The following is a 72,089-nucleotide window of genomic DNA, read 5'->3' as shown; positions in this document are numbered from 1 at the left end:
CTGAAGCTGCTCGCGTGCTCGCTTCGCCGCTGCGTCTCTCTCTCTCGCTGACACATGCGGCTGAAGCAAGTAGCTGACCTGTGTCAGCTCCTCGCTTCGCCGCTGCCCGCCTCTCTCCCTGACACACGCGGCTGAAGCTGCTCGCGTGCTCGCTTCGCCGCTGCGTCTCTATCTCTCGCTGACACATGCGGCTGAAGCAAGTAGCTGACCTGTGTCAGCTCCTCGCTTCGCTGCTGCCGCCGGCTCCTGGCGTGTACATCGCGTCTACAAGCCAGGAGCCGGCGGCAGCAGCGAAGCGAGGAGCTGACACAGGTCAGCTCCTCGCTTCAGCCGCATGTGTCAGCGAGAGAGAGACGCAGCGGCGAAGCGAGCACGCGAGCAGCTTCAGCCGCGTGTGTCAGGGAGAGAGGCGGGCAGCGGCGAAGCGAGGAGCTGACCTGTGTCAGCTCCTTCCTTCAGCCACATGTGTGTTCAACTCAGATCTGCGTCCTCTGGATGCAGATCTGAGTTGAAATCGGGACATACCTCCCTCCAACCGGGACCGCGGGACATGTCACCCAAATCGGGACTGTCCCGCGGAAATCGGGACGGTTGGGAGGTATGGGTTCATCGTCAGCAATTGCAGGGACCAGGTAAGCATATTAATACTTCCTGGACAACCACTTAATAGACTTCTGTACTGATTACCTATGCTCTCTAATGAGCCTAATGAACACAGCTCCATCCACTATGCAGTGGCCCGCAATGGTACTGCAGCTTTATCCCATCGGACTGTCCTGGCACTGTGTCTGATAATGGTGACCAATCCTAAGCATAAAAGCCCCACAAAACCCGCACTAAAGGCTGAAGCCCCACATTGCAGAAACACAGCTCCTTTTGTGGCAGATTTTATTGCAGTTGTTTAAACCAGGGTTCCTCAAACTTTTCAAACAGTGGGCCGGAGGCAGAGCAGGTTGCACAGACATCGAGAGCGGTGCCCTCCAATAGGTAAAGTAAAGTGCGCTCCATGGCCTGGCCCGATCTCCCCAGGAGCTTCATAATAAATGCACGCCTGCTGGCGTTGTCGGTGGGGCCAGACAGAAGTGCTTGGTGGGCCGCAGTTTGAGGACCCCTGGTTTAAACCATAGCCAGGAGTGGATTAAGCAAAAGGTAGACGCATACGTATTTACTAGATATTTCCCATTCCTTTAGTAGCTATTCTTGGCTTTGGCTCCAAAAAACGCAACAAAATATGCAACAAAAAAAGCTGTTTTTCCGCAACATGGGGCTTCAGCCTTAAGGGGTCTTTTGGTTATTTCACGCTCCATTCATTCTCTATGGGACTGCCGATTATGACCAAGTATAGGGCTTGCTATGTCCAGCAGTCCCATGGACGAGTGTCAGGGGGGCATGCTTGACCTGTTGTTCTATTCGGATGTGTGGATAGGACCCCAGTGTCATAACTGGTGGGAGTCCTGGTTGTCCATGTGTGGATATGGGGACGATGGAATATCTGGAATAGCCCTTTAACACAGGGGGCCCTGACCAGTGGCGTAACTACCACCATAGCAGCGGTAGCAGCTGCCACAGGGCCCGGGGCATTAGGGGCCCGGTGACAGCTGCTACTGCTGCTATCATTATGCTCGGAGGTCTTTTCGGACCCCCGAATATAATGATCGGGGCCCCCTGTTGGTGGAATACTTTCCACCAACAGGGGGCCCCGAAGCTGCAGCAACGGCTGAGACACAGGAGCTGCAGCTCTGGCTCCTGTCAGCGCTGCAGGACGTTCCCCCCTCTCCCCCCTCCCTTTCTCTGTCTGTCCTCTGCCCACCAATGAGAGGAGGAGGCGGGGCTTATCCCTGCCGTCCTGCACAGAAGAGAAGAGGAAGAAGCTGCTGCAGGAAAATGAAACTGAACTACACAGGTACGTACTGGGGTTACTATACTTATTACTATCAGGCATTTGGGGGGATTACTTGTGTTTTAGTAACTCCATGTGCCTCATAGTAATAGCAGTTAACCCCATCATCTCCCTCACATTAACCCCTGTGTGCCTCACCATAAGAGTTACTGATATGTGAGACATTTGGGGGTAATAGTAATGAAGATACTTTATTATTACCTCCATGTCTCTCACATATCAGTAACTCTTATGTGAGGTACACAAGGCTTAATGTGAGGGAGATGATAGGGTTAACTGTTATTAATATGAGGCACATGGAGTTACTAAATTGTAATGCACAGGGCCAGATTTTTTTTTATCCACAATTTGTCCTGATATAGCGGTCAGCGGTGACAGTATTTAGTTCTGTAGGGGCCACTAAGGGACATAATACTGTGTGCAGGGGCCACTAAGGGACATAATACTGTGTGCAGGGGCCACTAAGGGACATAATACTGTGTGCAGGGGCCACTATGGGACATAATACTGTGTGCAGGGGGCCACTATGGGGTATAATACTGTGTGCAGGGGCCACTATGGGACATAATACTGTGTGCAGGGGCCACTATGGGACATAATACTGTGTGCAGGGGCCACTATGGGGGATAATACTGTGTGCAGGGGCCACTAAGGGACATAATACTGTGTGCAGGGGCCAGTATGGGGCATAATACTGTGTGCAGGGGTCACTATGGGACATAATACTGTGTGCAGGGGCCACTAAGGGACATAATACTGTGTGCAGGGGCCACTATGGGACATAATACTGTGTGCAGGGGCCACTATGGGACATAATACTGTGTGCAGGGGCCACTATGGGGGATAATACTGTGTGCAGGGGCCACTAAGGGACATAATACTGTGTGCAGGGGCCAGTATGGGGCATAATACTGTGTGCAGGGGTCACTATGGGACATAATACTGTGTGCAGGGGCCACTAAGGGACATAATACTGTGTGCAGGAGCCACTATTGGGTATAATACTGTGTGCAGGGGCCACTATGGGGCATAATAGAGCGCGCAGGAATGCGTAGGAGGGACTCGGTCGAGATCTTCGGTGTCGGAGGGGCCCCATGTCAAAAGTTCGCCACGGGGCCCCGCCATTCCTAGTTACGCCACTGGCCCTGACTATATTTAGCCATGTGCTTTTATATACACCAGTCCAATTTTTGAGGCAACCCCCTGCTCAAGTATCGCCCTGTGTAGGGCTCGCTGGTTCGGGGACAAATGGGGACAAAACATGATAGATTTTTTTAAAAAAATAAAAAATTTGATACCCCGCCCCCACCAAATTATACGCTAAGACTTGATGTAAGTGAAATTTAAAAAAAAAAAATTTTGCTTTCACAATAGAGGGATAAAAAGTGAAAAATTATCGCGAGGCCCCAAATGGTCCTAAGGGGTTAATAAGAGCTTATTATTATCCTTTGTTTACAAACAAGGATTTGTTCATTGTCACGTTTATACTGTAGCCATAAAGTTATTTGAAACAGAAAAAAAACCCCCATCATTCGTCACGTCTGGATGCCATGTGATTATGTAATACACATAAACAGGGCGGGGCCTGTCTGACTGCCAGATGCCCCGCCCACTTCTCGGTGTAGTTTATTCCCTCCAGCCAATCAGCGCTTTCTGTCAGGGATTACACCTGATTGCATCAAACCTCCAGGGCGTGACAACATCTGCCCAATGAGCGTGTGGGATCGTGATGGATAGAAGCTTGGACCAATCAGATGTTGGATTGGGTCGCGGTCTCCTCCAATCAGCTGATTGGCCTCTCCCGTTATGCTCCGCCTGTGTCCGGCTAGGTTCCGGTCTCACGGTTGCCATGGCGGCGGCTGCTGGCAGCCCCGGTGCGGCCTATGAATGTAACATCTGCCTGGAGACAGCGCGGGAGCCGGTGGTCAGTGTGTGCGGACACTTGTACTGGTGAGTGGCTGGCACTTTACGTTACTGACGTGGTGACTGTCATGTTGTTCTGTACAGGGCGCTCCAGTGTGTACATGCTGCGCTTAGTGCAGGCGGTATATGGGGGTGACATATTGTGGGGTCACTCAGGCTGGAAGCTTAAAGGGGTCACCTCATATTTATTATTATGGCCTCCGCATAGGAAGTCAATGTCTGGTGGTGCTGAGCCTTAACAGCAGGGGGCGCGGCCTTGTACCCTTAAAGGGATGGGCCTGTCCTGACATGGCGCTGGGAAGAGTCAGAACACTGGGCTCCTAAGTGGTCAAGAGGGCGGGGCCCAAATATTCCCATGTTACTGGTACATTAGTGTACACGTATGGTGAGCGCCCCCGGCACGTGCGCCATTCACATTATGGGACCCCCAGTGACCTGACACCGCCTATCAATGGCTAGGGGATAATCGAGACGCCATTAAAGGGATTTTCTAATGTATTGTTGACCTTTCCTTAGGCTATGTGATCGGCGTGGGTCCAGCACCCAGGGTCCTCACAGATCAGCCGGTGGCCACAGGGTTCAGGTCAGCACTGCGGCCTTGTCAATGAATACCAAGCATAGCGCTGTACATATCATAGTGGCTGTGCTTGGTATTGCAGCTCAGCCCCATTCTCAGGGTGTCAGACCCCTCACAGGTTACGACTTATTCTAAAGATGGCGGCAGCCGCGAGACCCTCACAGATCAGACATTTACTATTACTTTTTTTCACCCTTTGGTGACCCCCAACATTCCCCTACATAGCCCCTGTGAGCCCCCACCCTTCATGTAATCTGGTATATGTGAGGGCCACTCGCTCACTGTAATAGACCTGGTTTTATTGTCCCCTCCACTTCTGTGATCTTCATGTTGATGATGCCGCTGCCTCCGAGCAATGGAAACTACTGCACGGGATGAGGCCGGAAGCCTATACAAGTAATAGGAGCAGTGGCGCAGTTCCCTGGAGACACCGCCATACAATGGTCTAGAGTGCTGCGCCATCCATCAACGGCTGATCTGCGCAGGGTCCAGCAGTCGGACCCCACTGATCCCTTACTGATGACCTAGCCTGCCCTGACTTTCCAGTTCTGCAGGTTTCACATATACATTGAGATTAGGGAGAGAAACAGACATCATGTTTTTGGGAAAATCTAACTAAAGTTAAGGCTGTTCCTATAGATTTTCACAATAGGTGACTTGTAGACATGGTTTCGCAACATCTGGAGAGGCGCAGGTTGGGCCATGCTGTTGCATATTGATGACCTATCCCATTTACGATAGGTCATCAATATTAACTCTTGGACAACCCCTTGAACAGATGACGCATTAACTAAAATCTTGTTTGTCAGGTTACCGACGTCATGTGCCTGTACTGACGGTGTTCTCTCTCTCTCTCCCCCCTTAGCTGGCCTTGTCTACATCAGGTAAGTCAGTGTCTGTATATTGCCTGTATACTATTACATTGTACTCATGTTTATATGTACAGGGCAGAGGCGGGAAGTCTAAAGTCTTAAAGGGGTTATCCATGTATTGGACAAGCCACACACAGATTTCTTTGCGTTTTTTTTAGCCCAAGCCAGGAGTGGATTGAGCAGAATGGAGAAGTATAAGAACTTTATATAGATCTCCCATCTCTCTTGTAGCCATTCTTGGTTTTTGGCTCAAAAAACCGCAACAAAATCTGCATTTCCGCAACGTGGGGCCTTGGCCTCAAACACATTCAATTACTAACATCTATCCCCAGCGTTTCAGGAATCTTGGCCGGCAAACTATTCATTAGATATCCCCTTTAATCATGACATTCATGTTATTGAGCTCTGCTGCAGTTTTCCTGCCTGCTGATGGTTTCCCATGGAAAATGAAACAACATAAATGGTGATGAAGAGATACTTCTAGAATCAGGTGTTTACAGGCTCGCACAGTATTAGAGGTGACGCTTTACTTAATAAGACGGTGGAGACTTTAATAGGCCATCGAGGGCGGCAGCGGCGTAAGATAAAGGCTCAGGACAAAGTACAGAAAGTAATCGGAGCCAGCAGGAAGGACGGACGACCGCACTCAGCGTCTATAGAAATGACCAGACCACAATCTATGTGTGTACTGCAGCGCTGGTGAAAACTTTTTGCAAGTCCTGCAGCTTGTGACCGGCTATTGCTGTATTGGTCGAGGTTGGAGTACCCCTCTATCACTGATCATGGCTCCTTACATCTCCCCAATCCTCTTTTATAGTGAGCCACGGCTCGGCTGTATGACTTGTCTCCATCAGCCCCAGATTGACCATTCACTGTATTCATATTTATTTTTTTCAGTGGTTCGAAACACGTCCCGAGCGTCAGGAGTGTCCTGTGTGTAAGGCGTGGATCAGCCGAGAGAATGTCATCCCTATATACGGCAGAGGAGACAGTAACCAGCAGGACCCCAGGTGAGGATTTCATCTGAAACCCAACTCTTTGTTTCCTAACTTGCTGCACCTTAGTTGGGTTCCAGTGGTCACATGACCAGACAACCGCACCAGATTGGGGATAAGTGTATGGCTGATATGGCTGTCTCTCTCTCTCTCTCAGCTTTGGAAGCCACAACAGTGGACAAGGTTGCGCATGCTGTCTGCTCCTATACAAATAAGCTGAAGCTGCAGCGCCGCCCACTGTATAGTGGTGGCAGTGTGGAACTGCAAATTTGCTCCTATTATTTGAATAGGATGAGACTGCAGGAGTTCCCTGTCCACCGCTGTAGCTTCGGGTCATCAGCATGAAAAATGCCTATGGGGCAAGGAACCCTGTTAGAGGTGACGGCTGGGGCACTACTTTAATAACCACGGCACCCCTGGACTGTACGTTATTTGTATAGCGCCTCCGTCCTTACTCACTTTTAATGATCAATGTCTTCACTATCCACAATGCTGCAATGTGTGGCACTCCAAATGTACCTAATGGCATGCTGGGAGTGGTGGTTATGCCGCGACTAGTGAGCCACAGGTCGGAGATCAATGCATGATACATAGACAATTGGTAAAGGCCAACTTGTAACCCAGGTCCCTCAATGCAGAGAGAAGCATAATCCTGCTGAATTTCTGTTGTTTTGGGCCTTCTTCAGACAGCTGTATTATACGGCCACATATCCTGTCCTGTCTGTGGGTCTAGTGATCTGAACCAGCGGCACCAGGGGTCCCTGTGCTGCTAGTAGGGGTCAGTACATGCACAGTCAGGTGGAATACTGCTGTCTGAGTAAGGCCTAATACATTGCTTTGTTTTTTTCCCAGGTTGAAGACTCCTCCAAGACCTCAGGGACAGAGGCCGGAGCCAGAGAACAGAGGTGGAGGGGTAAGTGCCTCCTATGACCGCTCCTCATCCTCACTAGACGGAGCGCGTGACTGCGATAGCAGGAGTCGTGTGCTGCGCCTACTTTATTTCCCTCCACAGAAATTGCACAATTGTCGTGTTTTGTGAGACATTCCCTCAATGTCTGTGGGATCGGTGCCAGATCACATTCTAGGGCCAAAGGTCACAGTGTAGAACTGCCTTAAAGGAGCACTCTAACCACCATTATTATTCTGTAAGTTGTAGTGAAGGCTACATCTTACACGCCGCTCTGTGAGTTCTCCACTTCCTTCTGGTCCTCACGTGACTACCAAGAAGACATCTCATGTGCGGAGCCTCCATGTGCGTCTGATAGGAATGACGAGAGACGCGGAGTCTGTCCACACATGACATGCTGTGTCAGCTGGAGAGTCAGAGTATGTCACATGACTTAGGCGAGGATGAAGACTGCGCCCTGTGATGTACGTCACTGTGCAGCCTTAGCCTTATTGCAGCCTACAGATGAGGAGTCTGAAGCCATACGACGTCACGTGTAGGCCACAGAAACATGGCCGCTTTCTTTTAGTTACAGCACCGGGCTTGGCATTGTTTGGGGGGCTTAGACTTATTTTCGTCAGTTGAATTGAGCTGTAATACCAGAAGAAACCTGTCCAACCCCAATAGAGAAGGTTTACAAGACTTATATACTACGGATCTAATAGTACGTCATCAATACATATTGTAACCTCTATCCTTAGGTGAAATGGGAATCCGCACCACTTCACCCCCAATGATATTTGGGGACATATACAGTCCTATGAAAAAGTTTGTGCCCCCCTATTAATCTTAATCATTTTTAGTTCTAGATATTTTGGTGTTTGCCATGTCAGTCTGATCTATCTAATAACTGATGGACACAGTAATATCTCAGGATTGGAATGAGGTTTATTGTACTAACAGAAAATGTGCAATATGCATTACACCAAAATGTGACCGGTGCAAAAGTCTGGGCACCTCCGCAGAAAAGTGACAGTAATATTTAGTAGCTCCTCCTTTTGCCTCTAGTCGCTTCCTGTAGCTGTTAATCAGTTCCTGGATCCTGGATGAAGGGATTTTGGATTTTGTTGACCGATGCACAGTGACACCATCTGCAGCAAGATGATGCTGCAGCTCTTTGGAGGTGGTCTGTGGATTGTCCTTGACTGTTCTCACCATTCTTCTTCTCTGCCTTTCTGATATTTTTCTTGGCCTGCCACTTCTGGGCTTAACAAGAACTGTCCCTGTGGTCTTCCATTTCCTTACTATGTTCCTCACAGTGGAAACTGACAGGTTAAATCTCTGAGACAACGTTTTGTATCCTTCCCCTGAACAACTATGTGGAACAATCTTTGTTTTCAGATCATTTGAGAGCGGGCTGTCCATGTTCGGCGATCATCAAACTGAACTGAATGCGAATTGTTTTGTAAAGAGGAATGGTCCAAAATCCCTTCATCCAGGATCCAGGGACGGATTAACAGCTACAGGAAGCGACTAGAGGCAAAAGGAGGAGCTATTAAATATTAACCCCTTCCCGACATGTGCCGTAATAGTACGGCGCATAGCCGCCGGGTGTCTACTGCTTTAAGCAGTAGACAACCGGCTCTAATGCCTCCGATCGGTCCCCGAACCGATTGGAGGCATTAACCCCTCCGGCGCCGCCATTTTGCCGGTGATCGCTGGCTACTGGAGCATGACGCCACGTTGGCATGACAGCCGGCAGCCTTTACAAAGCTCCCAGGCTTGTCTGCAAATTCTCTCTTTTGCAGGCTGGTGTATACAGCCTGCAAAAGAAATTATGATTTTTTACAATGCATTGCAATGCATTAGCATTGTAATGCATTGCATTAGTGATCAGACCCCCTGGGGTTCAACACCCCTAGGGGGTCTAATAAATGCAAAAAAAAATTTTTTTAAAAGTAAAAAAAATAATAAAATAAAATATAAAAAAAGTATTAAAAATTCAAATCACCCCCCTTTCCCTAGAACACATATAAAAGTAGGTAAATACTGTGACACATACATGTTAGGTCTCCCTGTGTCCGAAATCACCCGCTCTACAAAGCTATAAAAATATCTTTCCTGTTCAGTAAACGCCGTAGCGGGAAACGTAGTCAAAAGTGCCAAACCGCCGTTTTTTCACTGTTTTGATTCTGATAAAAATTTGAATAAAAAGTGATCAAAGCAATAACATTTCCCGAAAATGGTAGAACTAAAAAGTACACCCGGCCCCGCAAAAAAAGACGCCCTATGCATCCCCGTACACTTACGTATAAAAAAAAGTTACGGCTGTTGTAATATGGCGACTTTTAGAAAAAAAAAAATTTTGAACACAGTTTTGCATTTTTTTTAAGGGGTCAAAATGTAAATAAAACCATATAAATTTGGTATCCCTGGAACCGTACCGAAACACAGAATACAGGGGACAGGTCATTTTGGCTGGCAGTGAACGCCGTAAAACCGAAGCCCGTAAGAAAGTCACAGAAATGCATTTTTTCTTCAAATCCACCCCATTCTGATTTTTTTTTTCCAGCTTCCCAGTACATTATATAGAATAAATAATGGTGGCATCATGAAGAAAAATTTGTCCCGCAAAAATTAAGACCTCATATGGCTCTGGGAGCGGAGAAATAAAAAAAGTGATGGGGTTTAGAAGGAGGGGAGTCAAAAACGAAAATCAAAAAGTGCCATCGGCAGGAAAGGGTTAATGTCACTTTTCTGTTGGGGTGCCCTGACTTTTGCTTCGGTCACATTTTGGTGTAATGCATATTGCACATTTTCTGTTAGTACAATAAACCTCATTTCAATCCTGAAATATTACTGTGTCCCTCAGTTATTAGATATATCAAACTGACATGGCAAACACCAAAATATTTACAACTAACAATGATTAAGATTAATAGGGGGGCACAAACTTTTTCATAGGACTGTAAAGTGATCTAGTGAAAGGTTTACTGTTCTTTACAGCGCTGCCTTGAGTTCTCAGGTAGGGGGCGCTGTTGTACACTACATATTATTACTGGCTGTATTCTGCTCACAGCTCCTAGAGGGCAGCACTGAGAGATTTTGGCAAAACTGATTTTCTTCAGTGACCTCTATTGTGCCGTATGTTCTAGCTGGAGCGTCATGTCCTTATGGTGGTGCAATAGGGATTACAAGTAGTCTTCTATGTTTAGGTCTTGACCACATTGTTTGGTAGGTATCTGAAGCCCCCGTCATTTGTTTAGGATTCTGCACAAGGCCCTTCAGTCCTTTAGGGAAATAAGGGTGTCCTAAGAGGGGCTGAACATTTCCTTTTCTTCTCTATGGGCTTTGTCATTGCCCCTTGGATGTAAAGTTTATTAAATTTTTAATTTTTTTTTTCTTCTGCAGGGGGTCCCGGGGTTCACAGATACCGGCTTTCACATGTCGTTTGGCATTGGTGCATTCCCTTTTGGCTTTTTTACTACAGTCTTTAACACTAATGATTTCCAGACGGCACCTCGTGCAGGTAAGCTCTCACTAACCCCGGCTGCTCCGTAAGGCGACCATACTCTTTAGGTTTCAGACAGCTGTCACATGGACATCCAGTTCATGATGGGATCCTTCATATGAATGATCCCACCATCAGCATTAAAAGGAATCTGTTAGGGCGAACTTGGGCTCAATAAAGGGATCCTATCGTTGCCTTAAGAAACTGTATTCTTCTCTTACCTTTAGATGTTTTCTCCGCGCTGCCGTTCGGTAGAAATACGGGATTTCTTCAGTATACAAATGAGTTCTCTGGCAGCGCTGGGGGCGGTCCTCAGCGCTCAAACAGCACTGGGGGCGTCCCCAATGCTGCGAGAGAATTCTCCAGCGCCGCCTCCATCTCCTTCACAAACGGCCTCTCCCTGTGTCTTCTTCCATCCTTGGTTTCAATCTTCTAGGCCTCGGGCAGAGCCGACTGCGCATGCGGGGGCCAGCTTACACTGTAAGCTGGTGTAAGCCGCCATTTTCTTGTGGCCCCCGCATGCGCAGTCGGCTGTGCCCGAGGCCTAGAAGATTGAAACCCAGGAATGAAGAAGACACAGGGAGAGGCCGTTCCTGAAGAAGATGGAGGCGGCGCTGGAGAGTTCTTGCGCAGTATTGGGGACGCCCCAGTGCTGTTTGAGCGCTGGGGCCCGCCCCCAGTGCTGCGAAAGAACTCATTTGTATACCGAAGAAAACCCGGATTTCTACCGAACGGTAAATTACCCTTAGGCCCTTATTGACTGGGGGTTTACTGTCCCATATCACCTTGTTAGAACTCAATGTACACTCATTAGATTCTGGTCTGTTTGTGGCAGCTGGTCAGCCAACCAAACTGCATGTCATATTGCTGGACACTTCAGCCTACAAAACTCTGTGTATGGCCGACATAACTGTACTGAAGGATACTTACCCACTAGCCCTGACTTTATCTACTGGTCCTTCAGCCCTCACCCCTATCCTGGCTTCACTATGATGTGGACACTTTGTATTGCAATCTTACACATACAACCCATCTCCCTTCTTCTTGCAGACACAGGATCCCCCCATGGAAGGATGCTCGGGCTGCCTGACTCCCTCTTCCTCATCATCGCTGCCTTCTTTTTCCTCTGGCTGATCAGCGTGTGAGGCCTGCGGTTCATGTTGCTCGCCAGCAGGGGGCCTTAGTCATTGACCACACTCCAGGCTCTGCTCTGAGCCGCTCTCCTTCCTCTCCCTATACGCACTCCTCGGCGCCTGAGACGATTTTATTCTACGTCCCCCGCACTTTTCATCCAATCCCATCTTTTTCTACGGGCACTTCATGTATCTCCTCCCCAGGTCACCTTTCTTAAATCTTGATACCTCTGTAAGTATTTGTCTGCCGGGTTGTTAATGGTTAACCTTGGAATTGCTGGATATTTGGATGTGTCGGCGCTGGGTGTATGACTACTATGTCAGCTTCATGGACACGTCGGCTCCTTGTACTAAGCGTCTTCTCTCGTCTTCTACCAGATGTCTTAAGTCTTCAGAGGACGTTACAGAATTTTCTTTCAGTTTTTTGATTTTTGCCTAAAGTTTACCAGATGACAGTACACAGGACTAAACAACATGGCTGCTTCCTTCCAGAAATGGCGACATGCCTGTCCACAGGTTCTCGTATTGTTAAAGATGTATGCATAGGTTGCCTGTATGCGATTGCTCTGGGGACTGAGACCTGGGACTCCCATTGATCTGCTGGTTGAAGAAGCTGCAACGTTCAAGTGAGTGCTGCGTCCTCTTCACTGCACGCCAAGCGCAGCGCAGTACCTATAGCGGTTGTGCTTGTTATTGCACCTCAGTCCCATTCAATTAAATGAGACAGAGTTGCTTGTGTACCATGTGACCGACGAATATGATCATGGAGGAGGCTGCCGTTCTCATGACCTCTTCAAGAAGCTGATCTATGGGGGTCTGAGTGTTTAACCCCACTGATTAAGTATTCATGACCTGGAAAAACCCCATTTAAATCTGAATTGTAGTACCAGACCCAACCTGAGCACAGAGGTGGTGCTGTTTGTAGAAGGAAGCAGCCATGTTTGACTAATCCTGTGACACCCCATCCATGACAGCGGTGGGAGTTATAGGATGGTCCTGGTGCATTGCTGGAAGCCCCACGCATCTCCATTACTAGTTACTACCATATTGTCTCCTTGCTGTGGCACTATAGGGGTATGTTCACACGGAATAAAATGTTTGGGAAGGCCTAATGTGTATGGCAGCTTTATCCTCGCCTCACAGGACAGACACGTTCACATCCTTCAGGCCGTGTTACAATACGTACTATCCATTTTCCATAGCAGGGATACAATCTGGTGCAAAACCAATATGGCTCCTGCAGGGGTAAGATGAAAGTGAGCTTAGACATGGGGATAACACTCCACAGTAGTAGGGGGCGCTCTCACATGACATGGGGATAACACTTCACAGTGATGGGGGGCGCTGTCACATGACATGGGGATAACACTCCACAGTGATAGGGGGCGCTGTCACATGACATGGGGATAACACTCCACAGTGATGGGGGGCACTGTCACATGACATGGGGATAACACTCCACAGTGATAGGGGGCGCTGTCACATGACATGGGGATAACACTCCACAGTGATGGGGGGCGCTCTCACATGACATGGGGATAACACTTCACAGTGATGGGGGGGCGCTGTCACATGACATGGGGATAACACTCCACAGTGATGGGGGGCGCTGTCACATGACATGGGGATAACACTCCACAGTGATAGGGGGCGCTGTCACATGACATGGGGATAACACTCCACAGTAGTAGGGGGCGCTCTCACATGACATGGGGATAACACTTCACAGTGATGGGGGGGCGCTGTCACATGACATGGGGATAACACTCCACAGTGATAGGGGGCGCTGTCACATGACATGGGGATAACACTCCACACTAGTAGGGGGCGCTGTCACATGACATGGGGTTAACACTCCACAGTGATAGGGGGCGCTTTCACATGACATTTGAGGTAGATTGTCAGGACATGCTGGGAGTAGTAGTTGGCTAGCTGATGGGAATCCCATACAGAATGAACCCCTTTCCCTTCCCCCATTTTCACTCCATCGTCATCTTGTCGCACACGGTTTCTTCGAGGGGGCAGCTATTTTCTACAAAGCCTTCACTACCGATCCTCGATGTAGAAGCGGAGACCTACCATTGATTCTTCACTTGTAAATATTGCAGGAGACACAACGTATTGTACAGTCGTCCTGTTACTAGTCATTAAATGGAATCAAATTTACCAGTGTGTGCGGAGGTCTCTGTATAGACACAAGTGTTGTGAGCGTGAGAACACGTACCAGCTGGTGGTCGCCATGTTGTTCACTAGTCCCCTCCGGAGCTGCGGCCACTGTACTTATTTTCTTCTACGTTGTTGTTTCTTCCAGAGATGGCGCCACACACAAGCTCTCGGTGTAGTGGCTGAGTCACTACAGGTAAGCTCGTATTCACTTGAATGGTATCTGATCTGCAATACCTGGTCTAGCCACTACACAGAGAACGGAGCTTTCTGCTTCCTATTCCATTCTCTGTTTATTAGCTGATCGATGGTGGTGCCATATCCACGCCATGAAGTTACTTGGTTCAAAATCTACAGAGATGGGAGGAGGCAGAGAATCGCCTGAACATAGCCGATCCCTTTACTATTAGGTCACATTCACACCTTCGAGTTTCAGCCGTGAAACTTGGTCTGTGTGTTGGTCGGATTTACCAGCCTATACATTAGGCCTGGAGCAGGACTCCTAGCAGTACGGTTATCTATAGGAGTCCCTGCCATACTGTGACATAATACTACAGTAGTGGGGGCAGGGATCCTATAGACCACTATACCGCTAGGAGTCCCGCTCCTGACAGTCTCCAGGTTGTGAAATCCGAAACGTACAGGCCAAGAGTCACAGCTGAAGCTCATGTGATGTGACCGTGGCCGGAATGACACTTCTTATTGTATCCTGGCTCTTTTGCCTTTATTATAAGGATGAAAAAAACTGCAGCGTATTATACTCCAGAGCTGCGCTCACTATTCTGCTGGTGCAGTCACTGTGTACATACATTACATTACTTATCCTGTATTATACTCCAGAGCTGCGCTCACTATTCTGCTGGTGCAGTCACTGTGTACATACATTACATTACTTATCCTGTATTATACTCCAGAGCTGCGCTCACTATTCTGCTGGTCACTGTGTACATACATTACATTACTTATCCTGTATTATACTCCAGAGCTGCGCTCACTATTCTGCTGGTGCGGTCACTGTGTACATACATTACATTACTTACCCTGTATAATACTCCAGAGCTGCGCTCACTATTCTGCTGGTGCGGTCACTGTGTACATACATTACATGACTTATCCTGTATTATACCCCAGAGCTGCGCTCACTATTCTGCTGGTGCGGTCACTGTGTACATACATTACATGACTTATCCTGTATTACACTCCAGAGCTGCGCTCACTATTCTGCTGGTGCGGTCACTGTGTACATACATTACATGACTTATCCTGTATTACACTCCAGAGCTGCGCTCACTATTCTGCTGGTGCGGTCACTGTGTACATACATTACATTACTTATCCTGCATTACACTCCAGAGCTGCGCTCACTATTCTGCTGGTACGGTCACTGTGTACATACATTACATTACTTATCCTGTATTACACTCCAGAGCTGCGCTCACTATTCTGCTGGTACGGTCACTGTGTACATACATTACATTACTTATCCTGTATTACACTCCAGAGCTGCGCTCACTATTCTGCTGGTGCGGTCACTGTGTACATACATTACATTACTTATCCTGTATTACACTCCAGAGCTGCGCTCACTATTCTGCTGGTGCGGTCACTGTGTACATACATTACATTACTTATCCTGTATTACACTCCAGAGCTGCGCTCACTATTCTGCTGGTGCGGTCACTGTGTACATACATTACATTACTTATCCTGTATTACACTCCAGAGCTGCGCTCACTATTCTGCTGGTGCGGTCACTGTGTACATACATTACATTACTTATCCTGTATTACACTCCAGAGCTGCGCTCACTATTCTGCTGGTACGGTCACTGTGTACATACATTACATTACTTATCCTGTATTACACTCCAGAGCTGCGCTCACTATTCTGCTGGTACGGTCACTGTGTACATACATTACATTACTTATCCTGTATTACACTCCAGAGCTGCGCTCACTATTCTGCTGGTGCGGTCACTGTGTACATACATTACATTACTTATCCTGTATTACACTCCAGAGCTGCGCTCACTATTCTGCTGGTGCGGTCACTGTGTACATACATTACATTACTTATCCTGTATTACACTCCAGAGCTGCGCTCACTATTCTGCTGGTGCGGTCACTGTGTACATACATTACATTACTTATCCTGTATTACACTCCAGAGCTGCGCTCACTATTCTGCTGGTGCGGTCACTGTGTACATACATTACATTACTTATCCTGTATTACACTCCAGAGCTGCGCTCACTATTCTGCTGGTGCGGTCACTGTGTACATACATTACATTACTTATCCTGTATTACACTCCAGAGCTGCGCTCACTATTCTGCTGGTGCGGTCACTGTGTACATACATTACATTACTTATCCTGTATTACACTCCAGAGCTGCGCTCACTATTCTGCTGGTACGGTCACTGTGTACATACATTACATTACTTATCCTGTATTACACTCCAGAGCTGCGCTCACTATTCTGCTGGTGCGGTCACTGTGTACATACATTACATTACTTATCCTGTATTACACTCCAGAGCTGCGCTCACTATTCTGCTGGTACGGTCACTGTGTACATACATTACATTACTTATCCTGTATTACACTCCAGAGCTGCGCTCACTATTCTGCTGGTACACTCACTGTGTACATACATTACATTACTTATCCTGTATTACACTCCAGAGCTGCGCTCACTATTCTGCTGGTGCAGTCACTGTGTACATACATTACATTACTTATCCTGTATTACACTCCAGAGCTGCGCTCACTATTCTGCTGGTACGGTCACTGTGTACATACATTACATTACTTATCCTGTATTACACTCCAGAGCTGCGCTCACTATTCTGCTGGTACAGTCACTGTGTACATACATTACATTACTTATCCTGTATTATACTCCAGAGCTGCGCTCACTATTTTGCTGTTATAATACAGGATGGACTTGGGACTATTTCAATTGAAAATATTACTTATTATTTTATTTAAAAAAAAAAAAAAATCCCACCTTGAGCTCTCAGTATTTGAGTCGTGCCGTCTCCTCTCCCTACACATGAGGGGTCAGTATGAGTCTTCCTCTCTCCCCAGGGCGCGGTGTTATCTCTAGTACGTTGCGGTGCTGACTCCTCCGCCATATTTACTACACATACCTGCTTGTGTGATACATAATACTGCCCAGTCTGACCCAGTTGTGACTGGAGACGTTTTCCCGTTTGGTGATTCCTCTGATGTTGGATGGAGTAACCAGGACACGATTCCGGTACCCATGCCTGTGGTGTGAGACCTGCGCCATGATGGAGGACAGAACAAGTCATTCTGATGGTCACAATTAAAGGGGTTGCAAGCAGAATTGATATAATGGAATCCGGAAACGTACACAAATACATAAAGACGTCTTGATGAAAAATGTTCTAAGGCCTTTCATATCCCTATGAGTGAAGAATACTGTATGTCACAGAAGCAACATATGGCGGCACACGGAATAGAAAAGGACCTGCACTGTAAGACCATGGGTCCTCCATGTACTGGGTCATGTACATGGAAAATACATACAATGTTTCTGACAGTTTTCATGATCATCACCACGGGTGTAAATAGTGTAAATATCCCAATCCAGGTGAGCTCAAGGCCCTGCTGAGCCGTCTATGGCCGCCTTTACTATCACTGTAGTCGTGTAGTGTCAGACATGTCCTTTAGGACTGATGTGTGTCACCAGGTGGCAGCACTGGGCCTGTGTTTTCTGTGATGATCTCATAACGTAGTGTTGGGGGGAGGGAGGCGGCAGTGCGTGTGACGTGTGTATGTGTGTATATACGCTTCCTGTGTGTGTTATACACACTCACTCTCACACACTATACTCAGCCTGTGGTTACACATCTGTCAGATACTGTACAAATACACAATGACATGGCTGACGGGGCCGATACAACTGTCCGTGTGTATATAGGTGTAGATGTGCACCATGAGGCTGTAATAGTAATTTCTGTCTGACACTAGGATAGAAGGTTTAGTAAGGGGGCACATACTTTTTCACTGCCCTGTGTTCTTACATTTCTTTTATATCCGGTGCGTGCCGTGTGTCTGCAGAGCGGCTCATTCAGGTTTATGGGTCAACACTAAGGCCGGGTTCACAGGGGTCGAGGGCTTTCTCTGCACATCAGTCGGATTGATCGGCCCAATCACAGCTCAGCCAAGTCCGGTTCGGGTTGGTAATTCGGGCTAATGCACAGACCCAAACTTGGCCATACAAAACCAGCTGAAGGCTAAGGCCGAGTTCACACAGAGCTACTTGGTCAAGAATCTGCCTCAAAAAAATCCCTCCCAATAGAACCCTAAGGCCTAGTTCACACGGGCACAGAGGGGGCGGATTATGGCGCTTAATCCACGTCATAATCCACCCCCTCACAATGGTGGTCTATGTAGACCACCACATGCCGCTCACGGAAATAAGAAGCGGGCTGCTCTTTCTTCAGGCGGATTCCGCGGTTCGTTAAGTTGCGGCGTCCGCCTCGCGGCAGCGACCTCCTGAGGCGGGCCATTCATTTGAGCCTGCTCTGGAGGGGGACGCTGTGACAGTCGTGGCAGGCGGGCTTTGACCCAAGAGTGATGCAGCTTCCCACATCACTCTCGGTGCCAAAATCCGATTTTTGGTCAGGATTTTGAGGCTGTATTCACCTCAAAATCCTGACCAAAAAGACGGCTCCCATTGAAATCAATGGGAGCTGCTCAGGTGCTTTTTCCGGAAGCGAGATGCTCTTTCTTCAGGCTGTTTTGCCTCGCGATTCGGCCTGAAGACACTCCCGACTAGGCCCATTTCTTTGGATCGGAGCCTGAGGCGGAGGCCACCTCAGGTTCCTGTCCAAAAAACCCCATCTGAACTTACCCTAAGGTAATCTAGTTGCGCACGCCACTCCGGATTAGGCCCGATGAATGAGGAGGAAGCGTCTTCAGGATGAATCGTGAGGCGAAATGGCCTGAAGATTGAGCACCTCGCTTCTGTTTCCGGGAGCCGTAAAAAACACCTGACCGGCTGCAATTGATTTCAATGGGAGCCGTCTTTTTGGCGATTATGGCCTCAAAATCCTAACCAAAAAAAACCCCGTGTGAACTTACCCTAAGTGGGTGCAGTTCTGTCATGTTATCACTTCAAGGGGTCTTCCATTCCTAAATATTGATGATTTACCCTTAGCATCAGATTAGTGGGGGCTGACACCTAAGACCCCCACCGATTACCTGCAGTCTCTTTAGTGAATACCTAGCATAGCACTGTAGGTGTGGAAGCCTATAAACTAGATGTGTCACCTGCACACAATGGCGGCGGCCATTTTCTGGGCTGAGCCACTCCTTCATGGAATCCATATAGTCATGCGTCATAATCCCTAGCGACCAACAAATACAGATTGTTTGCTGATGTCTGGTTGCCACGGTCGACAGATTATAGCCATCATACAGATGGATGGACATGAAGTTCACTTAAAGGGGAAATCCAGGGAACTCATGTGAGAGATGTGAGGAGATGACCTTGGTGGGGTCTGAAGGACGACCAGGGATTTCCGGAGTATAGGCCGTACACGGAGATCAGACCCCTTTACGTAGACGCTTGTGTCTATGGGGTCTGATCTCTCTCCTCACCCTTCATTCTGGATATCAGTGGTGGGCCGAGATCTCAGACCGCACAGCGCCATCTTCTCACGTGTATCTACTGGGATCACATTGACTGGACTCACCCTCTAAATTTCAGAATTTCTATGTAAAATGAAGACATTTCCCTTCTTGTCGTCTCCTTCTGTTGTGATGTTTCTTGTTCTATCCTTATTATGGTGAAGTTTGGTGACCACCAATATGGCCGCCTCTGTTACTCAAACACAACTTGTCATCTAGCTCTTCTAGACTGATCTGTCCTATATCCCCGCATAACTGGGCAGATTTGACATTCAGGGTTCCAGGAAAGCTGAGTGATGACCCCTGTGGAGGTTGTATGATATAGACATCCTTTATTACCGCATAAGTGGGCAGATTTCACATTCAGGATTCCAGGAAAGCTGAGTGGCAACCCCTATTGAGGATGTATGATATAGAAATCCCTTATTGCCGCATAACTGGGCAGATTTGACATTCAGGGTTCCAGGAAAGCTGAGTGACAACCCCTATTGAGGATGTATAATATAGAAATCCCTTATTGCCGCACAACTGGGTAAATTTCACATTCAGGGTTCCAGGAAAGCTGAGTGACGACCCCTGTGGAGGATATATGATATAGAAATCCCTTATTGCTGCATAACTGGGCAGATTTGACATTCAGGGTTCCAGGAAAGCTGAGTGACAACCCCTGTGGAGGATGTATGATATAGAAATCCCTTATTGCCGCACAACTGGGCAGATTTGACATTCAGGGTTCCAGGAAAGCTGAGTGACAACCCCTAATGGTGGGCATTCTGTACTGCTGCATAACAAATCAGTAGTGGCCCTCCAGAAAAGCTGTGTGACGACACATAAGGCCAGGTTGAAAGCTCACTCAGCTTTTCTTCACTCCTGAATAGCAAACACACTGATACATCCTGAATGACAACCCCTGAGGGAACTACGTAATGACGGATTTATTGGTTGTCACCCAGCTCACCTAGAGTCCTGAATGGCAAATGTATATTTTGTGGGGCTTCATTCCTATGTCACTGGGGGTCTACAGCTCGGTGACAACCCGTCTTGGAGCTGTAATGGCGGACATTGTAAATATATAGGTACAGAATGACAACCTTAGTGGATATAAGAGCTCAGCTTTCCTAGACTCCTGAATGGTAACTGTAATTCTATACTGCAGCGTAGCTAGTCAGACTTGTTATTCCAGGTTATAGAAAAGCTGAGTGACAACTCCTGTGATAGGCCTAATGGTTGCCACCCAGCTCGCCTAGACTTCTGAATGACAAGAGTACAATCTTCATACCTAAGCTGATTCAAGCCATTCAAGGCTGGCGGCCATCTTGGTTTTCACCCTCAGAGTTGAATGGACCGCACATGTCCGACCCTCGCTCCATTCACACGGTGGGCACAGGACCCCTGATCTAGTGATCAGCGGCGGTCCCGGCACCGATCAGACCCTTCCCCTCTACCCCGTGTCTAGGAGACAAGTTGTTATTCAGCGGGGTCATTACATTGGGGGCTTCAGTCTCGGCAGCCATATTATTTGATATGACAGATTCCGTACATTCGGCCTGTGAGACGCGCATTACCCATGTATGTATGGAAAATTATGGATCATATTTAAAAGAGTTTATAAATATATTTACCGAAATGTAAATTTCCAGCGGTGCCGTGCAGGCGAATTGTAATTTATGTTAATAGGTCCTGTTAAATATGCAGAGCTGTATGCATAGAGGAAGGCGCGGCAGGAACCTATAGCATCTGCATCAGTGGCTGCAGCCTGAGGCTCTCCAACTGGTGGCAAACTACAACTCTCAGCATGCCCTGACAGCCTGTGGCTGGGACTTGTAGTCTGGCACAAGACGGACGGCCTCAGGTTGCAGGCCACTGACCTATATATTATTGGGGCCTATTATATACGGCGTACAGACTGCCTCTCGCCACTTCCTGCTCTCACTTCTGAGCGCTCATGTCACCGTGATCTGCTACTAATTAGCCTAATTAACATGCCTAATTAAAATGCAATTAGAAGACCAGTGATGACGAATTTCTGCAATAATTAGTATTCATTAGAAAGCTGTTTGGTGCCAGAAAAGAGAGGTCCCCTCGGAGCTATAGAGAGGAGAGGTCCCAGGTGCCTGATCCAGAGACGTCCCCTATGTGCTAGATATATATATGGAGACATACAGTATATACAGTACACTGGGATGGGCTGTATCTAACCTAGGCCCCAGCTACAGCGTACTGTATACTGGCAAAAACCCCAAAGTATAGGGGTAATTGGAATTTTTGGGGGTCACATACTTATAAGGAAAAATTAAATTTACCATGTTTGGCCCTAAAACCGTAGACCCGCTCTTGGCCTTATTCAACGGTTTAGCAACGTCCATCACATGGCCATTTTGAGGACACAATTCGAACCAGACAACCAACAATCAGACACTTATTTGGGATCAAACTCTACTCATGACAGACAGCATAGCGGAGAACAGAAGGATATAGACTTATTGGCATGGGAGAGAAGTCACCAACAATGGTGTCTAGCAATTATTCTACTCTCCCTACTGAGAACACATGCACACTTGGCAGAGGACATCATGGCCGGTCATCAGGAGGCCACTACACGTATGAGAAGATAACCCGACCACAATAAGGACATCATGGCTGGTTATCAGGAGGCCACTACACGTATGAGAAGATAACATGACCACAATAAGGACATCATGGCTGGTTATCAGGAGGACACTACACGTATGAGAAGATAACCCGACCACAATAAGGACATCATGGCTGGTTATCAGGAGGACACTACACGTATGAGAAGATAACCTGACCACAATAAGGACATCATGGCAGGTTATCAGGAGGACACTACACGTATGAGAAGATAACCTGACCACAATAAGGACATCATGGCTGGTTATCAGGAGGACACTACACGTATGAGAAGATAACCCGACCACAATAAGGACATCATGGCTGGTTATCAGGAGGACACTACATGTATGAGAAGATAACCTGACCACAATAAGGACACCATGGCTGGTTATCAGGAGGACACCACATGTATGAGAAGATAACCCGACCACAATAAGGACATCATGGCTGGTTATCAGGAGGACACTACATGTATGAGAAGATAACCTGACCACAATAAGGACATCATGGCTGGTTATCAGGAGGACACTACATGTATGAGAAGATAACCTGACCACAATAAGGACATCATGGCTGGTTATCAGGAGGGGACACTACAAGTATGAGAAGATAACCTGACTACAATAAGGACATCATGGCTGGTTATCAGGAGGACACTACATGTATGAGAAGATAACCCGACCACAATAAGGACATCATGGCTGGATATCAGGAGGACACTACATATATGAGAAGATAACCCAACCACAATAAGGACATCATGGCTGGTTATCAGGAGGCCACTACACGTATGAGAAGATAACATGACCACAATAAGGACATCATGACTGGTTATCAGGAGGACACTACACGTATGAGAAGATAACCCGACCACAATAAGGACATCATGGCTGGTTATCAGGAGGACACTACACGTATGAGAAGATAACCTGACCACAATAAGGACATCATGGCTGGTTATCAGGAGGACACTACACGTATGAGAAGATAACCCGACCACAATAAGGACATCATGGCTGGTTATCAGGAGGACACTACATGTATGAGAAGATAACCTGACCACAATAAGGACATCATGGCTGGTTATCAGGAGGGGACACTACAAGTATGAGAAGATAACCTGACTACAATAAGGACATCATGGCTGGTTATCAGGAGGACACTACATGTATGAGAAGATAACCCGACCACAATAAGGACATCATGGCTGGATATCAGGAGGACACCACATATATGAGAAGATAACCCAACCACAATAAGGACATCATGGCTGGTTATCAGGAGGACACCACATGTATGAGAAGATAACCCGACCACAATAAGGACATCATGGCTGGTTATCAGGAGGACACCACATGTATGAGAAGATAACCCGACCACAATAAGGACATCATGGCTGGTTATCAGGAGGACACTACACGTATGAGAAGATAACCTGACCACAATAAGGACACCATGGCTGGTTATCAGGAGGACACCACATGTATGGGGTGATATGCTGGTTCTGGTGACAGTAACCTATCTATCTGCAGGGCTGGGGTGATATGCTGGATCTGGTGACAGTAACCTATCTATCTGCAGGGCTGGGGTGATATGCTGGATCTGGTGACAGTAACCTATCTATCTGCAGGGCTGGGGTGATATGCTGGTACTGTCACAGTAACCTATCTATCTGCAGGGCTGGGGTGATATGCTGGTACTGTCACAGTAACCTATCTATCTGCAGGGCTGGGGTGATATGCTGGTACTGTCACAGTAACCTATCTATCTGCAGGGCTGGGGTGATATGCTGGTACTGTCACAGTAACCTATCTATCTGCAGGGCTGGGTGATATGCTGGTTCTGGTGACAGTAACCTATCTATCTGCAGGGCTGGGGTGATGTGCTGGTACTGTCACAGTAACCTATCTATCTGCAGGGCTGGGGTGATATGCTGGTTCTGGTGACACTAACCTATCTATCTGCAGGGCTGGGGTGATATGCTGGATCTGGTGACAGTAACCTATCTATCTGCAGGGCTGGGGTGATATGCTGGATCTGGTGACAGTAACCTATCTATCTGCAGGGCTGGGGTGATATGCTGGTACTGTCACAGTAACCTATCTATCTGCAGGGCTGGGGTGATATGCTGGTACTGTCACAGTAACCTATCTATCTGCAGGGCTGGGGTGATATGCTGGTACTGTCACAGTAACCTATCTATCTGCAGGGCTGGGGTGATATGCTGATTCTGGTGACACTAACCTATCTATCTGCAGGGCTGGGGTGATATGCTGGTACTGTCACAGTAACCTATCTATCTGCAGGGCTGGGGTGATATGCTGGTTCTGGTGACAGTAACCTATCTATCTGCAGGGCTGGGGTGATATGCTGGTTCTGGTGACAGTAACCTATCTATCTTCAGGGCTGGAGTGATATGCTGGTTCTGGTGACTATAACCTATCTATCTGCAGGGCTGGGGTGATATGCTGCTTCTGGTGACTATAACCTATCTATCTGCAGGGCTGGGGTGATATGCTGGTTCTGGTGACAGTAACCTATCTATCTGCAGGGCTGGAGTGATATGCTGGTTCTGGTGACAGTAACCTATCTATCTGCAGGGCTGGGGTGATATGCTGGTTCTGGTGACAGTAACCTATCTATCTGCAGGGCTGGGGTGATATGCTGGTTCTGGTGACAGTAACCTATCTATCTGCAGGGCTGGAGTGATATACTGGTTCTGGTGATACTAACCTATCTATCTGCAGGGCTGGGGTGATATGCTGGTTCTGGTGACAGTAACCTATCTATCTGCAGGGCTGGGGTGATATGCTGGGTTTGGTGACAGTAACCTATCTATCTGCAGGGCTGGGGTGATATGCTGGTTCTGGTGACAGTAACCTATCTATCTGCAGGGCTGGGGTGATATACTGGTTCTGGTGACAGTAACCCATCTATCTGCAGGGCTGGGGGGATATGCTGGTTCTGGTGACAGTAACCTATCTATCTGCAGGGCTGGGGGGATATGCTGGTTCTGGTGACAGTAACCTATCTATCTGCAGGGCTGGGGTGATGTGCTGGTTCTGGTGACAGTAACCTATCTATCTGCAGGGCTGGAGTGATATGCTGGTTCTGGTGACAGTAACCTATCTATCTGCAGGGCTGGGGTGATATGCTGGTTCTGGTGACACTAACCTATCTATCTGCAGGACTGGGGTGATATGCTGGTTCTGGTGACACTAACCTATCTATCTGCAGGACTGGGGTGATATACTGGTTCTGGTGACAGTAACCTATCTATCTGCAGGGCTGGGGTGATATGCTGGTTCTGGTGACAGTAACCTATCTATCTGCAGGGCTGGGGTGATATACTGGTTCTGGTGATACTAACCTATCTATCTGCAGGGCTGGGGTGATATGCTGGGTTTGGTGACACTAACCTATCTATCTGCAGGGCTGGGGTGATATGCTGGTTCTGGTGACACTAACCTATCTATCTGCAGGACTGGGGTGATATGCTGGTTCTGGTGACAGTAACCTATCTATCTGCAGGGCTGGGGTGATATGCTGGTTCTGGTGACAGTAACCTATCTATCTGCAGGGTTGGGGGGTGATATGCTGGTTCTGGTGACAGTAACCTATCTATCTGCAGGACTGGGGTGATATGCTGGTTCTGGTGACAGTAACCTATCTATCTGCAGGGCTGGGGTGATATGCTGGTACTGGTGATAGTAACCTATCTATCTGCAGGGCTGGGGTGATATGCTGGGTCTGGTGACAGTAACCTATCTATCTGCAGGGCTGGGGTGATATGCTGGTTCTGGTGACAGTAACCTATCTATCTGCAGGGCTCGGGTGATATGCTGGGTCTGGTGACAGTAACCTATCTATTTGCAGGGCTGGGGTGATATACTGGTTCTGGTGACACTAACCTATCTATCTGCAGGACTGGGGTGATATACTGGTTCTGGTGACAGTAACCTATCTATCTGCAGGGATGGGGTGATATGCTGGGTCTGGTGACAGTAACCTATCTATCTGCAGGGCTGGGGTGATATGCTGGTTCTGGTGACAGTAACCTATCTATCTGCAGGGCTGGGGTGATATGCTGGTTCTGGTGACAGTAACCTATCTGCAGGGCTGGGGTGATATGCTGGTTCTGGTGACAGTAACCTATCTATCTGCAGGGCTGGGGTGATATGCTGGTTCTGGTGACAGTAACCTATCTGCAGGGCTGGGGTGATATGCTGGTTCTGGTGACAGTAACCTATCTATCTGCAGGGCTGGGGTGATATGCTGGTTCTGGTGACAGTAACCTATCTATCTGCAGGGTTGGGGAGTGATATGCTGGTTCTGGTGACAGTAACCTATCTATCTGCAGGGCTGGGGTGATATGCTGGTACTGGTGATAGTAACCTATCTATCTGCAGGGCTGGGGTGATATGCTGGTTCTGGTGACAGTAACCTATCTATCTGCAGGGCTGGGGTGATATGCTGGTTCTGGTGACAGTAACCTATCTATCTGCAGGGCTGGGGTGATATGCTGGTTCTGGTGTCAGTAACCTATCTATCTGCAGGGCTGGGGTGATATGCTGGTTCTGGTGATAGTAACCTATCTATCTACAGGGCTGGGGTGATATGCTGGTTCTGGTGTCAGTAACCTATCTATCTGCAGGGCTGGGGTGATATGCTGGTTCTGGTGACAGTAACCTATCTATCTGCAGGGCTGGGGTGATATGCTGGTACTGGTGATAGTAACCTATCTATCTGCAGGGCTGGGGTGATATGCTGGGTCTGGTGACAGTAACCTATCTATCTGCAGGGCTGGGGTGATATGCTGGGTCTGGTGACAGTAACCTATCTATTTGCAGGGCTGGGGTGATATGCTGGTTCTGGTGACAGTAACCTATCTATCTGCAGGGCTGGGGTGATATGCTGGGTCTGGTGACAGTAACCTATCTATCTGCAGGGCTGGGGTGATATGCTGGTTCTGGTGACACTAACCTATCTATCTGCAGGACTGGGGTGATGTGCTGGTTCTGGTGACAGTAACCTATCTATCTGCAGGGCTGGAGTGATATGCTGGTTCTGGTGACAGTAACCTATCTATCTGCAGGGCTGGGGTGATATGCTGGTTCTGGTGACAGTAACCTATCTATCTGCAGGGCTGGGGTGATATGCTGGTTCTGGTGACAGTAACCTATCTATCTGCAGGGTTGGGGGGTGATATGCTGGTTCTGGTGACAGTAACCTATCTATCTGCAGGACTGGGGTGATATGCTGGTACTGGTTATAGTAACCTATCTATCTGCAGGGCTGGGGTGATATGCTGGTTCTGGTGACAGTAACCTATCTATCTGCAGGGTTGGGGAGTGATATGCTGGTTCTGGTGACAGTAACCTATCTATCTGCAGGGCTGGGGTGATATGCTGGTACTGGTGATAGTAACCTATCTATCTGCAGGGCTGGGGTGATATGCTGGTTCTGGTGACAGTAACCTATCTATCTGCAGGGCTGGGGTGATATGCTGGTTCTGGTGACAGTAACCTATCTATCTGCAGGGCTGGGGTGATATGCTGGTTCTGGTGATAGTAACCTATCTATCTACAGGGCTGGGGTGATATGCTGGTTCTGGTGTCAGTAACCTATCTATCTGCAGGGCTGGGGTGATATGCTGGTTCTGGTGACAGTAACCTATCTATCTGCAGGGCTGGGGTGATATGCTGGTACTGGTGATAGTAACCTATCTATCTGCAGGGCTGGGGTGATATGCTGGGTCTGGTGACAGTAACCTATCTATTTGCAGGGCTGGGGTGATATGCTGGTTCTGGTGACAGTAACCTATCTATCTGCAGGGCTGGGGTGATATGCTGGGTCTGGTGACAGTAACCTATCTATCTGCAGGGCTGGGGTGATATGCTGGTTCTGGTGACAGTAACCTATCTATCTGCAGGGCTGGGGTGATATGCTGGTTCTGGTGACAGTAACCTATCTATCTGCAGGGCTGGGGTTATATGCTGGTTCTGGTGACAGTAACCTATCTATCTGCAGGGCTGGGGTGATAGGCTGGGTCTGGTGACAGTAACCTATCTATCTGCAGGGCTGGGGTGATATGCTGGTTCTGGTGACAGTAACCTATCTATCTGCAGGGCTGGGGGTGATATGCTGGTTCTGGTGACAGTAATCTATCTATCATCGCAGGACAATATGTGAGCGCTCAGGCCACACGGCCGGCCATCTCCTGATGTCTCAGGGGCTTTGTGGTGCGGTCAGTCCAGGGTCGGCCATCTTCATTCATCTTTCAGCAGCAATTACTATCTCGTCTGCTGAGATCTGATCGATTTCCGCAGCAGCCATCTGTGGTCAATGAAAGCGCCATTTTCCAATATGTCTAATATTGATCTCATTGATTTTAATCAAATTTCCTGGAGGCCACAGGGCAGGTCCTAGCGGCCCGCCGTCCGATATCTCTGCAGTTTACGCAGCGTGTGACCAGAATAAGACTAAATCCATCCGCCGCCTCCTTATCCTAAAAAAAACCAAGACGTCGGGTTGACCGGTTTTGTCTTTGCTGCCCAGGGCAACAGTTTCTAACTTTACCACAATAGCCCTTCCATATAGAGAGTTTTGGGGTAGAGGGGGGGGATCGCTTACAAATCCGGCCCCCATCCCTTACATCATCCCGGCTCCGGCCTCTCTTGTTAACACACGTATTAATATTACGACACGGTACGCATTATGCACCCGTAGTGCACGCTACATGAACAGACAGGTCGAGGCAATGGCGACTTATGCAGCAGTCAAGGAGTCTACAGCGCGGAAGGGGTTAATAGGAGGGGAGGGGTGCTCTTATACAAAGGAATCTAAAGACAGTGACAGTTGCCATGGAAACCGGGGAGGCAATTTCTAAAATCATTAGAAGATACAGGGAGGAGGGGGGGGGGGGGGGACGGGAGGCGAATAAACAGAGGGACTGACAGAGATGGAGAAAATGGGAGGGGGGTGCGAGATCGACCAAGGAGAAGAAATAAAAGAAGATTTTGTGTGATTCCTCGTGACAAAGTTAAATAATGGGGTCCGGAGAATGTCGGGGGGGGGGGGGGGGGTTAGGAACAGAGGAGACGGAGACGCAGTTTCTTAGTGATTCCTTTTAATAAATGTGAAAGAAAAAAAAAAATCTGATTCTAAAAACCCCCCCCCCCAAAAATAACAATCGAAAGAAACCAAGAAGAGACCCCCAACAAAAAAAACAGGGAGGGGCAGAAAGTAATAATGATAATACACTCAACACAATGTCTCCCCTAAACATGGCGTCCTATGGCCCAGAGTCCAGGCCTGAGCCGAGAGTACAGGGGGAGAGGGGGTTGTGTGTACGTACACACTCAGCCTACAAAACACACATACACACCCAGATATACCCTGCCCTGTATACAGACACGCAGACTCGTATCCTACACTGACCATCCCGGAACGTGCTCACCTATACAGTCATGGAGGCAGCCCTAGCCCATGACAATACAGCACAAGTCACTGGCAGCAAGGACCGTGCGGGTCATAAATATCTGTGTCATTGAGGCTGTATGGCCAACAAAATGGAGGCCTCCATTGCATGTGGTGCCAGAAGTTACTTGACATTTCCAGAAGTCCTACCGCGTAACTTGTCCTTACTGGCTGGACTGAGCGTGCATGTGTTTTCCGAATAGGGAAAGAGGAGTAGGCCGCTGCCAAACACTTCTGGTGCTGGCTTATCGCCAATGAGAACAAAAGGATTGGGCATATAGATATTCATAAGCCTGATCCTTCTTTCCCTCGAACATCTGACATTGAGGATGGGCCGAATTTCCACCAAACACATTAGTCAGACAGTCCTGTTGAAATTGGCTGACATTACTGAAATGTGTATGGCCAGATGTACCCAACGGGGTAGCAGCTCATCCTACAAACGATCTGGCCCCATGGCGGTGCCAGCGACCGAATCTTGATGTATTTCATATCCTTCAGGCACTCTACAGTACGTATTATTTGGTCCTTGAGAAACCATTGCTGACCGAGTTGACCGTGTATGGTCACTAAAGGTCTCCTAGCACTAACTGAACCCATTGTCCTCCTAGGATCAAACCAACTGCTGGTTGTCCAACTGAAGTCAACTTAGGCCAAGACTTCTACGGCCACATCCATTCTCTTTTTATAAAGAGACCCCAGTAAGATTTCAGACCTCAATGTCAGGTTTGACGTCCATAAGTAGGGTACAAGGACTAAGGGTGGGTTCACACCTGCGCCCGGGTTTCAGTCTTCTGTAGAGAAACTGGAGAAAGGATGGAAACCCAGTGATCAGTTTTCAAACACATTCACTTGAATGGGTTTGCAAAGTGACCACCCATGAGCGTTTTCTGCCTCTCCGCGGTGAGACCAATTTATCCAGTTAAAAAAAAAACAAAAACAAAAAAACGGTCTCAGGGGGCCACACGGTGGCTCAGTGGTTAGCACTGCAGCCTTGCAGCGCTGGAGTCCTTGGTACGAATCCTGCCAAGGGCAAAAAAACATCTGCAAGGAGTTTGTATGTTCTCCCCGTGTTTGCATGGATTTCCATCCCAAACTCCAAAAACATACTCATAGGAAAAAAAAAAAAGTACATTGTGAGCTGTATGTCAGGCTTACAATCTACATAAAAAACACACGGTTTTGAATGGAACATGGGTTTGAAAACTGACCCCTGGGTTTCCGTCCCCTGTCCAGTTTCTCTCAGCAGAAGATGGAAACTCGAACGCAGAGACCGGGCGCAGGTGTGAACCCGCCCTAAGAGTGGATTAGTATTTGAATGTGTACGTGGATGTCTTGTCCATAGCTGACCCCACATGAGTAGTATATCAAAGGGTCTACTAAAGCATTCATTGAATCCAGCATAGCCAAAGGAGGTCAAATGGACCTCAAAGAAGGAGTAAATGTCTCGAATAACAGTTTCATTGACCGACAACTACATTCCACAACCGCCAACCTGATGGAAAATTTGATATACCTGTCTATAAAAATTTTTGGGGTGTCCTCACATGTTCGAGGTATAGTTACATGTATGTAGGTTGTTGGACCAGGCACTGTAACTGCCCAACGTTTGGGCACCAACTAATGTCAATGTGTATCGAGGGTTTAACATATCCGGTCCTTTGTTTCTCCTCCAGAGGGGTCTGAATGTTTCCTCCCTCCATAAATTCAACATGGCCACATAACTGGGGGGAAAACGGGATGACTCTCCGATGTCAATACTGCAGTATCTCCCTGAGAAGAATAGTATGCTGATGTCTCCAAAAAGAGCCATCATATCACAGGTCACAGCACATCAGTCCTGCTCAGTAGTCTCCATAAATGTTCTTCCACTCTCTATTCTCTCTGTATTAGGTGACGTACCGTACCGGTGTGTATCTTTAGAGCGTAACGATACAGTCGCGTCTACACAAGTACACGTTCACCCCTAAGCATTCGTTCACACTCGCCTCATACCCACGAATGTAGTTTAATATATATGTACACCAACACACATGTAACCCCCCCCCTCTCCAGTTCTGTAACTTTTTCTCCAAAAAGCAATAAGAAAAATAAAAGACATCCCTCCCCAAAAAACACAAAATTTTCTAAAACCAACCATATTTGCAACCCAGCACCCCGAAAAATAGAAATTAAAAAATAAGGGGGGGGGAGTGAAGGGGGATTAGAGGGAGACAAAATTCTCACACACCTCACTGCCACCCCCCGTGCAGAAGTGAGAGATATATATAATTTTATTTTTTTTCCCTTTGGAGGTAGTCAAACTTGCGAACGCGTGAACAAAAAGAAAACTCCGAAAAAAAACAAAAAAGAAAAAAGTCTTCTCTATTGGTTATGTGAGCCGCTATGAGGTAATAACGCTGTTCTTTGATTGGCTGAGCCTCAAAGGATTCTGGGTAGACTTTGGAGGGAAGGAGCGAGGAGAATTAAAGTCTTTTTTACTTGTTGCTTTCCCTCCTCTTTGTAGCTCTTTTTGTATTTTCCGGACTTTTTGTTTGTTTGTGTGACGCCTGTATTCGTGTCGCTCCTCCTCGTTTTGCTTCTCCGCACCATCTCCTTCCCTCGCTTTTGTTTAATCCTTTTTGTCTCTTAGGTTTGCCACGATTTGTAACCGGTGTCGTTTTCCCTCTATACTCCACTCTTTTCCTTTGTTTGACCCCCTACTAGCAACTCCCCTCTTCCACCTCCTCTTTACTTGGACTGGATGCCCCCACCATCTACCAATTTTTCTAAGAATTTTTTACATAGGTTTCTCCAGCCCGTGAAGATAGGGTTGTGTAATACATTCATAATGGTCCACCCCAGTTTGGTGGATACCATTCAAGCAGGATGATATTTTAATGTCCATTTCCTCCCGAAACAGGAAGTCACCATTTTCTACTAAGATGACCACTTTTAGTCTTCTTGATCCTTCCCACTTCTGTTAAAATGGCCAAAGGAATGAGCCACCACCTTTTTTTTGGTGTATTTGAAGACCACAGTACCATCCCGTGGAAGGGTATATCTCCTGCTTCGGCACACCGTCGATAAGAGGATGACATCATGGGGTTGTCCAGCTAGCTCTTTACTGAATCACAGATGCCCACTTCAAGAAAGTGGTGAGAGGAAGCTTGGGTGAAAGTAGGAAGGGACGGAGAGAGAGTTCCCACACTCTCTGTCCTGTTTGACCCAAGTTACAGAGTTCAGTTCATGGACAAACCATAGTTTGTTGGAGGGGTGTCGGGGGAGAAGCATCGAGAGGAGGAGAGTGCTCAGTTAGAGGTGTCAGAGTGTACACTGCCTGGTCCTTCTGTTGGGGAAGTGACAGAGGAGGGGGTGACTGCCTCTTGCCACCCTCCATTGGCCTAAAAACAATGAAAGTAAAGAAGATGTTGGAAATACAAAAACATTACACTATCCAGAAAGATGGAGACATTCTTGAAGCCCATCTATAGTCTTACCCGAATCTCCCGAGGGCTGTACATTTGATTTGCCGATAAACTGTCACTGTAACCAGGACCCATCGTGTGACGCAAGGACTCCACCTTCAAGGAAAATATAGAGTACAGGTTGAGGGAAAAGTTAAGAACAAAAAGAAACAAAAAAGTCAAGCAAATAAGATGTGGAGAAGAATTAAAAAAATAAAAAATAAAAGTGTGATGGGGAAAAAATACACCTGGATGACAAACAGGAGAAGAAGTGTACACGATGGAGAATACTGAGCAGATTATGTATAGAGCGATGAAAACAAACAAAAATAATAATAGCGGGTAAGGGGACCTAAAACTGACCTGTGAGGGGGGGTAAGAATCCCCGTTTAAGCCCTGCATCGCCATGAACATGTCATTAGATCCAGACAAGTTGAATGAGCCACCAGAACCTGAGAGAAGAACGAGATAGAGGAGAAAATATAGAAGATTGAAGGGACACAGTGGTGGAGCAAGACAGGAGATGAAGGAAGGAAAAATGGTGGAGGTCCCAGTATACAAGGAGGCCAAGGATAAGACGAAGTAACAGGATGGAATGTGGATAAATGGAGAGTCAACGAGAGGTGAAGGGATGGAGTTCAAGGAGTAGACATGGATAAAGCATTGGTTTTTGAGAATTTTGGAGGAACGTGGATTTTCCATAAAGGTCCGACCATTGGGGATGGGTACAGAATTGGAGGTTTAGATATGCAAGTGTGTATGGTTTACAAAGAACAAGTAAGGAGGAAGAAGAAGAAGAAGAATTGGAATGGAAATGACAGAATGGAAAAGTAGAAAAGGAACAAAGAACAGTAGTTAGATGGGACTGCAGCCTAAAGTTACGGCTCAGTTAACTAACCACCCAGGTGTAAGATGACTATTTTATAGAGTGTGTTTTACCTAATAACATTTTACATGGAGTACATCCTGATGAACAGTCCCCCATACTTGCCCAGGAACATTTAGGATGACCTACCGGCAGATGTTGGGGTTGTTGGAGAATTGGCTCCACTGTGGCCTCCCTGCGTTACAGTAACTGCGGTCTTCACTGCGTAGATGTTGGCCTCCTCTTGGAATTTTCCGATGTTTTTCTTGTACCTTATTCTCTTATTCCCAAACCAATTGGAGACCTGTAAAATGGAAACGCGGTACACAATGCACACTGTATATCCTGTATTTGGAAACCGTTCTAGGTCAGCCATCAAAAAAAATTGATTGGAAAATTGATTCTTACCATTTCCCCCAGAATTACTCCAAACCCTACATGAGACTATTGAGCAGTGACATTATTTACCTGTGATACAGTGATACCGCACTTCTTTGCGAGTTCCTCTTTTGCCTCTTCACTAGGGTAGGGGTTACTGAGGTGTGAGTAGAAGTATTCGTTGAGGACTTCCGTCGCCTGTTTACTAAAGTTCCTCCTCTTTCGTCTAAAAGTTTAAAAAGTTAGAACTGTATCAAATACTTCCGAACACCTCCAAGAACAGCCCGTTTACTGCCCTTCACATATGTCCACATTTTGTGTCTACGAATCCTACACCCCCCACCTACCTTGCATCTAAGAACCGAGATCGAAGGATCATGACCGCTTCACATGTGGACTGCTTGAGCTGCATCTGGATCGAACTAAACTTTCTGTGGATAATCCCGACCATCCTCTCGATCTCTTTGGGGGAGATGGGTCTGGTTCGACTCTGTTCCCTTAAAAGGTTCATGACGTGTGTGGTGAACTCATTACATGCCTGGGAAACAAAAGGGGGTAAAAGAAAAATTCAAAAACTATTCCAAAAATGTCGCCTCTTCTCTTACTTCATCCTAGACGTCATCCACCTCACCTGCTCGTACTTTTCCAATTCTGCGTGGTAAATTTGCCTGATTTGGGAAAGTTTGTTCCTGTAGTCTGAGTGTTCTATAGAGTTATCGGGAGAAACCCCACCGGACGCCGCAGCGGCTGCAGCCGCCGCCGCGGATCCTCCTCCCTTTTCTGGTCCTGCCACTCCTTCCGCCAACAACATATTGTCCAAGCGCATTAACTGGGGGTCGACAGGCTCTTCTTCTTGGTTGTTTCGGATGCTGAGACCTGGGAAGAGAAGGAAAAACACTGGTCATTGTACAGTAGGTCGCTACGTTGCAAAAAGTGGACTGGACCTTTCACATGAGCAGTAGTGGGTGTTGGTTAGACAATGAGGGAGTCTGATGGTGTCACACTTGAGCGATTTGTCAAGGAACAGGAGGGAAAAAAATAACAATGGCCAGGAATATGCCAAATACTTGGTGCGCTCCGAGACTGATTTCATATTGTGGGTGTATCTGGAATAGTTGAGGCGTAATACAACAGGCAGGTTACTACATGTATGTACAACATATACCGTATACTGGCGTCACCACCATCCATACAGTGTCAGACACACAGCCCTTAGGACCGTATAAAGGGGATTATATGGATCTCCAATCCTCCTGACTGGAAGACGAGAGATCCTCCTGCACCGCAGTCTGCCGGGGCTTGTGGATGTTTTTGCGTTTTGGATGGAATAATACAAATTTAATATCAAATACTTAATCTGATGATTTCATTACGTGTTTTTATTAAGTGGCTGGCACAAAACCCAGGAATCCAGGAAGTGGCGGTGCCAAGAAACCAATAAAACTCACCGAGGACACAACACAAATGCACAGAACGAGCTTAGCCCTGGGAAACGGAGGCCGGAATTATTCGGAAACCTAAAAGGTTCTTTACGCCTCCGCTTACAGGGCACGAGTCATCGGAACGTAAAGGAAAATTTTCATATAGATAGAATTTTTTTTATCGGAGGTGGCGAGGACAATAGTTGGCTTCAAAAATGTATTTGTAGTTGTCCCCAGCCCTGTGCATGCTATACGCCACCACTGGTCCTACAACTACAACTCCCAGCATGCTCTGACAGCGCACCAGATGGAGACTCTATTCTGCAAATACCCTTTCGATGTGCATAGGGTAAGGCCCGCCTGTGGCGTACACCCCCTGCCCTGGTCTTGTACACTTCAAATCTGCGTTGTATAAAGTATAAGAGCGGGGCGATCGTGTCTATATTACGGAGAAGTGTGCGACTTCACCCTGAGCACATTCGCTCCATCCGTGCAGCGTTTCCTGTCTTTCCAGCCCTTCCCCCCTCTCAGCCAATCCGCTCTCTCAGACAAGCAGAGGCTCCCAGCCACCGTCGCTGTGGAGACGACCTAGCGACGACCTTTTCTCCCGCCACAGCAACAGCAGAGGAAACATGGCTGCCATAGCAACCCGGGGGGGGGGGGGGGTGTCCTACAAAATGGGGAGAAATAGGGAAAGGCGTGAAGGAGGAAGGGGCAGAAGACTGGGGGCATAGCCGGGGGAGGGGGAAGACTTTATATACACAAAAGGGGGGCCGTCTATACATGGCGTCCAACATGGCGCAGCTGACAGGAAGTGCTAAGCCTTCGGAAATATGGCCGAACACTAGATTTCCTGAGTAGATATGATATACCGTAGGACATACGTCTCAGTATATATATAACAGATATTCCAGCGTTGGGATTTCCCACGTAGGCCGAAATTTACTACAAGTCTACAGAACTGTCAACCCTAGCAGTATACAGTATCGCAATACTCGATATATACATTATCACATACAGTACACTTCCAATAATTTGGCACCAAGTTATAGACTGGGGCGTACTTGAGGGGGTACAGTCGCGGTCCAAGAGTCTAAGGGCTAGTTCACACGTGAGTATAAGGGGAGGTTTTTGACAGCGGATTTCGCGTCCAAAACCTCCCCTTATAATGGTGGTCTATGGAGACCGCCGGGCTTCTGTTCTCCGCTAGCGGCGAGCTGCTGCTAGCGGCGAAAAGAAAGGACATGTCCTTTCTTCAGGCGGAAGCCGCGCAGGCTCAGCCGCGCGGCTTCTGCCCCCGGCAGCTCCCTCCTATGTCGGCTCATTCATTTGAGCCGACAGCAGAGGGTTAAGCCGCGACAGCAATGGTCGCGGCGGGCGGGTTTTGACAAGAGAGAGACGTGGCTCGCCGCGTCTCTCTCTCTGTCAAAACCCGCGCGGGCAGTTCACGTGTGAACTAGCCCTTAGGGTGCCTGTAAGGAGACTCTTCCCAACATGAGGAAACCAGTAGTATAGCCAATATGTTACAGTAGGGGGGCCCGGTACAGATTTTGCACAGGGGCCCAGGAGCTTACACCTCTGGTTACAGACGTCTTATAGTCCGTTCTCGACGTCTTATAGTCCGTTCTCGACGTCTTATAGTCCGTTCTCGACGTCTTATAGTCCGTTCTCGCCGTCTTTTGAAATGGAAGGTTATGGAACGGTTCCGGGCCGGATTATCCTGAGTCAAAGACCGACCTGACCCGACCATTCAATCGGTGAACAGAAATAGACATGTCCTATTTTTTTGATGCACAAAGTACTTGGTCGTGTGAATAGCTCATTCATTCTGGTTTTGGTGTTTGAAGTCTCCGTGACCCTCGTGTGACAGCTGTGTCGTGGGCCCCGGGTTCACCGTGTACGCAGCAGATGTCAGACTGATGAAGGCCTCGGAGCCGCACCGCAGTCATGAAGGCTACAACAATTCTAGGCCTCATGCACACAAAGGCGTTCTCGTCAGCGTGTTGTATCTATGGACCTATACACGACCGGGACTACCACCGGGTCCATATGACTGAGCCACAAAACGAAGAGCAAGTCATATTGTGGCTCAGTCTCATACGTTGAAGTGATAGGGTCCAGGAAGAAGATGGACGGCTCACAGATACTATCCCACGTGATGTCCGCTATGTTTTTCACAGACTCAAACAAGACGTGTAGCTTTAGGGTACAAGAATATTAGGACATAGGAGACTGGTCACTATTTTATTCCAAAAAGCACAGAAGATATCATTGAAAGTGAAGGGGTGTTCCATGATTTAACCTAAATGGGGCACTTCTAGCTCCCCCTCTGATCAGACATATTCCCAACATTGCATAGCGCCATCTTTTCCATATGGATGTGTCAGGTACTGCAGCTCAGTCCAAATTCAAACAGAACTTTGTGTCAGTACCAACAGGCCTTGTGTAAGCACCCAGCATAGAGACTGGGTCCTACTGGGCTTAGGGAAGGGGGGCTTGGTGATCTGGGTAACCAAACGAAAATCATTGTAGTCAGGGGACCCAATATGACACTACTGCCAAGGACGCACATACACAGGAGTCGGTACTAGCCACAAGAGTTTTGCTGCATCTGTGAAGGGTTCCGGGAGTTGGACACCCCATAGATTAACCTTTGATGGCCTCATCCTGTATTACCCCTTTAAATTCTCACCTAAAGGGGTAGCTGGGGAACAGGATCCGTCAACTAATCCATCATAAAGAGAATGAGGCCGAACAAGGCCCACATTATTAAATACACACACATTCTCTGGCGGCCGACTACAAGTCCCAGGACAAACCGGCGTACATATCTATTCCAACTGCGTAAATCTATAATATGAACTACAATGAGGCCTGCGGCCGGCGATGGTGGCCATTCCCTGCAGGTAGCGCGGAGCAGACATGGCAGAGGTTGTGCCTGTACGTGCAGGGGGCTGTCCGGCGCTTAACGAGACCTGATTAACGAGCCTCCTTGTTTACTCTCCCAGATGAAGGCGATTCATAACAGATAATTACACAACCCTGTCACAATTATGTAATTAACACCAAGATATTAATGGGGAGGCTGGGCAGCGGTGTGACACCGATATTATCCGGAGCGCTCACACACGCGGCGGGGGCACAGCTGTGCCTGCAGATATCACACACAGCACAGACTGGCACGCCAGGTAATGCCCATTGTAGGCGGCTGCTCGTTTCACGAAGCCCTCCGGCCTCTCAGCGAGGCGGCGATGCTTTTAATTACTCCTGCGGTTTAGGAAGTGGCAGTAGATGGCATCTTATTTTACCAAATAAGAAACAAGCCGAAGTCCGGCTCATCTCCTCTCGCTCAGCAGTCTATTGTTCTCTGTTATCGGCCAGATGTCTCCTCCACAGAGATGGACCATGAAGAATCTGCCAGCTGAGGCCGCAGGCCAGAATTTTTGTCTGGCTATATATTCCAATTTTGGTCACTTGTAAACCAGTCTAGGCCTCAGGTCTTATTCAGGCGTAGCTATAAGGGGTGCAGCGGTAGCAGTCACTACCGGGCTCTAGACCCTGAGGGGGCCCCTAAAGATCCGGCCCCTTTACAGATTTTGCGCCGGGGGCTTCTAGGTATGCCTCTGGCCTTATCCACATGTCTGCATTTTGTGGACATGCGGTGCCTGTGGTAATCATGAACTGTATGCAGAGCCATTAAGGTCTATGGGCCCGTGAAAAATCACATACCCATAGACATTATACAATGTAAGAAATATAAGTCTATAACCAGAACCAGCATATCACTCCAGCCCTACAGATAGATAGGTTACTGTCACCAGACCCAGCATATCACCCCAGTCCTGCAGATAGATAGGTTACTGTCACCAGAACCAGCATATCACCCCAGCCCTGCAGATAGATAGGTTACTGTCACCAGAACCAGCATATCACCCCAGCACTGCAGATAGATAGGTTACTGTCACCAGACCCAGCATATCACCCCAGCCCTGCAGATAGATAGGTTACTGTCACCAGAACCAGCATATCACTCCAGCCCTACAGATAGATAGGTTACTGTCACCAGACCCAGCATATCACCCCAGCCCTGCAGATAGATAGGTTACTGTCACCAGAACCAGCATATCACTCCAGCCCTACAGATAGATAGGTTACTGTCACCAGACCCAGCATATCACTCCAGCCCTGCAGATAGATAGGTTACTGTCACCAGACCCAGCATATCACCCCAGCCCTGCAGATAGATAGGTTACTGTCACCAGAACCAGCATATCACCCCAGCCCTGCAGATAGATAGGTTACTGTCACCAGAACCAGCATATCACTCCAGCCCTACAGATAGATAGGTTACTGTCACCAGACCCAGCATATCACTCCAGCCCTGCAGATAGATAGGTTACTGTCACCAGACCCAGCATATCACCCCAGCCCTGCAGATAGATAGGTTACTGTCACCAGAACCAGCATATCACCCCAGCCCTGCAGATAGATAGGTTACTGTCACCAGAACCAGCATATCACCCCAGCCCTGCAGATAGATAGGTTACTGTCACCAGAACCAGCATATCACCCCAGCCCTGCAGATAGATAGGTTACTGTCACCAGACCAAGTATATCACCCCAGCCCTGCAGATAGATAGGTTACTGTCACCAGAACCAGCATATCACCCCAGCCCTGCAGATAGATAGGTTACTGTCACCAGACCCAGTATATCACCCCAGCCCTGCAGATAGATAGGTTACTGTCACCAGACCCAGCATATCACCCCAGTCCTGCAGACAGATAGGTTACTGTCACCAGACCCAGCATATCACCCCAGCCCTGCAGATAGATAGGTTACTGTCACCAGACCCAGCATATCACCCCAGCCCTGCAGATAGATAGGTTACTGTCACCAGACCCAGCATATCACCCCAGCCCTGCAGATAGATAGGTTACTGTCACCAGAACCAGCATATCACCCCAGCCCTGCAGATAGATAGGTTAGTGTCACCAGAACCAGCATATAACCCCAGTCCTGCAGATAGATAGGTTAAAATCACTGCCTCCATTGCTGAGATATTGCCAGTTTTCTTATTTGGCAATGCTCCAAGGAGCTAATTTGCATATTGACAAAAACAGCAATATTAGAAACGAAGGCAGTGATTCACAAGGGGAAACGCCATGTGATTCAAGTTCTGGTGACAGTAACCTATCTATCTGCAGGGCTGGGGTGATATGCTGGTTCTGGTGACACTAACCTATCTATCTGCAGGGCTGGGGTGATATACTGCGGACTGGTGACCCTAACCCAATAAAAGAAAGGCCTAACTTTTGCAGGCACTTCCTGGCTCTTGTACTTAACTACATTGCAAGAACCATCTTGGGTAGAAAAAGTGGGTGGTGGAGACCCCTGGGTTCCTCAATATCAGTACAACAGTGGTATTCTCTGTGATGGTGATACCCGGGCCACTGTGGAGCCGATTGTCAGATTACTGTATCGGCTATGGAGGAAGCCTCGGAGCGTTGTCTACAACTTAACCAATCTCTGTCCTATTCTTACCAGTCGGCATTTCAAGTATAATCAATAAGACCCGGAGAGACGGAGAATCCTTCTGACTGGACGTCTCAATGCACCGACTACTTCACTAGACTTTCAGGCAGGGCAGAGAAATTATTATTACTGGCTGCTCTTCACGTGTAAATAGGACACGATTATCATAAGTAAATGACACGCCATAGTGTGTACAGACGCCAAGGCTGCAGCATATCCTGATCCAACAAGAATGTCACGTCTATGGGGACAGTCTAACATTTCCTATTAGATGGGAAGGGTTGGACGTTACTCATCTAATCCTGACTGGCGGCCACTTCTCTTCATTTGCCCATAGAGGTAACATGCATGCCAGGTCCAAGGTAAGTTAAACAAGGACCCTTAAAGGAGAGATTTGAAGAAGGAGGAGAGATAAGCTGCGGAAGATCTGGCGTCGCTTATCTGGGAATACTTGTACAGGTAAAAATCTTTTTTGGCTAGCAAGTTTTGAGTCATCCTACGGTTCTCTGCAACCCCCCGAATGGAATACGTTTATTCTGTCTGCATGTCAGTCTTCACTGTTGCCCTAGTATTCTATTCATGAACCAGGAGCACCTTCTTACCGGTTGTACACTGCTCTTTATCACATGGCCTAATACACAGCACAGTCAGTGAAACCTTGCCTTGGCAATTTGTCTGACTCCCTCTTGGATATAGGATTTCTGTGACTGTAATGATACATTATTCCGCAGGCTGCAGTGTTTTTTTTTTACCAATTGAAAGGATTTTTGTTGCCCAGAAACCCTTGTTTGTAATTGCTCATTACACAGATACACTAGAAATTATTCCAAGAAGCGCTCGGATTATTGTCCTATCAACCGAGAAACTAATTGTGTTTACGCCCATCATAACAGCGGCGTCTGCCGCCTGCCAAGATCTATTCTAGCAGATAGTAGTGAGTGCTCTTACCCCGTCCCCATCTCCTCGCTAAATAATCATACATGTTAGGTCACAAGCACAAAATATTTCACGTCTTGGGTAGGGCCTGAGGGCCAACCGTACAAGGCCACAGCCAAGGGCCAACCGTACAAGGCCACAGCCAAGGGCCAACCGTACAAGGCCACAGCCAAGGGCCAACCGTACAAGGCTACAGCCAAGGGCCAACCGTTATAGGCCACAGCCAAGGGCCAACCGTACAAGGCTACAGCCAAGGGCCAACTGTTATAGGCCACAGCCAAGGGCCAACCGTACAAGGCTACAGCCAAGGGCCAACCGTACAAGGCTACAGCCAAGGGCCAAACGTACAAGGCCACAGCCAAGGGCCAACCGTACAAGGCCACAGCTAAGGGCCAACCGTACAAGGCTACAGCCAAGGGCCAATCGTACAAGAGCACAGCCAAGGGCCAACCATACAAGGCTACAGTCAAGGACCAACCGTACAAGGCTAAAGCCAAGGGCCAACAGTACATAGCTACAGCAAAGGGCCAACCGTACAAGGCTACAGCCAAGGGCCAACCGTATAAGGCTACAGCCAAGGGCCAACCGTACAAGGCTACAGCCAAGGGCCAACCGTATAAGGCTACAGCCAAGGGCCAACCGTACAAGGCTACAGCCAAGGGCCAACCGTATAAGGCTACAGCCAAGGGCCAACCGTACAAGGCTACAGCCAAGGGCCAACCGTAGAAGGCTACAGCCAATGGCCAACCGTTCCAGACCACAGTCAAGGACCAACCATTACAGACCACAGCCAAGGGTCAACTGTTCCTGGCCATAGCTAAGGACCAACAATCCCTCACCACAGCTAAAGGACAACCATTTATGCTCCATACAGTTGATGTCACCTGATAGTCAGAAAACCCCTTCCCCGTTCATGAAGATGTTTCACATTCAGTGATGTCACTGAGCCCGATGTGGTGATGTCACTAGCTCTAGATTTGCCTCATGTTCTTATGGCCTACATATATGTTGTGTCGTGGGTTGTGAGGTCGTGGTATGATGGACCATTGGTATGTTGCCGATTTTTGCCACAGCCTGCAGTGTTAGATGGCACTACATGGACACTACAGCAGTGGCTTATACAATTCAACGGACACCATGTAATACTTCTTCCCTCCTGGGGAGGCACTGCAGGGAAATGCAACGCTTCTAGATTTTCCCAGATATTAGGCTGGTCTTTGCAGGTCCTATCCGGGGGCCACTTTATTATTATATATTAACAAGTAGGGATTATTCAAAGTGGAGAATCCCTTTAAGTAGTGATTACCTAGTGTGTTCATTTCATTAAAATCGTTGCCTCTCTGTTTGTGCCACAAGGTTTAAGGGGCCCCTGGAAGTAGGGGGGCCTAGCCCGGGGGAAGGGTGCTATGCAGAGATGTAGGTGCTACAGCACAGACTATATCTGTATCTTGAATGTTCCAGCGACATTTATTGTATAGTTTTGCAAAGTCTGGAAATAAGTTGATGGGGAGACACCGGAGAATGTTATATATACATATATATAGAATACGTAGATGTATAGTCTTATGAGTATATTCTATACCTCTGCACACGAGAGAGGGGGGAGCACAGACAATGGTGGCAAGGGACTAGGAGCACGCAGCAGAGGAGGCAGCCAGGGGAGATGGAAATGGAGGCCGCACAAGATTATATGTGTTCGCACTGTCAGACATTTGATCTGTTCTTGCCCTCCCCCGCTCCATTACCAACCTCTCAGTGGGGGGGTAGAGGGTTGGGGGGGGGGGGGACTCTCATTAAACTGGAGGAGAGGAGGAGGAGGAGGGGAGACCTGGAGTCCATGATCCTCTATTGTTATACAAATTACTAGCCGCCCCCCTGTTCACCCTCAGAGGCCTCTTGTACATATGTAAACAGTTGTGGACCGAACATGTGCGGCTCATAACAGAGTGTGGGGGCGACACGCTGAGCGGGGACACGTCTATATATGTATTATTTATTATACACTTAGGCTAGGGCTGCCCATAGGCACGCGGAGTAGGCCACAATCACACAAATATATTATCGGATTGTATCCTTGTACTATCAATGGATAGTTGGGGAAGATGGAGATAAGCGGCGTCTACGTACTGAGATAATATACAGATTTATAAGAACATTAGGCTGACGGTGACCTTATAGCATAACCATCTTAGTACAGCGTAGAAGTATACATCACGTATAGGCAGGCAGCCATGATGGTTATTGGGAGACAATGAATGGTGGATACCCTAAGACCTCGTGTCTCGTCAGGATATCCTCCGTCTCTATTACAGCTCTGAAGGCACTAAACGGCGCGGCGCTCGGCGCTACATGACAGGGGGCAGGTCCGTCACCTCAGTTGCCATAGTAGCCAGGAGGAGAGGGCAGAGAGCAGCGTGCTCGCACCCCAAGACCCCTACCCCGCGCTGCCTGTCATGGAGCTTGTAGCCAAAGAAAGCCTCCCCGCTGGGAAAATGCAAATACCCAGAGTAAGAGAACCACAATGTACGACCACTGACTGCTTCAAAGGGGAAAATCCTCCTAATACTGAAGTCTGTGGAAATAAGTAGATAGGCCAGTCTGCTCGTCTAATAAGCTTCCACAGAGGCTGTCATTCTGCTTTCCCAGAGTCCTGCATGATACAGTTACCACCTTATGTTCCCTAATCTTCCATTCCAGCCATTCTGTGGATGCACCACCTGGAGAGGGCTGCAATGGTGGCCATACAGGACTGACCTGGGTTAGGTTGGATGGTGTCCTGGGAACAACCTGCTATTACTATTCCATTCTATTGTATACGGTACTATGCAGTGCCCAAATAAATACAGGGATCCAGTGCCCATATAATACAGGTATACAGTGCTCAAATAATACAGACATACAGTGCCCATATAATACAGACATGCAGTGCCCGTATAATACAGGCATACAGTGCCCATATAATACAGACATGCAGTGCCCATATAATACAGGCATACAGTGCCCATATAATACAGACATGCAGTGCCCATATAATACAGACATACAGTGCCCATATAATACAGACATGCAGTGCCCATATAATACAGACATACAGTGCCCATATAACACAGACATGCAGTGCCCATATAATACAGGCATACAGTGCCCATATAATACAGACATGCAGTGCCCATATAATACAGGCATACAGTGCCCATATAACACAGACATGCAGTGCCCATATAATACAGGCATCAAGTGCCCATATAACACAGACATACAGTGCCCATATAATACAGGCATACAGTGCCCATATAATACAGGCATACAGTGATCAAATAATACAGGCATACAGTGCCCATATAACACAGACATGCAGTGCCCATATAATACAGGCATACAGTGCCCATATAATACAGGCATACAGTGATCAAATAATACAGGCATACAGTGCCCATATAACACAGACATGCAGTGCCCATATAATACAGACATACAGTGCCCATATAACACAGACATGCAGTGCCCATATAATACAGGCATACAATGCTCAAATAATACAAGCATACAGTGCCCATATAATACAGACATGCAGTGCCCATATAATTCAGACATACAGTGCCCATATAACACAGACTTGCAGTGCCCATATAATACAGACATACAGTGCCCATATAACACAGACATACAGTGCCCATATAATACAGGCATACAGTGCCCATATAATACAGGCATACAGTGATCAAATAATACAGGCATACAGTGCCCATATAACACAGACATGCAGTGCCCATATAATACAGACATACAGTGCCCATATAACACAGACATGCAGTGCCCATTTAATACAGGCATACAGTGCCCATATAACACAGACATGCAGTGCCCATATAATACAGGCATACATTGCCCATATAATACAGACATGCAGTGCCCATATAGCACAGACATGCAGTGCCCATATAACACAGACATGCAGTGCCCATATAATACAGGCATACATTGCCCATATAATACAGACATGCAGTGCCCATATAGCACAGACATGCAGTGCCCATATAATACAGGCATCCAGTGCCCATATAATACAGGCATACAGTGCCCATATAATACAGACATACAGTGCCCATATAATACAGACATACAGTGCCCATATAACACAGACATACAGTGCCCATATAATACAGGCATCCAGTACCCATATAATACAGACATGCAGTGCCCATATAATACAGACATACATTGCCCATATAACACAGACATGCAGTGCCCATATAACACAGACATGCAGTGCCCATATAATACAGGCATACATTGCCCATATAATACAGACATGCAGTGCCCATATAGCACAGACATGCAGTGCCCATATAATACAGGCATCCAGTACCCATATAATACAGACATGCAGTGCCCATATAATACAGGCATACAGTGCCCACATAATACAGGCATACAGTGACCACAAAATACAGGCATACAGTGCCCATATAATACAGACACGCAGTGCCCGTATAATACAGGCATACAGTGCCCATATAACACAGACATGCAGTGCCCATTTAATACAGGCATACAGTGATCAAATAATACAGGCATACAGTGCCCATATAATACAAGCATACAGTGCCCATATAACACAGACATGCAGTGTCCATATAATACAGACATGCAGTGCCCATATAACACAGACATGCAGTGCTCATATAACACAGATATGCAGTGCCCATATAACACAGATATGCAGTGCCCATATAACACAGACATGCAGTGCCCATATAATACAGGCATACAGTGCCCATATAATACAGGCATACAGTGCCCATATAATACAGACATGGAGTGCCCGTATAATACAGGCATACAGTGCCCATATAACACAGACATGCAGTGCCCATATAATACAGACATGCAGTGCCCATATAATACAGACATACAGTGCCCATATAATACAGACATACAGTGTCCATATAATACAGACATACAGTGCCCATATAATACAGGCATACAATGCTGAAATAATACAGACATACAGTGCCCATATAATACAAGCATACAGTGCTCAAATAATACAGGCATACAGTGCCCATATAATTCAGGCATACAGTGCCCATATAATACAGGCATGCAGTGATCAAATAATACAGGCATACAGTGCCCATATAATACAGACATGCAGTGCCCATATAATACAGACATGCAGTGCCCATATAATACAGGCATACAGTGCCCATGTAACACAGACATGCAGTGCCCATATAATACAGGCATACAGTGCCCATATAATACAGGCATACAGCGCCCGTATAATACAGACATGCAGTGCCCGTATAATACAGGCATACAGTGCCCATATAACACAGACATGCAGTGCCCATATAACACAGACATGCAGTGCCCATATAATACAGACATGCAGTGCCCATATAATACAGACATGCAGTGCCCATATAATACAGACATACAGTGTCCATATAATACAGACATACAGTGCCCATATAATACAGGCATACAATGCTGAAATAATACAGACATACAGTGCCCATATAATTCAGGCATACAGTGCCCATATAATACAGACATGCAGTGCTCAAATAATACAGGCATACAGTGCCCATATAATACAGGCATACAGTGCCCATATAATACAGACATGCAGTGCCCATATAATACAGACATGCAGTGCCCATATAACACAGACATGCAGTGCCCATATAATACAGGCATACAGTGCCCATATAATACAGACATGCAGTGCCCATATAATACAGACATGCAGTGCCCATATAACACAGACATGCAGTGCCCATATAATACAGGCATACAGTGCTCAAATAATACACACATACAGTGCCCATATAAAACAGCTATACAGCGCCCAGACAATATCGCCATACGGTGCACAAATAATACTCTCTGATTAATAAACTAAACAATGTCACTACATCCAGTGCAGATGCTTTTTGTAGGTTTGGGTCCCCAGTGGGTGTTTGTGGGTGGAAGCTCCAGGTGACCAGTCCATCAAGACCAGCGACATCTCTTTTAATAATGACAGTGTCGCCTTGATCGGCTGCAGAGATCACTTTAAGGACTTCCTGGTAGCCATATTGGTTTTTGATAAAGGCCTGAATCCACTATAACCGCCATAAATAATCTTATTAATCTGAGAATAAGTGAAGGAGGGCTATATAATATATAGGGCTATATATATATGACATCTCACCTGTCTTCTCCTTTATCTCGCACAGTACACTGAAGAGCGCCGGCTTCATCCTATGGCAGTTTAAGGCGTGTTTCCTGCACAGAGTGAAAAGACAAAAAAGCGTCAAAGGAGTAAAAGCCGTATAAGAGATTATTTCTTCTGGTTCACAACGCTGCTGCAGAACCTCCTGCGCTGGAGGTTTACATTATAAATAATGCTTTAAGGTGTGTGTTATGAGGTTCTGCAGCAACTAAGGTGTCAATTGTAATGCTGTGATTAAGCAGAGGTGTATACCCTGTTGTCCTGCTGCATATGATGGGTGTTGTATGATCATGTCCTACATCATGGTGCCTCAGTGCTTGAAGTCCTAACGTCACATCTGACCAAGGACAACATCTACAAGGAGTTTGTATGTTCTCCCCATGTTTGCATGGGTTTCCTCCGGGTTCTGTTGCACGCGAGGTGTGTAGTATGTTGTCGTACTGCACACGAGGTGTATATTATGTTGTGCTGCTGCATACAAAGCGTGTTTTGTTGTCCTGCTGCATGCAGGGTGCGAATTATGTTGTGCCGCTACATACAAGTTGTGAATTGTGTTGTTGTGCTGCATACCAGGTGTATATTATGTTGTCACGCCACATATAAAGTGTGTAATATATTGTCCTGCTGCACATGAGGTGTGTATTATGGTGTCCTGCTGCTTAGGAGGTGTGTATTATGTTGTCCTGTTGCACGCAGGGTGTGTATTATATTGTTGTCCTGCATATGAGTTGGGTATTGAGTTGTCCTGCTGCATACAAGGTGTGTATCAAGAGATTATAGAGGATGAAATAAACTGCAGCCGCTGAAGAACCTCTTTTTATCAGACAAGGGACACTACATGTTAGTCAATCAGTGACTGACACAGGGGAAGGAACTGCAAAAAAGTTTTCTGCGGCTGATGGAGAGATAAGCGGCGCCATATGTAATCACCAGGTGCGACTTGTATACAGATATTATTTACGGACATAACAATGGGAAATGGACCTGTAGATTGGGACACTACATACGTGTGGTCATCAGTCAGTCACATGTCTGTGATCCCTCATCTATTACACCAGGCGATTATGGCCGAGGTCATTATTGTACATGACTAAATGCTTATTTCTACGATGGCGCGTATCTCTGGTTAAGCTGTATTATAGGCCGGGTAAAATTACAATGTCGGACCTTCAGTTCCTGAGCAGGAGAAGTGGGAATGTGTGACCCCCATACCCAATCGATTGTAAGTAGGTCCCAAAACCTGAGAGTAACATCATTCCTCCGTGACCCCGCGGCCCCCCTATATCCAGCGTACCAGACCCCATACTATAGGTATAACAAATTATACGCTGCGCTGCATATTCAGGGACCCTCCCGGACTAATAAACCCACCCGGCAGCTGTAAAGATAATTATCTGCCGTATCTATATAACGATGATGTCGGCTGTTGATGGTTCTCCTGGTTGTCAGGACTACCTCGAGGATTGAAAAGCGCTGCCATAAGCAAAGTACTATGGGAAAGAGGTATATTTAGGACAACGTGTAGCGGCGTATAATTAGGTCAGCGTCCTTGGAAAGGGCCTTGAGATGGGGGAGGCCCTACTTTCCATATAGGCTGCGGTAAAGCACATTTCTTCACAAAGGGTTAAAGGAGTGCTCAGAGTAAAGCAGGCCTGGTGCGGGGCCCGAGGGTAACCGAAGAGAGAATCCCTGTGTCATGCCAAGCTCCCCCGCAGGCCCTGTACTAGGCATATTATCAAAATGAAGAGTGAGGCCATCTTTGTTGCAAATAGTAACCAACCATCGGCCTTCACTTCTGAAAATGAAAATGAAAGCTGAGCTCTGGTTAGTTGCTATGGGCTAGCCATATAGCAGTTGAACCCTCCGATTTCTGCAGGACCATCTACGACTGGGGATACACACGAAGGGATTAGCTATTGAGAACATGCAGGCCGTACACATTACATCGTAAACAGATAAGCCATGACTAACCATTGGCCGTAAATACCAGAATCGACACGATCGCCCGCATGTGGCCTACGTTGGTCAATCATCCGCCAAGTTGCAGAGACTGGGGGAGATGTAATATTCATTTACGGCAGATTTTTGGGGTAAAAACGTTGCAAATCCAAAGTGTATGGCCGACCTTAACCTGCTGCGATCTAAAGTATTAGAAAATGTCATGTACATACGACGACTAAAAGTGTCCTACAACGTGGGCCACGGCAAGAAACATACCTATCTTTTTCTTACTGCATACCTCTGTACGGAATAGTATAACTAACTTCAAAACAAAATGGCACAGCCGAGTGTGCATGTGCTCTCAATGGGGAGAAAGGAATTACCCACTGTCAGACATCTCTTACGGTAGCTCCTTACACTAGGTTGACACTAGCATTCGGCTCTCCATTGTTCAGTTCCATATGGGGACCCGAATGATAGAGAAGCCTGTCCACTTCAAAAGTGGTAACCCATGGACCACATAGACTATAATGGGGTCCGCCAGTCTTATACCGCAAACGGTGGAGAGAAAAGTTCACCTGGCCATGATCGGACATGTTAAAATCCACCTGCCTGATTCTTCTTTACTCTGACATCTGCTGTCGAAAAAATTTGGGACCCCCGACACCACAACTGCAGGTTCAGCTCGATGTGTATGGCCACCTTGGGTGGAGGGATCAGTCACTGTATATGTTCCTCATCACTGGAGTTGTAAAGGAGCACAAGGGGCAGAAATTTCGTGTCTACGATACTTTGGAAGATCTCTCCAAGCCGCTGATCCCAGCAGACAATAGAGATGTTAGTGTCCATTATTAATACTATAATGTGGTCTCACTTAGTAAAGCCCTTCACCCTGTGAACCGGTTGGCTCAGCCATATGTTTATAGGGCTCGGTCTGTGCATTACCCCCGCCGTTATCATTCTGGAGCCGGCGTCCTCATTACTCCCCCCACGTCAGATTTTACATTGAGTGAATTGGTGCCGGCATCATCCCGCTCTGTCATCAGTTTCCTCCGTGCAGAAAGCTCATCCCATCTCGTACTGATCAATAATCCCCATTTTCATTCTACTCTTGATCTATTACATCAATCCTGTATGGACCGGCTCAGGGTAAGAAAAAAAAAAAAGCAAATTAAAGTAAAGCCATCTCCTGCTCCCAGCGTAGGCGGACATTTTGTGTGCATCCAATAAGAACTGATGGGTGACCTATAGGTGACTATTGACATCACAATGGTGGCGGCAATGGTGACAATCTGATTGCTTCAGGCCAATGGACATCTGTTCCTTAGGTTATACTGAGATCAGTCGGTATATAGATGAGCAAATTATGTCAGATTGTATTGTTGGTTACACCAAACAATGGCCGGTATATAACCTTATAGGAATAATGTATATTACACTAACCTTTATACAGTACACCATGGAGGGCAAGGACAAGAATCCAACATGTCTGACAAACTTGAAATATCGCCAAAGTTGGAAAAGTCTCCTAAGCAAAATATTCACGAAAGTAATGGCAGGACCCGGAGGATCCCCAGGAGGACCCTGGCCCTAATACATTAGTGGTCCATCACAAGACACCCGAATCCAAAGGGTACAATGGTCTGTTTCCTAAGGATTGTTGGAGGACCCAAAGGGTACAATGGTCTGTTTCCTAAGGATTGTTGGAGGACCCAAAGGGTACAATGGTCTGTTTCCTAAGGATTGTTGGAGGACCCAAGGAGCCTCAATCCGACATAGACTGGACTAGTCAAAACTGGTCAATTTCTATCTAAGGCCTATTCACGCCATGTTCGATAACTAGGCCCGGCATCCAGTGGGGGCCTTGACTGACGCTGTATAATAACATCTATCACCCATAGAGCCCATGTAACTGAATAGGTTTGTATGGAATAATATTGTCTACATTACTATGACGTATCGGCCAGACAAGATAGTGAAGCCCTATGGCCTTGCTTAGCACATATACCTTTTCTAGTACAAGCTAAGCATACATTGTAAACGTGATGTGAACATAGCCTAATGTGTAGAGGCAGCTTTAGGCCTCAAACATATAGGTCTGGGACAACACTGTGGCTCAGAGGTTAGCACTACAGCCTTGCAACGCTGGAGTCCTGGGTTCAAATCCCACCAGGAACAACAACTGCAAAGAGTTTGTATGTTCCCCCTGTGTTTGCCTGGATTTCCTCCCATTGTACAAAGACATACTAATAGGTAAAAAAGTACATTGTGATCCCTATATATATTTCCCTACATGGGGCTCACAATCTACACCCCCCCCCATAAAGGTCTGGCATACAGTGCACAAAACAGAACCAGATCCTTAGCCTTACACTTTAGATACCTGTTGGCTGAACTCATGTTATTCCTCCCAAACCTCTCATGTACACGCACACTCGACTGGGTTCACATACGTGCTCAAGTCTCCACTCAGGAATTCTGTTCCTTATTCCGCTTGAATAGGGAAACCGGGCAGACCCCATTATAGTCTATGGGGTGCACGGGTAACGACTTTTTAATCAGATGGGGTTTCGGTTTTTCAGGTCTCCAAACGGACACCGAAGAATGGAAACCCCAGTGCTAGTGTGAACCTCGCGTAATATTGTGTTTTCAATATTAAGGGCCTAGTAATCCACCGCCAGAATCCCGTCTGCCTTGTCAGAAGAGTTGCGACACCCCCATGCCCATGTGACGGTCAGTTGGTCAGTAAAGGGGGAGTCCGCTATCATAATGTAGGGTTCATAAAACTCAACCACAGTCACCTATATCCACTCTCGGGAACCACAATATTCAGATTCTACTGACTTCCCCTTTATGACATGAGGTTGTCAGGCCACGACTGATCCTCTATAGATTGTCGGACATTTACCGGCCACAGAGACCATCCGATCATCAAGAATATACTCGGACTATGGATAGACACCTATAGGGAGAACATACAATCTCCAAGCAGATGGTGTTAAACCCTCGACTGACTTCAAGGAGCGGTGCCAACCAAAATGCCAACACCCGTAGAGAAACTTTCTATTAATGACACTGCAGAATTCTACATGGTAACTGTATATTGCTGGGACTTCTCACCCCGGCCGGCTATAAATAGGCCTTTAATGAGTATCACACTACACTTTATGGAGTCAATAAACTTAGATACCGGGATCCTTCTGGCCGTTTAAAGGAGAATCTACTGGGAAGTTTTCAACAACCTCTGGCATATGGGTGACCATTATCCTAGGCAGGGAATGGCGCGTCCATATCATTTGCATTAATTAGCATAAGATAATAAGGCTAAGAGAGCTTCCAGATAGACGCTAATGGAACAGTGCCCCTAGTGGCCAAAGACTCGTGAAGGCAAATAATTAATGACTCGGTGCCTAACACAATACACGTATACTAATTATTCATGTGATTCGTTATCCTCCATTAATTGCCTTCATGTTGCGTTAGGCGATACCATTTACCTCCGCGTCAGCGCCGTAACAGCGCAGACTATTCATGGGTCTACATATAGACGTGTACACGCTGACAAAAAGTCGACTACTTAGCAGCAAAGTACAAGAAAGTGACCTTTTCAATAGGGCGATGCCCCCTCCCCGCGCCCCAGGGCTACAGGAAGTCTTTCAATGGTGCACGCTCCCTCATTAGCTCTCATAGTAGCTTTTCCTGTGCGCCAGGTTTCAGAAATGGCTCCTAATGTGTACACAGAGGGTCTTGAACTTGCGCATGCAAATATCGCGCCGCTCTGAGAACAGGCCAAAGCAAACAATTAGGGTTTATTGGATGACTTAAGGGATGTCCCTGTGCACACTTAGTAATACACAAGTGAGGTTTGTAGGGATCCATGTTTACTAGGCCTAAAAGATGGAGTGGCCTAGTCTGTGTATTAGGCCTGTATACAGAGGAGAGGGTGCTATGGCTTCCCTTCCATACTCCTTGTGGTACGCCAAGACTATGGAGAGTAACCGCTATGAGAAACTAAATAAACGGCGTCCATTTTTCTCATCCATTCGCCTTGGACCTGTTTTCTCGGATCCCTTACAGACTTGAGTCTATTGAAAGATCTGCGAAAACGGTCAACAATAGGACATGTCAAGAAAACGTCCACACACAAACCGTCTTCGTTGCCCATATCAACCCATCACAGCGCAGATGTCACTTTACAGGAGCAGAATATAACATGAAAGCGGCGCAGTTTTCCGTTTAGACCTTGTAACCCATTAGTGACCGCCGTATAGACTTTCTACGTCAGCTGCATCGGAATAGCGCGGGGTCTCCCACACCGCGTGAAACAGATGGTCGGCTATGTAGTCACAGCCGGGAACCTGCTCCTAACGCCAGGGATCCGAAAAACGCTGATCCTAGGTGCTTAACGCTTTAAATGCTGCGACCGTGTCATGTCAATAGCTTTGGAGGGGGGTTAGTGAAGACCCCCCAGATCTGCCTTCTGTATATTCCTAGTAGGCCGTGGCAGAATGTCATAGGCGGTATAATACAGTGCACTATGGTGGTCATGCAATACAGTTCAGAAGATCACAAGTTCAAGTCCCCTCAGAGGACAAAAAAAATTCACACAAGAAAAATTCTAATAATATTAATAAATTATAGTAAAACTTACATATACTAAGTACTGTCATGTCCGTTATGCCCTCAATACAGGGAAGGTCATAAAAATAGATGTTCTGTTGTCAATTCCCTAAATTTCAAGGAGGTATAACAGAGGAACGGCCTAGGGAATGATGCTCCAGAATGGTTATTTTATGGAGAATATAAGTATATACTACAATAGACAAGTCGGGGGCTGATGGACCTGGTGACCTCACCACAACTCCCATTGCTGGACTGAATCGCACCTTCACCGTTTCACTATCACTATGAGTGTTGTGGCCACGATCACCGCGTAGCCGGAGGTGCAACATGAAGTTCCCGGGCCCCAATGCAAAATCTGCACCAGCCCCCAACCTATAATATGTCTTTTAGGGTACTGGTCCCCTCATACCAGGAGGAGGCATCCTATAGGCCCCATAAGGCTCCTCCTGGTGAGTGTGCACCCCTAGCCATGAACAATGACACCAAACTGAAGTGGCCACCTCCGAAGCACCCCACTAGCCCCATATCTGTACATAGGCCCTAGTTGCCTACCCATAATACCCCGAGGCACGAGACACCCTTATATACCCCTACTCCCCTCCCCCAGCTACCGTATACATAAAAACTCTTCCTAAACATTACACAAGCATGATAAATCCCCACATCTCAGGAGATCCCATAAATCCTTAGCACTCCACATGCTCACTAAGAGATCGCAATAAATGATATTAAAATATATGACATGCAATCCGCTATAAATAGCAAACCACTGGCGCTTCCAGAGACGCGCTAGGAGGATCAGCGCAAATTTGGAGGTTTATAGGGTACACGAATCTCCCGGCTCCACGAGGAATGGAACCCTGCGGTCTGCCCGGGCTCTTACAACAACACGGCTTTATGGGATTAGCAGCGATGTCATCAGGAGGCCTTTTATAGGGTGAATTAAATGTCAATAATGATGCAAGCGAATACTCGGCCCAAGCCCAGCGCTAGAGGAAGGTTAGAGGTCAAGCCTTGGGCTGTATTATTACTGCCATTTAAAGGGACACACAAAGGACCATTGTCATGGGCAGGAAAGGGTTACAGCACAATTTTACACCTAAAACCCACTTTTTATTTTTCTATCAGTTGCAATAGGGAGAGAAATTCACTTAGAAACAGCGTTTTATACTAATTTAGCGCTATTTAGTGACATTGGGATATTTCAGGCATCAGGCCTAGCGGATAGAAAATGTAAGTAGTAAAAAAATATCATTTAAATTAATAAAATAGTAAGAAAACTAAAAAAAATGATATAATAGAAAAAGATATAATAATATAAAAATACAAATAATAATATTATATAAAATATATAAAAATATAACAGAATAATAATATATAAAATATATAGAAAAAAAATATAATATAAAAATACAAATAATATTATATAAAATATATAAAAAATATAACAGAAAAATACAAATAATAAAAATAATAATAATAATAAAATATATAGAAATATAATATAAAAATACAAATAATAATAATAATAATAATAAATAAAATATATATAGAAATATAATATATAAAATATATAAAAATATAAAAGAAATATACAAATAATAATGTTATATAAAAATATATAAAGATAAATATAATAGAAAATAAAAAGAATAATATTATATAAAAAATATATACAGAAATAAATATAATAATAATATAAAATATATAAAGATAAATATAATAGAAAAATACAAATAATAATAATATAGGAAAATGCATCAAATAATAAACAATAATAATAATAATATAAAAATGTATATTTTTCTTTGCTTTTATATTAGATAAATAATAATAATAATATAGGAATATATATATATAATAAATAAATAATATATACTACTACTAAAAATAACAACAGGGCAATTCCTACTGGGCCCTGAAGCCTCGAGGGGGCCCAAAGGCTTCTCTACAATATAAGACACCAGTATTACAGATAGCACATGGTCAGTGGGGACACAGGGGCATAAGGTTACACCCCTGATATATGATATAATACTACTAAGACTAATAATAATATACAAATAATAATAATTAAAAATCCATTATTAATAAGTAATAAAAATATAAACATTAGGGAAAAATAAGATGTTTTGTAGAAAATGTAAAATGTCCATGCATTCAGTTTAGACTGTGATAATAGTTATTAATGACAGTGATAGTAAAATAATATTACGGGACTATTATTTGTATCATCCTATAGCACCAATAACCCAGAACAGTAATGAAAACATCCTGGACAACACAGGCCACGTGCTGTATAGTGACATCCAATATACTCCTATACAGAGAGATTTATCAGTGCGGTTTTATCTTTTTACACTTATTATGGTTGTTTTATTATTATGGGATATAACTAGAACTAAGCAGAACTAGAAATGAACATATGTTCCACTACTCAGTGTATAAGCCCTAGAGAGTACAGGTAGAGGCGAACTATGAGCAAAGATTATACGAAAAAAAATATAGATAAAAATATTAGATACAGAAAATAAAATATCTTTAAAAACTTTAAATAAATAATGTAAGAATCTGTCAGCGGACATTTCCCTCATTTTTGGGACCAGACGACCCTGCAGATTCTTCCACTTTGCTAACTGAATATAATAGTAATCTGCTTCTTGGGCTTTCCTTGGGGACTTGTATGGATTCATTTACAAGGCTAATTGATACAATTATAAGGAGGGATGTGATGTGACTGTGTGGCTCTTCTTCTTGGCTGGGCTTTGCAAACTTTTAACACTTTCCTAGGGGAAGCGGAGGCCGTCAGCAAGTTTGGAGGGAGAATAAACATAGTAAAAGCCCAGTAATCCAGAGGAGCATTTACCAGGCAATGCAATGAGACCTTTACAAGGGTAATAAGAGGCCTTTGTGTCATGTAATAAGCTGATAATAGGTGGCAGGAGGGCTTTCTAGGGTTAATAGCAGACTGTATAGGTGAGCACACAATACTGGATGCTATGTACACACACACAGGCCTCTCCCCCATCACCCACCACCCCCTCCCCTCCTTGCACTCACTTTGCTTGGGCCTCATCCAGGCTCTGGTCAGTGATAGTCATGATCTGTTGTAATATATCACCAATGTCCTGCTTCCTGGGCTCCCCATTGTCTGCTGGGGTGTCATGCATGGGGTGGGGGGTGAGGGTCTGGGGTCCCCCATGGATAGGGTGCCCTGGGATGCCCACCCCCCTGGTCTGGAGCAGCCTTCCTTGCTCATCCATCTCCCTGTCTTGAGATGTCTTCCTAGGTATTGATCTGTTTTCTTCTCCCTTCCAGCTTCTTGCCTTGTACTGTAAGTCACTCCTGTCCTTCACCCAACTCCTTCTCCTCCTCCTGCAAGTGTCTCCCTCTGCCGGCCACGGATCCTGGGGGCCCCTGCCTGCTCTCTAGCCGGGCCCTGCTGGGCTGAGCTCGTCCTCTGCTCCGATCTCCTTGCACAGATCTAGATCGCCCAGTCTTCAGTCGCGCCCAGATCTCGGTCGCTCCTGCTGATGCACGGCCGGCCACTTTTTGCAGGGGTAGAGGAGGTCTCCTGCTGTCTGGCTGTCTCTTTCTGTCTCTCTCTGTCTCTTTCTTCCTTCTTTATTAATGGGTCACCCAGGATTCGGCAGCGATGTTCCAGGCTGGGAAGAGAGGAGTGTAAAATGGTGAATAGCTGGGGAGAAGGGGGGAGGAGAGAGGAGGAGGAGGAGGGAGGAATGTGGCCCTGGAGCCTCTCCCCTCTCCTCCATTCACAGCTCTCTGCTGCCTCCTGACTGTCACATTCCTTCCTCGGAGCTCTCTCTCTCTCTCCAGGAGGCGCCTCCATTCACCCACAGCCCTGCTGGCTACAATGTAACCTCGTGTCATCCCTGCCAGGCCTGGGACTGCTACACTGTACCGAAATATCTGCTCTACTGATACAATGTAACCTCGTGTCATCCCTGCCAGACCTGGGACTGCTACACTGTACCGAAATATCTGCTCTACTGATACAATGTGACCTCGTGTCATCCCTGTCAGCATGGGCCAGACCTGGGACTGCTACACTGTACCAAAGTATCTGCTCTACTGATACAATGTAACCTCGTGTCATCCCTGCCAGACCTGGGACTGCTACACTGTACCGAAGTATCTGCTCTACTGATACAATGTGACCTCGTGTCATCCCTGTCAGCATGGGCCAGACCTGGGACTGCTACACTGTACCAAAGTATCTGCTCTACTGATACAATGTAACCTCGTGTCATCCCTGCCAGGCCTGGGACTGCTACACTGTACCGAAATATCTGCTCTACTGATACAATGTAACCTCGTGTCATCCCTGCCAGGCATGGGATAGACCTGGGACTGCTACACTGTACCGAAGTATCGGCTCTACTGATACAATGTAACCTCGTGTCATCCCTGCCTGCATGGGTCAGACCTGGGACTGCTACACTGTACCGAAGTATCTGCTGTACTGATACAATGTAACCTCGTGTCATCCCTGTCAGGCATGGGCCAGACCCCGGGCTGCTACACTGTACCGAATTATCAGTTCTACTACTACAATGTAACCTCGTTTCATCCCTTCCAGGCATGGGCCAGACCTGTGACTGCTACACTGTACCGACCTATCAGCTCTACTGCTACAACGTAACAACCTATCATCTCTACTGATAAAATGTAACAACCTATCAGCTCTACTCATACATTGTACCAACCTATCAGCTCTACTGCTACACTGTACCAAAATATCAGCCCTACTGCTACATTGTAACCACTTTTCAGCTCTACTCTTACACTGTACCGAACTATCAGCTCTACTGCTACACTGTACTGAACTATCAGCTCTACTGCTACATTGTAACAACATGTCACTTCTCATGCACAGAGCAGCTCTACTGCTACATTGTATCAGTTCAGAATTGCAAACATATCCTCTGCCTCATTATAGAAGCTTCTCACCCCTCTTGAATTCAGGATTGAAAAAATATTATAATGGAAACTCTACTGCTACATTGTAACAACCTGTTACCTCCCCTGCACTGACCCGCTCTACTGCTACATTGTAACATCCTGTCACTCCTCATATACTAAATAGCTCTACAGTGACATTGTGTCAATTCAGAACGGTAAACATATCCCCTGCCACATTACATCAGCTCAGAACTGTAAACATCTGTACTGCTACATTGTAACAACCTATCCCCCTCCTGCACTAAGCAGCCCTCTCGCTACATTGTATCAATTGAGAATTGTAAGCATCTCTCCTGCCAAAGTGTATCAGCCCATCATCCTCACCTATGCCAAACAAAACCTTATATCTCCTGCTACATTGTATCAATTCAGAACTGTAAACACCTCTCCTGACACACTGCATAAAACTATCCCCCTCTCCTACTCTAAGCGTATTTCCTGCTATATTGTATCAATTCAGAACTCATAGCATCTGAGAGAGAATAATTCTACTGCTATATCGTATCCACATGCCCTCCTTTGTACCAAGAAAGAACATTTCTCCTGCTATAATGTATCATTTAAAATACAACTACACCTCTCCTGCTACATTTGTATCAACACATCACCTTCCCCTGTACCAAGAAAGAACTTATATCTTTTGCTGCAATGTATAAACTCAGATCTGTGAACATCTTTACTGAGGTATATTATTATGTGATAGAGAGTTGTATCTCTGTTGATATATTTGGGGGGTGGAGGTTCTGGTGTAGAGGGTTGATGTTGTGGCACACATTTGGCAGAAGGCCCTTACTTTCACCAAACATGTAACACATCCCCTGTTCTATGCCTCGCTCACCACATTGTGTCAGCCTGACATATTTGTCCTAATTCACACCAGTTTTCTGGCATGAGTTCTAATGGAAATCTACACCAGTTCCTAACATGTAGCTCTCCATTCTGGTGCACAGGACTGCGACTGATTCATGAAGAGGCCGGAAGACTCTTTATAAATCAGCCGTGTCCTTGTCAGGCCATTTATTACCATCAGCGTACGAAACGATGGTCTATAGAACATTGGTCCACATTGTATCAATTTTCACCCTCATGCAACAAGCAAGAACTTATTACATACCACTAGTCTTAAGAAATCGGCTACATTGTGTAAACTTACCATTTTACAAGAATTCAAAGGATTTTAAAAGGGAATCCAGCAGATCGATGCAGCTTCTACATGGTATGAACCTTCTTGGGGTATGTTCACACAGCCGTAAATAAAGAGGAATTTCTCTTAATTTTCCACTGGTGGCATTTTTGCCATGGCCTAGCCGTGACGGGATGCGGATGCAGTGTATCAGTATTCCATCACGGCATCCCGCTCTTGATTAGGATAAACGGGCCCAATCAGGAAGGAGTCTCAAACGTGAACCCCATGGGCATGATCTGTGGCAAGATCAAGCAGGACGCTTCTTTTTTCCGTGTTCTGCTGCGATCTCTGCCTCCCATTGAAAACAAGGGGAGCCAGAGTCTGGGAGAAATGTGCTCTGGATTTGGGGGAGAAATCTGCGTCAAAATCTGCGTGACATTCCTCTGTGTGAATAGACCCTTTGCAGAGGTGTAGCTTGCAGCTCCTGGGCCGCACTGCAAAGTCTGTAATGGTGCCTATGTGCTGTGTATAATACTGGTGTCTTCCTATGTTGTAGAGAGGTTCTTGGTCACCCACAGTGTCCAGGGCCCCATAGTCATTGCTACCTCTGCACGCCCTATAGGAACACCCCCGCTCTCTTATGAACTAAACATCTATCCTGCTGCAGTATCAATTCAGAACTGAAACCAATTCCGATATAATAACTCTGCTGCTACATTGTAACAACATATCCTCTCCTATACAAGCAAGAACATCTCTCCTGCGACAATCTATCAATTCAGAACTGAAAATATCTCTCCTGCTACATTGTATCATCTAATATATAACTACAACTCCACTGCTACATTGTATTGCTTTCTATCACTCTCCCTTGTACCAAGCAAGAACTTCTAATTTCCTGATACATTGTATCAGCTCAGACCTACAAACATCTTACGTGATATGTGGGATCATCTGAGACATAATTGAATCTCCATTGCAACATTGTATCAATATATCACCCTCTCTTACAACAAGCGAGAAGTTATTACATATTTCCTGCTACATTGTATCATCCTATCCTCCTCTCCTGTACTAAGCAAGAATAATACCTGCTACATTGTATCAACTCCAAACTGCAGACATCATTTTTACTATGTAGTATCATCTGAGACATCATTTTATGTCTATTGCCACACTGTACAAAACATATCATCTTCTTTGTATCATATCAGAACTTACTGCAACATTGTATTGGTATAATACCCTCCTTATCACATCCATATGGCTACATTGTATTAAATTTACATCCCTCCTGCTATGTTGTATGAGCTTATCAATGTTTCCTATATCATCTATATGGCTACATTGTGTCATTTGAGACTTTGGTCCCAAATTGATTTTTCATAACGATGACCTATGATGACTTATGTGATCTGTGCGGGGGTCTTTGTGTCAGGCCCCACACATTGCATACTGATGGCTTATACTGTGGATAGGTCATCAATATTAAAAAAAAAATTAAAAAATACTTGTGATCTGAAAACTCCTTTATTTGCCTCCCTATTGCCACATTGTATCGCCCCATCACCACCGTTACATCTAAAACTACCCATACACATGAGATAAAAGTTGGCTAAAATTGGGGTTTTCATCTGACCATTGCTAGAAATATTATTGTGAAGGATCATTCCTGATAACCTATGGAACATATTGTCTCTTAAAATGACAAGGTTGGAAAATGTTATCCATGGTCACCCTAAACCACTTGTGTCTGGTAAACCAAGGGGGGGGGGGTGTCTTTTTTTTTTTTAATGGACACCCTAATCATCTGGTTTAGTCTCCTGTTGCTGCTGGAGATGGCCGAGCACTGTACTTGGCTATCTAGCTCAGTCCCATAGACAGTGAATGGGCCATGCTTGGCCTTTACTCCGTTCACAAAGGACCCTCATTCACATGATAGGTGGGAGTCCCATGGGTCAGAGTTCTCAGCGGGATTCTGACACCTGGGACCCCCAGTTGAGCTATATAATATGGCAGCAGTGCCTTCTGCTTTATAGGCAATGTAATGTCATATTCATTGGTCAAATGATGTGATGGCAGCTCAGTCCCATTCAAGTGAATGGGCTGAGCTGTGATACCAATCACAGCCATATTACAATATATGTTAAGTAGTGAATAGGCCTCAGCGTTGCAGCTTCTTCTCATTGGAGCAGTTGGGATATAAAGGGGTCTCGGTATAACAACTGTTGACCTGTCCTAATGATATTAAGCCCGGAATACCCCTTTATATCCCAACTGCTCTATGACATCCACATATCACTCTCTCCATATCTTCTGCTACATTGTATCCTCTCAGATCTTAATAAAGTCTTTCTCTTGCTACATTGTAACGATCCATCCTCTTCCTCTGCACCATATTATAACTTGCTCCTGTTTATCTGTCCTGTTACATTGTGTCGTCTCAGACCCTTCCCATCCTGCTATAAGAGCCCATTCACACCAACACGTACCAAATTATCCTTTGTCAAAATGGACCTGACACAGCGAAGAAGTATTGTCAGTGCTTTGTGTATATGGGACTCTCCATATCTATTCCAGCTCTCGTCATCTCAGAATTTATTACATTTTCAGATCATTTTCATACGATGGGGCTGATTTATTAAGACGGACGCCATTCTTAATAAAGCCCCCGACAGGAGCGGGGCATGGCTGATTTATGACGAGGAGCACGGCCCTGCGCCAGAATGGAGGGACTGGCGTAGATTTCCATCATAACTGGTGTGAGATATAATGAATATATTAGGAAGGCGCCCCCGCCCCGGCCCACCCTCATTTACACAATGAGGCACAGAATGGGGGTTGTGGTGAACCTTGCACCAAATGGGAGTCACAATATCATCCCTCTGCACCAGTTTTGATAAATTCCCCCATTGAGTCTAGTGGCTTCCTATTATACCGCTGACATATTGCAGGTGGTGCGGGGACTCTGTCACTTTTAGGTGGGTCTGCCGGGGTCCTACATAGAGGCCAAGGTGCTGGAGTGTTCTATGACCTGATATGTGATGGTGTCAGTATATACTGTATGCAGGCCTTTCTGTTGTTCTACCCCCACCCCCATCCCTTTTTAACCCCTGCCTCCCTTATCTGCTGTTTCCTCCAGCTATCTCCCACCTCATCATTCACCTCTATCTGTAAATAGCAAACATCCTCGCTGATAGCAGATGTGTATGTTTATTGTAGGGCTGACAGCTCATTACTTCTCTGTTACTTTGTATCTATGGATTGTTTGACTCCCCAGACCAGAGAGACGTCATCTTCAGCCTTCTAGAATAGAAATCATCAGTATGGCCTAAGAGACTCCGCAACAGATTCTGCCTAAAATCAGAGAGAAAAGTCCTGCAAGGAAGACCTTCCTCTCTGGGGGTTTCAGTATAAAACCGGTGGAAACCTGGCGGATCACATTATAGTCTATGGCGTCTGCAACAAAAAGCAGTTTTTCCACCTTAGCCTAAAACAATAGATTTCCGGACATGTTGCGTCCTCCAGGCCAAGAGAGACATGTAGTTTTGGCACAATTTAAGCAATATTGGCCAGGCATCTAATATGTAAGGGGGTCTTCACTCTCTCCTGCTAGGAAGTGTTGGGGGAAAGAAGGATGGTGCAGATGGATTTCGGCATGCCTGATCCTTTTGTTCTCCAGGGAGATAAGACACCAGGGAAGTATCTGGCAGTGACTTGCTCACTTCTCCCTATAGAGAAAACAGATCAGTCATGTACGCACGTGTATGGAGGGGACGGAGGATGCTTGTTTGGCTAACAGTTACCCCTTCCAACCCGCCATGCATATGCATATAATTGCCTGAGGTCTGAGGCCGACTTCACCTAGATGTGACGAGACTGCAGATGAGGGGAACATTTACCTTATTGACTCCTTGTAATGAATGCCCCATGTCATGGCCAGTAGGAGGACCCTATATATATACAGTACATATACATATATGTATATATATAGTGTGTATATCCTGGATATAATCTATGTTCCTGGTATACAAGGTGAACTTTCTCCTTCCCTGTTATAATTGAATACCGCCCTGTAATAATCCTCCTCATTATCAGACAATTATGCTGTAACCGGCCCGGGACATCATATATCTCCATCCAATTGCTTCTCTAATCCGTTTTTCCATACTTGATGTTCCGTACTTGACTTATGACACAACCCCGGGGCTCTGAAGAGGCCGTAGTCTGTTTTAGCATCGAGTCCTTCCAAGGATCACAAGGTCCTGATCGATAGGTTGTGGCTTTGATCGTGGTACAGATATTTTGTGGCATCTACAGAGAATGCAAAGAGGGACCAAGATATAACAGTGCAGCGTAACGTCTTATAAGACCGTACAATCCCTGCTAAGGAACAAATAAGTCTTCCTTGGTGGAAAAAGGAGAATTTGCTCTAGCGCCACCTTTTGCCTAGTGACATCATCAGGGATTAAAGCTACATCAGAATATCTCCTCTAATATCTCCCATCTATCAGGGTTATGGCTCCTCATCCGTGCAAAGCAGGTAGTGGCTGGGTGGGTGAGAGGTCATAGATATAGGACAGAAGGAGCACTAAGGTGGCCCAAAATGGTAGTCCCCATAAGAAGACAGAATAACCCTTCTGACCCATGTCTATGACCCATCTGTTTGGCACAGATAAGAGACAATAACCCCAAAACCCCTGTCTGTGGATGGGACTCTCGTCTTTTCGGACTTTGCTTTGATCCCATATCCTGCCCCTAGGTTTCAGGACACCAGGCATTGATCGATAGGTAACTGCCTTCCAAAAGGTGGCCCTAGAACAAGTTCTCCATTTTTGACCTAGGAGGACTGGAGGTCAACCCATCCCTGTCTGGTGACCCCAGACCCCTTAAGTCATGAGTATTCCTGAGGTCCACCATACACTACAAAATATCTGTCCTGACTGATGGAGCAGACTGGCATTGAGCTGAGCTAATTGTTTTAGGCCCATACACATAATGATAATTGGTAACGATCGTCTCTTCCGGTCGTCTTATTAAAAAACCATGACCTTTAACCTGGCGCCGTATATTATACCGTAAAATACCAATAATTGAATTATGATATTATGAGAGGAAAGGCAGGAAAGTGGATGAGAATGCAGGGCCCCATGATAATGATCTGCTGTGATCTCCAGGGGAGGGGGTCAGGGTGGGAGGCTCTAGCCTCACCTTCCATCTCCCAATCCCATTATCTCCTCATTTATTTTCCTTTGCTTTTCAAGCTGTTGGTTTAATTATGGGTTGTGTGAAAAGGGGAAGAGACCCTCAGCAGCGGCCATTTACACTTGAAATAACCTGGAGGGGGCTGGGCAGGAGAGCACAGGGGTCCCTATTATCTGGGGAATTCTGCAGATAAACAGCTGCACCCCAGGTCCACGGGAAGAGAATATGTCCCGGGTCTCCTCTGTCTCTATCATGCAGGATGCACGGGACATTTGAATATTAAAAGGTGATGTCTCCTCCAGATAGAGGGCACAATGTAAGGGGGGAGCGGCGCGGAGCACCTGGGGCGGCACAGATAGAGAGGTCTTTATAGGGCTGCAGAATGGAAGGAGGTGATAAGGACGCAGAATATTATTATAGACCTCTACAGAGAACCTCACAATGTCAGCGGGACACAAGATGTACAATACGTGTCTATACAAATCCATCTCCACAATGGAAGGCAGCACGAATATAGGGGTAGGAACAATAGGGGGCGCTCTGGAGTTTATGGGGCTGCTAAAATGTATTAAAAACATGACAATCATTAATAGTTAATATGACCATAGTCAGAGGCGTAATGTGAAACTCCATGCAAAATATATACAGTCCTATGAAAAAGTTTGGGCACCCCTATTAATCTTAATCATTGTTAGTTGTAAATATTTTGGTGTTTGCCATGTCAGTCTGATCTATCTAATAACTGATGGACACAGTAATATTTCAGGATAGAAATGAGGTTTATTGTACTAACAGAGAATGTGCAATATGTATTACACCAAAATGTGACCGGTGCAAAAGTCTGGGCACCTCAACAGAAATGTGCCAGTAATATTTAGTAGCTCCTCCTTTTGCAAAGATAACAGCCTCTAGTCGCTTCCTGTAGCTGTTAATCAGTTCCTGGATCCTGGATGAAGGGATTTTGGACCATTCCTCTTTACAAAACAATTCGCGTTCAGTTCAGTGTGATGGTCGCCGAGCATGGACAGCCCGCTCTCAAATGATCTGAAAACAAAGATTGTTCAACATAGTTGTTCAGGGGAAGGAGACAAAACGTTGTCTCAGAGATTTAACCTGTCAGTTTCCACTGTGAGGAACATAGTAAGGAAATGGAAGAGCACAGGGACAGTTCTTGTTAAGCCCAGAAGTGGCAGGCCAAGAAAAATATCAGAAAGGCAGAGAAGAAGAATGGTGAGAACAGTCAAGGACAATCCACAGACCACCTCCAAAGAGCTGCAGCATCATCTTGCTGCAGATGGTGTCACTGTGCATCGGCCAACTATACAGCGCACTTTGCACAAGGAGAAGCTGTATGGGAGAGTGATGAGAAAGAAGCCGTTTCTGCACGTACGCCACAAATAGAGTTGCCTGAGGTATGAAAAAGCACATTTGGACAAGGCAGCTTCATTTTGGAAGAAGGTCCTGTGGACTGATGAAACAAAGATTGAGTTGTTTGGTCATACAAAAAGGCGTTATGCATGGCGTCCAAAAAAAAACAGCAGTCCAAGAAAAACACTTGCTACCCACTGTAAGATTTGGTGGAGGTTCCATCATGCTTTGGGGCTGTGTGGCCAATGCCGGCATCGGGAATCTTGGTAAAGTTGAGGGTCGCATGGATTCCACTCAGTATCAGCAGATTCTTGAGAATAATATTCAAGAATCAGTGACGAAGTTGAAGTTACGCCAGGGATGGATATTTCAGCAAGACAATAATCCAAAACACCGCTCCAAATCGACTCAGGCATTCATGCAGAGGAACAATGACAATGTTCTGGAATGGCCATCCCAGTCCCCAGACCTGAATATCATTGAACATCTGTGGGATGATTGGAAGCGGGCTGTCCATGCTCGGCCACCATCAAACTGAACTGAACGCAAATTGTTTTGTAAAGAGGAATGGTCCAAAATCCCTTCATCCAGGATCCAGGAACTGATTAACAGCTACAGGAAGCGACTAGAGGCAAAAGGAGGAGCTACTAAATATTACTGGCACTTTTCTGTGGAGGTGCCCAGACTTTCGCATCGGTCACATTTTGGTGTAATGCATATTGTACATTTTCTGTTAGTACAATAAACCTCATTCCAATCCTGAAATATTACTGTGTCCATCAGTTATTAGATAGATCAGACTGAATGGCTGCTGCAAACACCAAAATATTTACAACTAACAATGATTAAGATTAGTAGGGGGGCACAACTTTTTCATAGGACTGTAACAAGGCCCCCACCTCCATTACACCGTGTATTATGTGGCAGAGGGACCTTCGGGGTCTCTTAGGATCAAAGGACCGATGATTACTTTATCCTCCTCAGAACTCACGTAAGGAGCAGTATTATAGTAGTTATATTATAGTACATAGGAGTAGTATTATAGTAGTTATATTCTTGTACATAGGAGCAGTATTATAGTAGTTATATTCTTGTACATAGGAGTAGTATTATAGTAGTTATATTCTTGTACATAGGAGCAGTATTATAGTAGTTATATTCTTGTACATAGGAGGTAGTATTATAGTCGTTATATTCTTGTACATAGGAGTAGTATTATAGTAGTTATATTCTTGTACATAGGAGGTAGTATTATAGTAGTTATATTCTTGTACATAGGAGTAGTATTATAGTAGTTATATTCTTGTACATAGGAGTAGTATTATAGTAGTTATATTCTTGTACATAGGAGGTAGTATTATAGTCGTTATATTCTTGTACATAGGGGCAGTATTATAGTAGTTATATTCTTGTACATAGCAGTAGTATTATAGTAGTTATATTCTTGTACATACGAGTAGTATTATAGTAGTTATATTCTTGTACATAGGAGTAGTATTATAGTAGTTATATTCTTGTACATAGGAGGCAGTATTATAGTAGTTATATCCTTGTACATAGGAGGCAGTATTATAGTAGTTATATTCTTGTACATAGGAGTAGTATTATAGTAGTTATATTCTTGTACATAGGAGGTAGAATTATAGTAGTTATATTCTTCTACATAGGAGTAGTATTATAGTAGTTATATTCTTGTACATAGGAGGTAGTATTATAGTAGTTATATTCTTGTACATAGGGGCAGTATTATAGTAGTTATATTCTTGTACATAGCAGTAGTATTATAGTAGTTATATTCTTGTACATAGGAGGTAGTATTATAGTAGTTATATTCTTGTACATAGGAGCAGTATTATAGTAGTTATATTCTTGTACATAGGAGGTAGTATTATAGTCGTTATATTCTTGTACATAGGGGCAGTATTATAGTAGTTATATTCTTGTACATAGCAGTAGTATTATAGTAGTTATATTCTTGTACATAGGAGTAGTATTATAGTAGTTATATTCTTGTACATAGGAGTAGTATTATAGTAGTTATATTCTTGCATATAGGAGGTAGAATTATAGTAGTTATATTCTTCTACATAGGAGTAGTATTATAGTAGTTATATTCTTGTACATAGGAGGTAGTATTATAGTAGTTATATTCTTGTACATAGGGGCAGTATTATAGTAGTTATATTCTTGTACATAGCAGTAGTATTATAGTAGTTATATTCTTGTACATAGGAGGTAGTATTATAGTAGTTATATTCTTGTACATAGGAGGTAGTATTATAGTAGTTATATTCTTGTACATAGGAGTAGTATTATAGTAGTTATATTCTTGTACATAGGAGTAGTATTATAGTAGTTATATTCTTGTACATAGATGCAGTATTATAGTAGTTATATTCTTGTACATAGGAGCAGTATTATAGTAGTTATATTCTTGTACATAGGAGGTAGTATTATAGTAGTTATATTCTTGTACATAGGAGTAGTATTATAGTAGTTATATTCTTGTATATAGGAGTAGTATTATAGTAGTTATATTCTTGTACATAGGGGGCAGTATTATAGTAGTTATATTCTTGTACATAGGAGCAGTATTATAGTAGTTATATTCTTGTACATAGGGGGCAGTATTATAGTAGTTATATTCTTGTACATAGGAGTAGTATTATAGTAGTTATATTCTTGTACATAGGGGCAGTATTATAGTAGTTATATTCTTGTACATAGATGCAGTATTATAGTAGTTATATTCTTGTACATAGGAGTAGTATTATAGTAGTTATATTCTTGTATATAGGAGGTAGTATTATAGTAGTTATATTCTTGTACATAGGAGCAGTATTATAGTAGTTATATTCTTGTACATAGGGGGCAGTATTATAGTAGTTATATTCTTGTACATAGGAGTAGTATTATAGTAGTTATATTCTTGTACATAGGAGGTAGTATTATAGTAGTTATATTCTTGTACATAGGAGTAGTATTATAGTAGTTATATTCTTGTACATAGGGGTAGTATTATAGTAGTTATATTCTTGTACATAGGAGTAGTATTATAGTAGTTATATTCTTGTATATAGGAGGTAGTATTATAGTAGTTATATTCTTGTACATAGGAGCAGTAGTATTATAGTAGTTATATTCTTGTACATAGGAGGTAGTATTATAGTAGTTATATTCTTGTACATAGGAGCAGTATTATAGTAGTTATATTCTTGTACATAGGAGCAGTATTATAGTAGTTATATTCTTGTACATAGGAGGTAGTATTATAGTAGTTATATTCTTGTACATAGGAGTAGTATTATAGTAGTTATATTCTTGTACATAGGAGTAGTATTATAGTAGTTATATTCTTGTACATAGGAGCAGTATTATAGTAGTTATATTCTTGTACATAGGAGCAGTATTATAGTAGTTATATTCTTGTACATAGGAGTAGTATTATAGTAGTTATATTCTTGTACATAGGAGTAGTATTATAGTAGTTATATTCTTGTACATAGGAGTAGTATTATAGTAGTTATATTCTTGTACATAGGAGTAGTATTATAGTAGTTATATTCTTGTACATAGGAGCAGTATTATAGTAGTTATATTCTTGTACATAGGAGTAGTATTATAGTAGTTATATTCTTGTACATAGGAGTAGTATTATAGTAGTTATATTCTTGTACATAGGAGTAGTATTATAGTAGTTATATTCTTGTACATAGGAGTAGTATTATAGTAGTTATATTCTTGTACATAGGAGCAGTGTTATAGTAGTTATATTCTTGTATATAGGAGCAGTATTATAGTAGTTATATTCTTGTACATAGGAGGTAGTATTATAGTAGTTATATTCTTGTACATAGGAGTAGTATTATAGTAGTTATATTCTTGTACATAGGAGGTAGTATTATAGTAGTTATATTCTTGTACATAGGAGGTAGTATTATAGTAGTTATATTCTTGTACATAGGAGTAGTATTATAGTAGTTATATTCTTGTACATAGGAGCAGTATTATAGTAGTTATATTCTTGTATATAGGAGCAGTATTATAGTAGTTATATTCTTGTATATAGGAGTAGTATTATAGTAGTTATATTCTTGTATATAGGAATAGTATTATAGTAGTTATATTCTTGTACATAGGAGCAGTATTATAGTAGTTATATTCTTGTACATAGGAGTAGTATTATAGTAGTTATATTCTTGTACATAGGAGCAGTATTATAGTAGTTATATTCTTGTACATATTTTCAGTATCTTGGCTTTGGATCAAAAAAACCACAACAAAATTTGCAACAAAAAAGCAG

General features: G+C 45.5%; 2 protein-coding genes across 6 annotated transcripts; one reads left to right on the top strand and one right to left on the bottom strand.

Annotated features, from left to right (window-relative positions):
- Positions 1 to 3,701: 3,701 nt before the first annotated feature.
- Positions 3,702 to 12,088, top strand: RNF5 (ring finger protein 5). Its single transcript, XM_075259341.1, has 6 exons — positions 3,702 to 3,850; positions 5,266 to 5,284; positions 6,170 to 6,282; positions 7,120 to 7,180; positions 10,565 to 10,682; positions 11,715 to 12,088. The coding sequence occupies exons 1-6, from the start codon at positions 3,750 to 3,752 to the stop codon at positions 11,807 to 11,809; spliced, it is 507 nt and encodes a 168-aa protein (XP_075115442.1). The 5' UTR covers positions 3,702 to 3,749; the 3' UTR covers positions 11,810 to 12,088.
- Positions 12,089 to 30,207: 18,119 nt separating this feature from the next.
- Positions 30,208 to 58,836, bottom strand: PBX2 (PBX homeobox 2). Of its 5 annotated transcripts, none has more exons than XM_075259318.1 (9): positions 58,165 to 58,836; positions 48,520 to 48,593; positions 35,058 to 35,302; positions 34,774 to 34,964; positions 34,517 to 34,652; positions 34,199 to 34,352; positions 33,547 to 33,635; positions 33,217 to 33,300; positions 30,208 to 33,120 (listed from the first exon to the last, which is right to left on the bottom strand). In XM_075259318.1, exons 1-9 carry the CDS (start codon positions 58,365 to 58,367, stop codon positions 33,028 to 33,030), a joined length of 1,269 nt encoding a protein of 422 aa, XP_075115419.1. In that variant the 5' UTR covers positions 58,368 to 58,836; the 3' UTR covers positions 30,208 to 33,027. The 5 variants fall into 5 exon arrangements, with proteins under 5 accessions (XP_075115419.1, XP_075115424.1, XP_075115421.1 ...); XM_075259323.1 differs by having other exon boundaries at positions 33,217 to 33,244; positions 33,576 to 33,635; XM_075259320.1 differs by lacking the exon at positions 58,165 to 58,836 and adding an exon at positions 55,133 to 56,008.
- Positions 58,837 to 72,089: the final 13,253 nt, after the last annotated feature.

The sequence above is a fragment of the Leptodactylus fuscus genome, chromosome 11, assembly GCF_031893055.1.
Source record: "Leptodactylus fuscus isolate aLepFus1 chromosome 11, aLepFus1.hap2, whole genome shotgun sequence".
Classification (NCBI taxonomy): domain Eukaryota; kingdom Metazoa; phylum Chordata; class Amphibia; order Anura; family Leptodactylidae; genus Leptodactylus; species Leptodactylus fuscus.
Note: the sequence above shows the minus strand (reverse complement) of the source record. Positions and strands in the feature narration are given on the sequence as shown.

Coding starts and splice junctions, on each gene's coding strand:
- PBX2 (XM_075259318.1), bottom strand. CDS start 58,367: ATGGATGAGCAAGGAAGGCTGCTCCAGACCAGGGGGGTGGGCATCCCA. Junction 34,965..35,057: donor AATTGGAAAAGTACGAGCAG/GTGAGGTGGATG, acceptor TTTGTTTCCCAG/GCATGTAATGAGTTCACCAC. Junction 34,353..34,516: donor GCGGTATCACTGTATCACAG/GTAAATAATGTC, acceptor TCCATTTTACAG/GTCTCCAATTGGTTTGGGAA.
- RNF5 (XM_075259341.1), top strand. CDS start 3,750: ATGGCGGCGGCTGCTGGCAGCCCCGGTGCGGCCTATGAATGTAACATC. Junction 6,283..7,119: donor AGTAACCAGCAGGACCCCAG/GTGAGGATTTCA, acceptor TTTTTTTCCCAG/GTTGAAGACTCCTCCAAGAC. Junction 7,181..10,564: donor CAGAGAACAGAGGTGGAGGG/GTAAGTGCCTCC, acceptor TTTCTTCTGCAG/GGGGTCCCGGGGTTCACAGA.